Raw genomic sequence first — 60948 nt, 5'->3', positions numbered from 1 at the left:
CGTGTATGAGATAGTATAAGGGTTTACGAGATAGTACGTGTATGATATAGTATAAGGGTTTCCGAGATAGTACGTGTATGAGATAGTATAAGGGTTTCCAAGATAGTACATGTATGAGATATTATAAGGGTTTCCGAGATAGTGCGTGTATGAGATAGCATAAGGATTTTCAAGATAGTACGTGCATGAGATAGTATAAGGGTATCCGAGACATTACGTGTATGAGATAGTATAAGGGTATCCGAGATAGTACGTGTATGAGATAGTATAAGGGTATCCGAGATAGTACGTGTATGAGATAGTATAAGGGTTTACGAGATAGTACGCGTATGATATAGTATAAGGGTTTCCGAGATAGTACGTGTATGAGATAGTATAAGGGTTTCCAAGATAGTACATGTATGAGATATTATAAGGGTTTCCGAGATAGTGCGTGTATGAGATAGCATAAGGATTTTCAAGATAGTACGTGCATGAGATAGTATAAGGGTTTCCGAGACAGTACGTGTATGAAAAAACTGTATCACAACCTTGAACAGTTTTGTTTTTGGTTCTCTACCCGCTTTATAATGTAAAATGTAAACATAGAAGTGCATTATTTATAAACGTAATGTTTCAGATGAATAACACTTTTATGTATGAGTCACCGACAACGTTTGCAGCAGCTAGCGATATTTATGATCAAAGTATTTTACGAACCCCTAAAGATATTTGTTTTTATCGTAGATATTTGACTTTATGTTTTAATTAATGCCAAAACGGAATAATTATATAATTGTTTGCACTCATTACGAAGATTTTTTATTCAACCTGATAAAGTTGTTTCGTGCTTAAACATCGTCCAACGTAATTAAGTTGTTGTTTGGTGCTTGAATATTGTCCAACCTGATTAAGTTGCTGTTTCGTGCTCAAACATCGTCCAACCTGATTAAGTTGTTGTTTCGTGCTCAAACATCGTCCAACCTGTTCAAGTTGTTGTTTCGTGATCAAACATCGCCCAACATGTAAAGCAAGCGTTCAAGAAATGGTTTCGTCGTAAAGAGGAGATGCACATACATTTCAAATGGTAAATTATGTTGTTGAGATTCTGTAACACTGTACGTGAGACGTTGTCACATATTTTCTGTTATCGTTGCGAGATTCGATTTTTCAAATTGCTAATAAAAGCTAACATAGCTGTTTCATTACCTGTTTACTTATGAAAACGTAGAATTAATGCTTTATTACACATAATAATAGAATCAACACGGAGCGACACCATAAAAATTGTTGTTGAGATATTGTCACATGTTATCGTTGAGACACGACTTACGCTGGAACGTACCTCTCCCGGAATGCGTCAGATGAATCCCTCACAAGCCGGATACGATCAATCATCCCGCACTTGTTATCCAAAGAATGATTACAACCAAGGCTGAAAACATGCATGGACAATTGACCAATTACAACCTGTCCTCAAATTTTTAGATAGGATTTACTAAAGTCCATTTTAAGATTGTAAAGAAGTTCAAACGTATGCAGTCATTTTCTTTTCAAAGTCAGTCATGTGTTTTAAAAAAGGTTACGGTCAATAGTTAGAACACAGTAGAACCCGACAACGGCACAGAACGGGGAAGTGTGAATAGTCTGCCGATCTTTCTTTATTATGAATACCGTGAATATTAGAACAGTACATCTCTCCGCGGCGTCCAAGCGGACCTAGCCCAATTTGTAGATGATGATGTCACACGGGTACCTTGCCCATCCCATAAAAGACGAAAAGAAAGAACGTTCTTTCTGTTAAAGAACAATTGAGTAGCTACACGGGCTTCACGTGTGTGTTCGTGCAGTTATTTGCCTAATAAAAGTATACTGAAGAAATGTTTTGATAATAATTCCTGATTAGATATAATTCTTATTCTTACGCATTCGAGTGTAGTTCCGGGCCAGTGAAAGATATATTTGGAAGTGTTCACTGTAGAAATATTGTAATATATTTAGATAATCTAACTAAACTTTTTTAATGATCCACTGACAAACATGTATCTGATAAGAGGCAGTGAAAGTATTCTAATATCTATAAGTTCAAGCACTAAAATGTCGTTACAGTCCTAGCGACACGTGCTTATTTATTTTGAACTCAAACATACGTTCGGAGATCAACAAATTGAAACTATAGCTGATGCAGCTGTATTTCGGCACTTTCGTCTGTACCTGGAATAACATGTTTGACAGTATTGTGTGCTGTTTTTTGCCGATACGTCCTCTGCCTTCTTAATGACGTTATGATAGGGATCATCAGCAGACAGCTTCCTATAAAAACACTGCCGCCGACGTAGAAAGATGTTTCATAGGGCCTACTCCATTGAAACAATAATCCTGAAAGTAATAAAGCAACTGTTACAGCTCTTAAATACTCTCACTGAATCTAAAAGAGTACAATATCAATGGTTCAAATAAAACACGAATGTTATCACAAAATGTTTTCAAAACATTAACTTACCAGCTAGTGGTCCAGCAATAGTACTTCCTAAAGCTTTGGCAACTTGTCCAAAACCAAGACCATCCGAAATGTTTTCAAGTCCGACTAGCTTCAATATTACGTCCGGCGTGTAACCACCGGTTACACAATACGTGCTTCCTAATATAGCAGACATAAACAGTATCCAGACTTTATTTTGCAGTAATGGTAGAAGTATCATCACTGTGCCGCAAACAACCAATAAACACGTATATATTGTAATAGTCAGTCTAGCTGACACTGGTAAATAAGTATACAATCACAAAATAACTGGGTGAGGAACTATTTCAGACCAAACCAAACATGTACTATGCATAAATCATCTTAATAGACCAGTAACTAGTGTGAATTGGTACACAAATGGCAAAGACATGAATTACATCAAGATTTGTTATGATCGCGGAAATGCGTTACAATTGCAAATTATGTTTCAACAAACAAACGCACGGCAGCTATTCATAGTCATAGATATTTACCATCATCAATAGAGTTCATGCCAATAACAATCTCGTTCAATAATGTTGACAAACGTATAAACTCTGGATTGCTTACATTTACTCGTCAAACTTTTGACGGAAGCTAGTTCCTTCCATGCCAGACGCTGTGAGAAATTACCAACAAGCAGCATAACTACCGTTAGTAAATATTAAATCCCCTAAGACTGCCAATTACAAAGCTGTAACCCTTTTAGGGATCCGTTCTGTGGGGACCTTGTAATCGTGCTTTTAATGGATCTTTGACGGATCTATCTTGCATGAGGGCGATTGATACAGACGATGATCGTGATGCGAAAACATTTCATGGCTTACTGGAGCCGCTGTGCGCGCTGATTGGACAACGCTATGTTTGAAACTTTTCTGGCGGGACCATTTACCCTGGGGATATTAGTACGCAAAAGGTTTATAAATAAAGCGAAGGGCCCGTCAAGTTTCAGCTTTTCCAACGTCAAAACGGGTAAGTGGTTGAAACCCGTGGTCATCAGAGATAGGTCTAAGTCCGTCAAATTTCACTGGTTCCGTCAGCCGTCAAAGTATACCGTCAAAAGAGCATTAATAATATTGATTTCTACATGACAATACTAAACGCCGTCAATTTCGCGAATGCCGTAAAAAGGGTGGTTGCGTCAATACTGTAAAATCCGTCGAAACCTGTGGACGCCGTCAAAAATAGTGAATTCCCGTCAAAATAACACAAAAACAGCAAAACGTGTACATTCCCTGCCAAAGTGACATTTTCATAACAATTTAACAATTAAGAGCATTGAAATACAGAAGTTTACAGCTACAGGGGACACTACTAAGGGTTATAAAATATAAAACAAAACACAATAACGTATTAATTACATGATTTAATTCAACATCGTTATAATAATATAGCAAATATTTCAACATCATTAAAAGTAATTGAAACGAATAAATCTTCTATTGAATTACGTCTCTCCACCCAGAAAAACGAAAAAGGGTTACAAGGTAGTAAATGCCAACCAATGATATAATTAGAGATCAGGTTTTTAAGTAGTAAATTTCAAAGAGCCATCCAGTACTAACTGTTATAGCCCCATCCATGACAAAGACGGGTACGATTACAATTTGGGTGTCAGAAGTGTAGATATTAGTTCTATCTAGTATCAAGAATCTAGGGTCAGGAAGGAATTTTGAACTTTGATAGTTTCAAGTACTCTATGCTGTAAAATTATAAAAATCTTTGTTTCTTGAGTGGGCATCAATGGCGGACAGTGAATTTGTTGGATAAATAAAATTAAAAATAGTGCATATATTTAAGTCAAGACTAACCATAAAGGTTAAAGGTAACAGGTAAAGGGAAGCTCCCTGCGAGGCAGGATAGGTCGACTACAACAAATAATCTCTACATATTTTCCGTGTACTTTTGAGAGTTATACAATGGCTAACTCTGACTCTGAGTTGAGTTTAACGTTGGTCAAGGTGATGGTATGGACCAACAAAGGTCTCCTCAAAGGTCCCCACGAAGGCAAAAAAAATTGCCCTTTGAATGACAATGACGGACGTAGAAAATAATGGAAGTGGACAGTGTTTTTTTTATAATGACAGATCTATAGAAATTTAAACCTGACAAAACACAGGCGCCCGAAGACTGGGAACAGTATTTTTCGCATTTGGGAAGATTGCGCTGAGTTAGGTAGATGGGGAGATAGAGAAATGCTTTTTACCTTAGCTGCTAGTTTGAAAGGACAGGCACGTGTTTTCTAATAGTATCCTCTGCAGAAAAGAAAACCATACGAAAGTCCTCGTTGCCTTGGAACAAAGGTTTGGCAGTAGTGACAAAAGGCTCGCTGGATATCGAAGTTCCAGACCAGGTCCAAACTCGTTGGCGAATCAATAGCTGCATTGGTGACGATCTCGCTTGCTAGCAAGGGAAAGCATATAGCGATTTGAACCGGAAAGCCCAAGAAATGTTAGCACTCCAGCATTTTTCATAAGGCTCTATAAAAACAGTAGATATGAAATGCAGAGTTATGGATAGAGACTGTAAGAGCATAGCAGAAGCGTTGAAGTTGTAGAACGGTATGAAGACTGTTGGGTTGGGGGTCATATCATGATAGGCGTGGGAATGTTTGTAAGGCATGTCGGTAATGGTCTTGATACAAGTAACATGACAGACAAAGTCAAGGTTACAGAAGAAGTCGTCAAGAAGACACGACAGGAATAAATGAAGACCTACCACAGAACATGAGATCCATTCAGTATAGGTTAGACAAAATTTGAAAGAGGTTTCCCACGAGGAGAGACAGAAATGAAAGTGGCCACCAGAGAAGACAGCGGAGACGAACGAGAAGATGCTTCATTTGTCAGTCTCCAGACCATCTTTAAGGAGCGTCCGAAAGGCAAGATCAATCAAGTGCCAATGGTCAATCATCAAAGATAAGAGTGATTTGGGAAACGAGCTTCCGTCCCCCTCTGTAGGTCGAGAGAGGACAAGGAAAGAAAGTAAAAGACCTGAAATTGAGCAAAATTTAGTTGACAACTGTGAAAATTTCAAGTTCAAAAGAAGAATCTAAATCTTCACCTCATTCAAAAACAAGTTTCCCAGAAACAAAAGAAAATTTTAGTAATAAAACGCAGACAGAAGCTTCTAGGATAGGTCAACTTGGAAATCAGGGTTAAAAATTTTGATAAAGGACTTTTTGTTAAGGTTACATAGACAATACTCCTGTAGATTTTCTCTTTGACAGTGGGTCAACAGCTACTTTAAATTTCAAAATCAGTTTTTGACAAATTAGGCAAGCAAACTTTACAAGTAGGAACACTCGGATACAGGGTGTAGAGGTTCTCAGATTAAAGGTTTGGACGTGAAACTTGTCATATGATTAGGAGATGTGTCTATTGAACATAAAGTTTTTTGTGTGTGACATGGCTATGGACGGAATCATAGGCCAAGATTTACATACTTAAGCATGTTAAGTATTGGGATCTGGACAATCTCCAACTGAAACTAAGGTCAGGTCAAAGTATCCAATGTAAAAACGAAGGGCAAAGCAGAACGCGTTTGTAGAATCTTGTCAGTGAGAAGGTAGAATGCCACCTAATTCATACAGCTACATTAAGGTATCGATTCCGAACTCTGTAAATTGGCAAAAACTGGCTATGTCGAAAATTCTGAGTATGGCATTTCATCCCATTTGTAAGTCTCATCGAAGGCTTTGGGTAGACCCACATGCAAATGAAATCGGTGTCGGTGTGTTATCAACACAGGTAAAGAACCTACAGTATTAAACCCGGTTTTAGGTCTTGGTTTCTGCAAATCGTCCTATGAAGAAGTGAAGATGGAGTAATTAGCTGTGCTAACATCAACGAGGGTAGTCCAGTAGATAGTGAAAAATGCAGGTCGTTCCTGACCACTTAACAGAAATGATTGAGAAAAGTTCAATTCTTTTAAAAACACGACGAAAAATTCCCCCTTGCCTCACCCCTGAACAAATACGAAAATATTTTTGTTACATCAAGTGACGAACAGGTTGTACTGACAGAGTAAAAAAAAAGATAAACACAGGCGAGCTCACCCAGTGAAGCAAGTCCTAGACGTCAACCAATAGGTAAAAGGTCGAGTGAGAAAGAAGAGGTAGATCGATGTTGAAGAAAGGTAAATCGAGCCGTCGAATAGTGAATGGTCGTCGCCAGTGGTTTTAATCACCAAGAAAGATGGTTCTATCGTTTCTGTGTGACTACCGGAAGTTAAACGCTGTTACAAAGGTCGATGCTATCCAATTCCACGGTTGACGATTTTGCTTGACGCCCTTGCAGGAAATAAATGGTTCAGCAGTATGGTTTAGCTCCGGCTTTGGCAAGTGGAAATGGATGAGGTGACAAGCAAAGACAGCGTTCTCAACATCGTCAAAGGGGCGGTACCATTCAAAGTGATGCCATTTGGTCTCGTTAATAGTCCAGCTACCTTTCAACGATTGATGGAAAATGTCTTAAGAGGTATCCAATGGGCGAGTCTTTTTTGTATATGGACGACTTATCACTCCGGGTAAGTCAGTAGGGGAAAAACACTTACCGGGTTTTGGAGAATGTATTAAAAACCCCGGGCAAAGCCAATCTAAAATTGAAAGCTTTCAAAATGTCGTTCTTTAAAAAAATCGGTCACGTTTCGGGCCACGAGTTTCGAAGAGGGGAAAGTACCGACGAGAGTAAGATATCAGCAGTAAAAAATTGGCCGACGCCCATAAATGCCAAGCAAGTAAGAAGCTTTCTAGGACTGGCCTCATATTACAGAAAGTTCGTGAAGGGGTTTGCAGAATAGCTGGGCCCGCTGCACAAATTTGTGTAAAAAAGAAGTCGAAAGTTCAGTGGATGAGACATGTGAAGAGTCTTTTAACACATTGAAAGACGCTCTAACTACATCGCGATCCTTTCATTTCCGCGGCCCAAATGTCAGTTCATTTTGGACAACTGATGCAGTGCCCAAGCCACAGGTGCTATCTTGTCACAAGTGCATGACGACAAAGAACATGTTATTGCATACATGAGCAAAAGTATGAATAAGCTGAACAATTTTATTGCATAAACAAGAAAAAGACTTCTGCTGTCGTACAGGCGCTTAAACATTTTCACCATTACTATATGGTCAAGAGGTGTTACTTCGAACGGACAATTCAGCTGTAAGCTGGATGCGCAGTCTTAAAGACCCACCGGTCAACTGCTCGTTGGCTTCAAGAGCTTGGAATTATAATCTCCAAGTAGTCCATAAAACCAGGTAAGAGCCATGCAATGCCGACGCGCTTTCTAGAATCCCTTGTCCCTCATGCAAACGACAGCAAGAAATCAATGATAAAGTGAAAAAGAGGCAGGAGACGAATAAAACCCAGTCGCTAATAACAGTGAGGTAATGATGAAAGTAGAAAGGGAGTAACAAGAAGAAGAAAAGGGCCCGGGGACCAAGCAGCCAAGCAGATTTACGGCCACATCAGTTCATACTAGAAGGTTGGGATCAACGGGACATTCAAGGCTGAACAGCTTGCAGATAAAAAATTAGTTTAAAGTTCTCTCTGCAAAACTTGCCGGGTTTGATGCAAGACCAGAGTGGTCGGGTTATCTCTAGTGGCTCTTCAAAGTTAAAAAACCTTGTGGCGCCAAATGGGACAGGTTGGAAATAAAAGCTGGTATGTTTAATCGGAAATTTGTAGAAGCAAGTGGTTTATAACAACATGGCAGTTAGTTGTACCAAAAGTAAGGGCAACAAGAAGTCATTCGCCTTAATCATGACTTTACCATCTGCAGCTCATTTGGGCTTTGACAGGACGTTTAGACAAAGTAAGACAAGGTTTCTACTGGCCTGGTATATAGACAGTATAAAAGCAATATTGTAAACAGTGTGATACTTGTACGGTCGCAAGTTATCAAAAAAGAAAATAAAGCTCCATTAGGTCAGTACATTGTAGGGAACCTATGGAACGTGTTGCTATGACATTTTGGGTCCTCTTCCGGGAAAACGACAAAGGAAACAATTTACATATTGGTAATTTGATGGTTCACTAAAGGGGTCAGAGTGCGTGCAATTCCCAAAATCAAGTTTGCAGCAACAGTAGCTCAGCATTCGTTGACAATTTGTTACAAGATTGGGGGTCCCCCAAAACTTCAAGTTTATACCGATCAAGGTAGCAATTCGAGGTCTCAATTATTTGCTGAAGTCTGCAAATATCTAAATAGAAAAGACGCGTACTACCAGCTTAAGGACCAAAAGGGCCAATGGGATGATAAAACGCTTAAACAGAACGCTCATCTCAATGCTATCTGTTACTGTGCTAAAGATCAGAAAAACGGGACAAGTATCACAATAGCCATGATGGCATATCGCAGTTCAAGTCACAACACTACAAAGATTTCTCCAAATAAAATGGTTTTTGGACGTGAGGTTGTCTTCCTTTAAATGCTATAATTTGGTACTCCAGGGACACTAACAATCGATATCAGAATGATGACAAATACGTTGACGACTTAAAACAAAGATGACCCGAAGTACATGACTTAGCTAAAAGATAACATACATAAAAGGTCGCAACTATCAAAAGAGACATTATGACACAAAATACTAAGCAGAGAGGTATCATAAAGGTCAACTGTCTGGTTGCATGACCCCTCGAGAAAGAAAGGGGTTTGCACCAAATAGTTAATAAATGGGAAAAGGGCCATTCATCGTCACAAAACTCTAATGATCGATATGTTTGGTAAAAGATCAAATAAAAATAAACGAAGGTTACCAAATAGACAGACTAGGCCATATTCTGGTGTTAATATTCCCAAAATGGTTAAAGGGGGAGAATCACTCAAAATTAAAAGTGCTGAACAGTAAGGTCAAACGTACATGCCTTAAATTATCTAAAAGACGGGGGGGAAACTGAAAAATAAGAAAAAAAAAGTTAAAAAACAAAATTCTTTAAAATTTTACATTTATATGAAATGTAATAAGTTTTATCACAGTTTGAAGAAACTTACAGTACCAAATCAAAAATGGTAATAAGTCTAAAATTAGTAAACAAGTGATAAATAACAATGTAAGTGATTCAAATACATTAGACCAGCTAAATAGTGTAAAATCGTCAACAATAATAGTAAAGGAGATGTACAATTATGAACTCGCGGAACAATATACTGAGATGACGCGCTTGTGAATTGGGTGCAATATTTAAATGAATGTATTTTCGTATTGTCCGCTTACTTAATATTAGTAACAACTTTAATGTTTGATTTTATTCCAGACTATGGAGGCGTGTTGGCTTTGCACAAGGCTTTAAAGTGTAAAACCCGAACTCTATACGCATGTGATATCTAGTTTTCACAGACGCCAGTTTTGTTATTTGTCATGGTGTGACAAAGAAAAGGTATTTACAAGGGCAATGACATGGTGAAGCACTGTACTAGCAGACACTACATAGAGTACGGATGTCAGCCTCACGTTTCTTGGGGTGAGAAATTGCTTTTTACTTCTCGTATACCAGAAGATTACGCTAGGTTTAAATTTAAACCTGAACCTGGGGGCTCAGGTATTGGGTATGGAAGCAAGAAGGTTGATGATGTCGTGGGCAGAGAAGCAGGAAGACAGCCCTGACAAGGGGAGAAAGTTAAGAAAGGGATGGAAAGTCGGCATAAAGGCGAGGTCAGATAGGGAGCGGCTGAGAAAGAAAGGCTGAGAAGGGAAAGGCAAAGAAGCAGAAAATTAGAAACTCTCAAGGAATGCAAAAAATTTCCAATGAAATCTAAAGAAGTCAAGAGGTGAGGTAGATGAGAAAAGTTAGGTATAAGATATAAAAACGAGTTATCACGGCAAGTCCTTTAGACTCACCATGCAATAAAGATAGTAAAGATGTTTAGAGAAACAATCAAGTAGAAACGCCAGCTAGAAACACCAAGAAAGGGAAGGATAGTAAGAAACCAGTGAAAAAAAACCAGACATTGAAAGATATAAACTAGTAGGAAGAATATGTAACAGTGCCACAGTTAAGTGAGTCAGACACTGATTTTGGAAGATGAGGTAGAGGTTAAAAAGTTTAAAGAAAGCCCAAATCATTTTAAGCTTGTCAAGATGAAGATGGTATAAGGAGATTAGTGGGTCACAAAGAGCACCCGAAAGTGACGATAAACCCCTAGAAGATATAGAAAATCAGGACGAGAAAAAATCTAAAGAGTCCCTTAAATCTGGAAAAAAGACATTAGACCCCTAAACAAAGAACTAAATTTTGACTCCCAAAAGAAGACGATTGACAAACAGCCAAAGTTTGTGCCAATTGAAACAGAGGCAAAGTGCGAGAAAAACAGTAGTGGAGAAACTTTGAACATACTGAACCAGAATGCAATGTCAAAGTGACACAAGACAAGAAAATAACGTAGGAAGAAATGAGCAAACCAGATACCGACAAAGACAATGAGGGGAGCATCAGATGTAAATGTAGACACAGAAAACATAGAAAGAAATGTATCAGATAGACACAAATTTAACAAGAAACAATGCAGAAGGAAGAAACTAGTGAGATTGAGCTAGAAAAATTGAACAGACTGAAGCTAAATCCAAGCATTGAAACATACGTTACAAAGAAAGAATCAAAGCAGGATAACCCTGAAATGCAAGGAACAGTGTCCACACAAAATAAGGTAGACACAAATGTAAACTTAGTGAAAGGATCAGATGGCTTTTTCAGAAGAATAATAGAAATTTCCCCAAGTGAAGAAAGGGGGTGAAACTAAAATTACACAGATAATGGAAGAAAACGAAACCACTACATCAAATTTATAAATTTGTATCCCTTTGAGTTTGGCGAGACCAGCTCGCAGGAAAAAACCCCAAAAAGTGTAAATCAGACAACAGTAAATCATACAAACAGTTACCAGCTTAGGGCCGAGTACTACCTTAATCCCGGGGTAATGGCCAATGTGTCCACCTGGCCGACGAGAATGGAAAATGCATATGACGCAAAAAATAAAGGTCAGTGGTATGTTTTCAGATGGGCCAAACCCGTTGACTGGCAGTCTATGTCAGCAGACAGGAAACTTCTCTCATGGGAATTCATGGCCATGTCCCTTGAAGTCGGTTGAATGGGTTTGTTTCAACAAATATGTCCAGGGAAGTACCTTCTGGATAAATATAACTTTTTAGCTCTTCCTGGTTCTGCTAAAGCAAAACAAGAAGCGTCTGAAGCAGCTGGGAACCAGAAGTCGATTTTTACAAAGTACCCAAATTTTAAGAGAAATAGCAACTGGAAGAGTACCGTCTAAAGCAGAGGAAGACCAGATCAAAAATGCTGGGAAATTTATAAATAAAAAGCCAGCTCACACGAGAGATTGACCCGAAGGCTTTAACGTCCCACTGAGGCTTGTAAGTGAAAAATCATGACCAATTAAAACACATTTAAGGAAAAAAATGTATAGTAAATACAGAAGAATTAGAAGTCGTGTAAATAGTGAAATTGCCCACAAAGCGAGAGCAGTAGATAAAGTAATCTTCAAAAGTATTGTGATCCACAGTGTGTTTTTAAGTAGATAAATTTTGTGCTCAATAAATATACAAAAGGTATATAAATTAAAGTGTGATCTACACAGCAAGTATATTTTGTGATCTACACAAGTGTAATAAGATAAAGCAGTATCTACCTGTTATAAAATATATAATATGAGCTACACATTGTATATGAGAAGGAAGAATTCAGTGATATAAAGTTTTCTAAGTCTGAAACAGTGAATGCTAACTGTTTATTATCAGTGAATTATTGAAGTAGATTTCTTGATATGATCTAATTGAAAAGTCAGTGATTTAATGAAAAAAGTAATATGTTTTTAAAAGAATTCGTATGGAAAGAAGAGTTCTATTGCTATTGTGTTTCTGAAATTATCATTGGTTTAACTATTTGGATAAAAGTGTTATTTAAATTTAAGAGTGTATTTTATGAAGTAAGGTGGAAGTGAGTAATTAATATATTTCCTTATATTAAGGAATTATCTTGTTATGGAAATAATAAGCACACAGTGTTTTCATGAAGTTATATATTTCTATTAATCCCGTATGGCATAAATTTATGTGAAGATTCTAAGTAAATTTCATAGGAAAGTTGTGCTGCTAAACTGATAATTCTAGTCTCTGAAGGTTGTAATTAATTTTGCAATCTAGCCATGGGAGTATATTTATTCTAACGAGCGTTTGTAAGGAGAAATTATATGTGAATTTGATGTGAAGATTGCATTTAAAATTGCAAAAGATGGCTAGTGAACATGATAATTTGAGTAAATGAATGGTTGCATTGTTCATGTTGTTCCTATTGTTTGTTGTTTTTCAGTTTTAACTAGACTTCTGAGGTACCAAATTTATTTCAAGTATGTTTCAATAGAAGGGTGCCTAAACATTGCAGAACAGTAAACTAGAATGATAAATGAGCAGAAAAACAGTGTTGTTTAAGATTTATTGTTTGTGTTGATCAGTCTTATAGTTAATATATGATATGTTTATATCTCTCTCTAGAGTAAGTTTATGAGTTTTATAAAATTCTTTATGATTATCTCAAATAACAAAGCAATGCCCTTGGTAGAACAATAACAACTGAAGGTAACCCCTAACAGAACTGAAATAGATAACTTTTTGATTTTCAAGGGGGATAATTTTCGGCAAAGGAGGGGGAAGTGTAATAGTCAGTCCAGCTGACACTGGTAAATAAGTATACAATCACAAAATAACTGGGTGAGGATATTTCGACCAAACCAAACATGTACTATGCATAAATCATCTTTAAAGACCAGTAACTAGTGTGAATTGGTACACAAATGGCAAAGAACATGAATTCCTCAAGATTTGTTATTGATCGCGGAAATGCGTTACAATTGCAAAATTTTGTTTCAACAAACAAACGCACGGCAGCTATCATAGTCAAAGATATTTACCCATCACAATAGAGTTCATGCCAATAACAATCCGTTCAATAATGTTTACAAACGTATAAACTCTGGATTGCTTACATTACTCGTCAAACTTTTGACGGAAGCAGTTCCTTCCATGCCAGACCTGTGAGAAATTACCAAAAAAGCAGGGATTTAACTACCGTTAGTAAATATTAAATCCCCTAAGACTGCCAAATTTTCAAAGCTGTAACCCTTTTAGGGATCCGTTCGTGTGGACCTTGTAATCGTGCTTTTTTCTGGATCTTTTACGGATCTATCTCGCATGCGGGCGTTTGATACAGACGATGATCGTGATGCGTAACGATTCATTGGCTTAACTGGAGCCCCTTGTGCGGGGCTGATTGGACAACGCTATGTTTTTGAAACTTTTCTGGCGGGGTTTTTAAGTCAAGTTTTCAGCTTTTCCACCGTCAAAACGGGTAATGTGGTTGAAACCCGTAGGTCATCAGGATTTGGTTTATAGTCCGTCAAATTTCACTGGTTCGTCAGCCGTCAAAGTATACCGTCAAAAGAGCATTTAATAATATTGATTTCTAAAATGAAATACTAAACGCCGTCAATTTCGCGAATGCCGTCAAAAGGTGGTTGCCGTCAATACTGTAAAACCGTCGAAACCTGTGGACGCCGTCAAAAATAGTGGAAATTCCGTCAAAATAACACAAAAACAGCAAAACGTGTACATCTCCTCTGCCAAAGTGACATTTTCATAACAATTAACAAATTTAAGAGCATTGAAATACAGAAGTTTACAGCTAGTGACACTACAAGGGTATGAAATATAAAACAAAAAAACAATAACGTAAATTTAAATTTCATGATTTATTCAACAACGTTATAATAATATAGCAAAAAATTTCAACATCATTAAAAGTAATTTAAACGAATAAATCTTCTATTGAATTACGTCTCTAACATCAGATATACGTAAGGTTACAGGTAGTAAATGCCCTCCAATAAATATAATTCAGAGATCAGGTTTTTAAAGTAGTAAATTCTAAGAGCCATCCTAGACTAACTGTTATTTGCGCCATCCTGACAAAGACCGGGTACGATACAATATTAAACACAGGCATCCGGTTCCCGGGAAGTAACCCACAATGCTATGGCATATTTTGCCGAAACAGTTTGCCAGTCCACATACTGTTAAAGACAGAGAAGTTACAGTCATGCTGAGATCAAATGATAATAAAAGAGCAGGTAAATGGAGAAATATCACTGAACTTGATAAGTTGCAGAATACACAATGTGCAGCAAATAGCATGAATTTTTTATTATGTAATAGCCGCAGGTCTAGAGCGCGTTTGGCAGATTATGACAGCTCTGTTGGATAGAGAGAACAACCAAGAGCGCATAAATTAAATGAAATTCCCCCCATTATCAGTAAACATCCCTGCCATCCAAAGACTTCAGTCAAATGTGGAATGAGTGCGGCGTAAACGGCCATCCCTGTAGTCACACCTATTGATGAGATCAAATTAGCTATAAGTCGGTATTTCCTGAAGTACTTGTTCACGACAGTTACAAATCCAACATAATGCACTCCGTTGCCGACACCTGTAAAAAAAGAAACATGTCATGACAAAGAAATTATTGTTAACCTCTTAGGGTAATGCATTGCAAAACATTGTGTGATCTTTTCCCAAGACCTATATGCAAATGAATATTTGATATATTGTTGCGTTTTCATGTATTTGTAAGTTTTCTTTGTACCATTGTTTAAGTTGACCTCCGGCCGTTGACCGCCATGTTTGTTTACATTTTGCATGTACCTTACATTTAACATAATAAAATATAATAGATCTATAAAGCTATTGATGATGGACAATCGCCATTACATCTGAGAACTGTTATATCTATGACTTATACATTCATATATATCATTGATTATTAAAGTCTGTTTGTTTACAAATTACAGTGTTACATCATTACACCGACAAGCCCTTATAGAACCCATAATACCATAAACACTGAGCAAGCCAAACGGCGACAAAGACAAATCTTCAAACCTGCTAGAATGCCATAAAACACAAACACCATATAGAAGTTAATTGACAGAAAGCACAAAGCAAGCCCTACTGATGCACATAGTCCACCGATAACGGCACACACTCTACAGCCGAACTTGTTTGTTAAAACACTTCCTAACGGACCTGAAATAAAAAGTATTGATGTAATAATAGAAAGTGTTTTGCTTCGTTAAAATCCGTGCACTTTATGTTACTATTTATAGTCTTAGATTGATGAAGGGGTTATATTCTACACTAAAATGAATTTAAAATGTTTTTGTTTTCCAAATTCTGAGATCAGGTTCTTATAATGAGCTTATTTAGTCATAAAATATCATAGTGAAACATGTATCTACTCGTGTTTTGTACAGATTTACTGTTTTTGCACTTTCTGGAAACGGAGTCTTAGAATCCTTGCGTTGAGGGAGGGACGTCCAAACCAAAATATTTACATTTTCATTCCCAACAGACACTTACTTGTATACTCGTATCATTTACACTTGTACTTAACCGTTTGATCTAAATACCCTCTGATATTCTCAGATGGACTTCTCTTACCTTTATTTTCATTTTTGTTACAGTATGCATATATAAAAAAAACAATGCGTTAATATGTCAGTTATCGTTTTAAGAATACGAAGTGTATGTTAAATAGACCCGGTTCCAGAAATAGTTAAAGAATGAAGGCGGCATCGGTGAGCCAGTGGGGTTAGGTATATAATGTATATATATATAAAATGGTGGCCCCTGCTGCATTTTTGAGTCCAAATTTTGAGGTACGGGGGTTAACCCCCTCCTGACAGTGGAGTCACAGGGTCTCTCCCTTGTCATTTGAAACATACATCGACGAATGTAAGTCATTTTTTATTCTTAAACTTATATTTTCTTGTTGTTTTTTTGTATATTTTTGCATGCAGTGATGTTGTGTTCAGTTCAGTTATTGTTGTGCGGAAGACGCCAAAACGAAAACACAAAAACTCGACAAATAAGATATTTGTCGTGTTTTCGTGTCGGCGGGACGAAAACACGAAAACTCTACAGCACGACAAATAAATGACGCCAATACGACATATTCATACCCGCCAACACGAAAGCTCGACAAATAAATGTGTCGTATCGGAGCCCCCTAAACGTCGTGTTTTCCTGAAAAAATTGTCGTTTTTCCGTGTTGTCGTGTTTTCGCCCCGCCAACACGAAAACACGAAATGGCAAAAATCAGCCACCATATATAAGACCTTCCTGCTAACAGGTTATAATTTATGGAAACACGTAAGAATTAGTTGTTTTACTAACTTTTCTATTCAAAATTGAAAAGCTTTATACGGGGTACCTGAGATAAACTGTCTTAGTTTTAAAACTTTATACTTAACGACAGTTAAGTCTACGTATTCGCCCATGGTTATTGGTCATAACCGCAGGAAAATATCTTTATTGCCAAGGCGACCCGGTTCGATTCCCGACTCGGGCATTGTTTTTTTCTTGATTTGGCATTTTTAAGATAGTTTAGAAACACAACTCATGTTCTAATGTTGAAAATGTGACCAAACTTCTATTTTAAAGAAAAACATTTTCAACCAAAATCTGGAGGTCAGTGCCTTTAAAATTAATAAAATTATAAGATGGTTATTATCTATTTGTATACAGAATGAATAAATGGACATTCGGATATAATTGAAAGACAATTCAAGGGGCCGGGGACTGTGCCCGCTTTTGTCAGTTTTAGCATGGGGGACTATGAAGGTGTAGGTGGGGATGTACACCAGATGGAAATGAATTGTCTACTTCAACTTCTTTTGATTAAAGTTTTCATTTTTAACGACTTTAGCCTATTGCGACGCGTTGTAACTTGTCAGATTATGTTATGAACTGTCCACAAAAGCATAAGCTGTAAATTGATGGATAATATCATATTAACATTTCTCTTTAACGTAACTTTGTCAAAATGAAAGTCAATATGGCGGAAGACTAGTTCATTGCCTGTTCATTATGAATCTCTTATTATCAGTTTTTATATGCGCATAATTATGGTCAAAGTTTCTCATTTTTTTAGCAACGCAGTTGTGGATGTGCAAAGGATTACATTTCTGTGTAACGTAACACAACACGAGTCTGAACGTTTTTGATGTTTATTTACACAGTAGAATATTTCGTACATAACTTTCATAATTCATTTTGTAACTTCTTAAGTCTTAACAAGTGTCATATCTAAAACCTAACTTAATCTTAATATCTATGAGACCCATTTCCTAGGTCTCAGTCCAGTCGGACTGTCCTAAGCCCTTCTCTCCCGAGATATCTAAAACAGCAATATATAGCAATTCTCTAACATCAGTTATATGCACTGTCTGACAATTTGACGTATAAAACATGTGGGTTTGATATAATAAATAGTTACATAAATGTATCAACAATATATCAACTTGACAGATGTGTAGCTGGTGTACTGTCTAACCTTATATAACAATTTAAAACAAATAAAATAATCTTTGATTATTTTACATTTGCTACCATGTCTTTTGCCCTACGTAGAGTGCGCATGCGCAAAATTTTACGTGAACGGGCCAAGCGTAAATTCATCTATACGGAGACTTACCTGTGAGGAACCAAAGTGTCAAGGGCAAATTACACATCCACGATATTACAACTTCATTCACATGGGAAAACTGTTCCTTAAATAACGTATAGAAAATTCCAGCTGTGAACACATATCCTCCAAGTATTCCCTGCAGATAATGACATTACATGTGTAATATAGGTAACTGTAACAATGAACATGTACGAGTATAGCTATAGCTCGAGAATGATTAATTTGTTAAGAGGGTTTGAGTCAAGGAACCTGTATCAGCATCATCATTATCACGTAATATCGCACACTAGGTACATCTAACAATGCCGTGATGTAACATGTAATAATGAAATATATAATACGTCCCACCAATTCGACTGTTTACAAAATCACATATTGTGACATTATATAACTACGGTTGCAAACAGATTTATTTTTGTCCTAAGAAATGCAAAAAGCAGTAGGTTCGTACTGGTCGCAATAGCAACACTTTCAATTCATTTTAAATCCCGTACATAAGCACATTGTCGAAGATTACGTCTACTGAAAGAAAAGAAAGGTTTTATTATTTGGCTAAGAGTAAAACACATAGGAAGTCACTTTTCAAGCATGTTCTTTTCGCTTCTCTCGCATCATGTAAAATTATTGCATAATTTGTTCTAACGTTTCTATCACCGGAGAGGCCAAACATTCTTGCTCTGATATCCTTTCCAAGGCCGTAACGTAATAAAACATAATATGGCCCTTTCACGCTTTCGTAGAATTTCATTTTGAAAATATTTCTGAAATGTCTAGGTCTGCAGCTCCAGCTCTCAAATACGGAAATATCTGTCATCCGAGGCATACACTGACACTTTTAGACAACCTTAAAAAGGACCTATTGAACCATTTGACGAAGTTCCAAAATCTACATAATCCCTTGCTCCGTTACGGACCCCTGTGGGATTTATGTTTATTTCAAGCGCAAATATTGTTTTTTCATAGATGAAAAGCTGACATGTCATGCTAAAGCTCGGTTATTTTCAAATCGTTAGGAAGTGCTGAAAATTGACTCCTCATTAGCCAAAAAAAAAAAAAGAAAAGAAGTCCACGCACATACATCAAGACGAGGTGACACAAGCGCGTGAACCCTGGCTATTGACCAATGCAAATGCGACTTTCGTTTTCAAGTTTAGTCTGTGTATTTTTATTTTCTTTACTTCCGGGAAAAATTGAAGGTCATACATACGTATGTCTGGCGAGACTGTATAAAAATGGGCTGGCCGTCTTAAGGTTATTAGTTAGAGTGTATGAATTATGATGTTGAAAAGTTGAAACAACGAATTCACGATGGTGAAAAGTCGAAAGTGCAAAATAACTTCGACTTTAACTATCATAGTTTCGTTGTTTCGATTCTTCAACATCGTAGTTTTGTGCTTTCATCATGGTGGTTTCGAATTTCACCATTGTAGTTTCGTTATTTCATTTTTTTATCATCGTTGTTTCATACTTTTGCTGTTTCGAACACACAATATGTTGCGATTGACCTAACGTGAATACTTACAAAGAAGATGCGATTTATCAGTAAATATGTCAGCAGTTAAGCAAGTGGCATTTAGTTTGTAGATAAAGACATTTTACAAGCAATTATACCACGCAATGAGGATAATTAATAAAAGGTCTTTCATCTCCTAAATTAGGTGATAAATAGCGATTGATATGATAATCATAATCGATAGATATATATGCTACAAAAATAGATTAATACCTGAGCCACGAAATGAGATAAATATCTTTGCTAAAAAAAAACAACAGTTAATTACATGAGCAACAAAATATGAATACCTGAACTACAAAAAAGACATAAAGTTATGCCACAAAACAGATGAAAACTTAAGCTACCAAAAAGAAAAATACCTGAGATATAAAAAGTGATAAATATCTATGCTACAAAAAGATAAATACCTGTGCTACAAAAAGAGATAAATACCTGAACTACCTAAAAGATAAATACCTGATATATAAAAACAGATAAATATCTATGCTACAAAACAGATAAATACCTTTGCTATAAAAAGAGATAAATATCTATGTTACAAAAAAAAACAAAAAACAGATGAATTCCTGAGATACAAAAAGAGACAAATATCTGAGATACAAAAAGAGATAAATATTTATGCTTAAAGAAAGAGATAAATACCTGAGCTACCAAAAGAGATAAATATCTATGCTACAGAAACAGATAAATAACTAAGATACAAAAAGAGATCAATATCTATGCTATAAAAACAGATAAATACATGAGATACAAAAAAAGTGATAAATATCTCAGATACAAAATGAAACAAATATCTATGCTTCAAAAAAAGATAAATATCTATGCTACAAAAACAGATAAATACCTGAGCTACCTAAAAGATAAATACCTGAGATATAAAAAGAGATAAATATCTATGCTACAAAACTGATAAATACCTGTGCTACAAAAAGAGATAAATATCTATGATACAAAAACAGATAAATACCTGAGATACAAATACAGATAAATATCTATGCTACAAAAGCAGATAAATACCTGAGCTACAAAAAGAGACAAATATCTGAGGTAAAAAAGAGATAAATATATATGCTTAAAAAAGAGATAAATACCTGGGCTACAGAAAGAGATAAATATCTATAGTACAAAAAACAGAAATACTTGAGCTACAAAAAGAGAGATAGATACCTGAGCTACATAAAAGAGATTAATGTATGATCTCGTATAGAGATATAAGCCTGAGGTACAGAAAAAGATTGGCACACTCCTGTGTTCTATAAATAGAACATACAATGCGGACAAGGGAGCGGTTTCTATACATTACGAATCATTTACAATCTCGGTAAACTTCGAAGGGAACTAAGAAAAATTAACATGCCACCAAAATAAAATTGTCGCAACTGTTATCATAATAAATAAAAGAGATGAAACAATAATTAAGTAAAGAAATATGTACATGTATTGGAACGAATGTACGAAATATATAAAATACACAAACATATTATTCTAACAAGACATATCAAAACAGGGTAAGCAAATAAGGAGCATTGTTAAAAAGTATGTTGCGTGCACTTTTCCCCTATTAAAATCTTGCATTACACTATTTTAGAATTTGACACGCCTTTCAGCACTTGTGGTTTAAACATTTTGATTTGTGACGTTCAAAGAAATTTATCAGCACAATTAAAATCATAACTACATGTTTTTCATTTCACACAATTGATTGTGATCCCCAATGATGTTGTTGAGATGTCAACTGTGGTCGGTGTCCGTCAAACATTTCCTTATTGAAAATATATATTAATACATATATATTTTATTTATTCCAGTCTCATCCATATACATTATAAACAAATATACATGTATACAGCCATTCTATAAGAATTATTTGAGACTATACAGCACATAAAACAACAGCATTATTTGTATGTACAAATATTAAAACATACAGCAGCATTTGTACAAACATTAAAAAATAGCATTTCAGGAAACATTTCCAGTGAACAAAATATGTTAAAATTAGTTCTTGAAAGGAGAAGTTCTATTTATTTAATTTTACTTTATTTATTTATTCATATTAATATGAGTTATGTCTACTCTTGAGGTGTATCTAGTATACTTGACTAAAGATAAATAAAATTACTAATTACAATCAGTTAAACTTCAAAAAGAATACAGAAAGCAACAAATTTAAGTATTAGATGTACACTGGGAATGTTTCACTGTAACTTTAAAATATGTACCATTCATTTAAAAATTATTTCTATATTTAAAAATAATACCTGTTTACACTGTTTCCATTTAAAAATATATACCGTTTCAATTAAAAATCATTTCCATTTCTAAAAGCGATTAGAGTGGTCCATGAGACGGAAAGCCAGACTTTTCAGTGCTCGACTATGAACTGAAGCATTGCCAGCAAAAGGGACGTAAACCTGTCAAAATTCTAATCAGAGCTTTGTGGATTATTTCTTATACATGATTTAATAAAAAAGGGTATTGCTTTAGATTAGCAACATGTTTTATCAGATAACATCTAAATATTACTACCAAAAGTCAAATATCTATATGTCAAACTAAGAAATCATTTGTAATAAATCATAACATATGTATATCACAGAGTTGTTAATTGTTTCAACGGAGAACTGAATATGTGTCGAAAATAATAATGTATATGACTGTTTACTTTAACCAAAAAAGCATAGCTCTGTGCTTTAACATAATTATACATGTTGTTCATCACATTTCAAAATTTCAATAAATTTAGATTATGCGATCATAAGATTTTTTTTTACATTCACAAGTATTTAATTTATAAACACTTATGGAAGAAAAAGAATTACGATATTTTCCGAGTGATTATATCTTATCTTAATAAAATGAGCAGAATAATATAATAACATCATACATTGATGAAAAATCGGTATGTTATTTCTAACGTGGATATGAAATAAAGAGTTTCTTGGTCTAGTTTATAGAAATAAAAAGTGGAAAAAGCATTTAATTGCGATGCGCAGGCTAGAAACTTGAACAAAAATAACGAAATAAATGCAAAATCTATGGTTTATTTATGCTACTGTACAGTGAATGCACTGATTTCGAGTCCTGTGCTTTTTTTAGATAGCAGACATTATCGGTGACATGACAGATCCATACATACGGGAGAGTGCTATATATGATATACAAAAGAAATTAGTACCTGAGCTAAAAAATCAGGCCAATATCTGAACTACTAAAGAGTTACAAAACGAGATCAATACCTGAGCTATTAACTCATATCAATATCTGAACTACTGAACTGTTACAAATTGAGTTCAATATCTGAGCTATAAAATCAGATCAATATTTGAACTACTCAAAAGTTACAAAAACAGATCAATACCTGAGCTATAAAATCAGATCAATATTTGAACTACTTCAGAGTTACAAAAACAGATCAATACCTGAGCTATAAAATCAGATCAATATTTGAATTACTAAAGAGTTACAAAACGAGATCAGTACCTCAGCTATAAAATGAGATCAATATTTGAATTACTAAAGAGTTACAAAACGAGATCAATACCTCAGCTATAAAATGAGATCAATATTTGTACTACTTAAGTGTTACAAAAAGAGATAAATACCTCAGCTATTAAATCAGATCAATATCTGAACTACTAAAGAGTTAAAAATAGAGATAAATACCTGAGCAAAAAAAATCGATAAATCTGAACTAAACAGTTTACAAATTGAGATAAATACCTGGGCTAAAAAATCAGATCATTATTGAACTACAAAAGAGACAAAACGAGGTCAATACCTCGATTAATCGATCAAAAATTGAACTATAAAGGTTACAAAAGGATCAATATGAGTATAAATCAGATCAGTAGTTATATCATGGGGTTTCTAAGCCAATCTGGCCCCCCCTGCCCCCTTTGTCCTATTTATAAGGGATTTAACCTTCCCCTAAATTAAAATAAAACTTAGTACCTTAATCCCCTGAAAATTTTTAAATCTTTATTTAAAAACCGAATAAAAAATTTTTTGGTTTTAAACCCAAAAAAAAAAAAAAGTTTTTGTTTTGGTCCGGATGCCCAAATGCAAAAATTTTAAAAACCCCACCGGTTTTAAACCCAGTTAAAACCGACTAAATGTTTTTAAATCATGATTTGATGGTTTACAGAATAAAAATATTGTTTGAAAGAAAAAAAGATTTATGAAATTAAATCTCAATGTTACAACAAAAAAACGGGGGGAAAAAATGAAAGGGCTATTTGTTCATCTTGTGGAAAAATAAAATAAAAGTTTTTTAAAAAAGTCGGGGGGTTTTAATTTGATATCCAAAGCAGTTCCCCTTTATTCCAAAGAAAGGTTAACCTTCGGGAAATTTAAATTATTGTGGGCCGGAAACCCCCTAGTAATGGCCCCCCGTAAATGAACTGGATGAAAGTAGTATGGACATGATTTTTGTATGACAGTGGTGTAAAAAAGGGTACATGTGATAAGCAAATGTTTTCCCAATTTTAAAATAAACTAAATCAAAAACATTTGGAGAAAAGATTGCAAAACATTTAGGGGGTAAACAGTTTTTCAAAACGAAATACACACTTGGTCTCGGACAAAAATCAAAAAACGGGAAAAAAGGGGGAGAGTATCCCCCCGGGAAAATCACATGGAGCGTGAATTGCAGAAGAATTAAAAAACCCAAATTTTAAAAAAAAATTTTATAACGAAGTGATAGTTAATGTTTTGATGATACTTGGTCAGCTGATTTAGTTGAATGAAAGCTTTTTCAAAATATAAAAAAGGAGTAAAGTCTTTTTAACGTTATTGATATATTTAGAAAATAGCTTGGGTTATTCCATTGAGAAAAAAAAATGGAGAATCTGTTACAAAGCATTTAAAAAAATTAATTTTAGAAGGCGATTCCCAGTAAATTTATGGGTAGATGAAGGAAAAAAATTTTTTTAATTTTAAAATTTTGAAATTTTTGAAAAAAAAATAAAATTAATTGTACCATACATTTAATAAAGGGAAGGCTGTAGAATAGAAATATTTAATAGAAAGTTTAAAAAGAAAAATGGGGAAAATTTTTTTCAGCAAAATAATACTTTACTTATTTAATTAATTTTCGGTATGGTTGATAAAAAACAAAAAAACATTCTAGTATAAAAATGACACAACCGAAGTAGAAAAAATTTAAAAAAAAGGTATGTTTACTTTTAATTTATTTGGTGTTTTAAATACCAAAGAGTAAAAAAAAATTTTAAAAATTGGTGATCGGTTCGTTTAAAGCAAACTTAAAAGACTTTTTGAAAAAGGTTTACCCCAAAACTGGACGAGGAAATATTAAAATTTAGGGGAATTAATTTTTCAAATCCCAGAATTTTACATATTAAAGATTTAAATAATGAATAATTCAAGGTTCTTTTTTTGAACAAAAATTTTTTCCTAAAAAAAGAGGTTTTTGAATAAAAAAAAGTTTTTAAAGACGAGACTAAAAGAAAAAAACAGTTTTGTAAAATGGAAAGGTTTTGGGGAAAAAATTTTTAAATATTTGGGGTTTCCATTTAATAAATTTGAAAGAAATTTAATTTAAAAAAAATATTATATAAATGAGTCATAAAAATTTTTTTTTAAAAATGGAATAGAAACAATGATCTTTAAATAGTCATTAACCAAATAGCTGCTGCTTACAGAAAAAGTTATAAATTTTGGGGGAGAGTAAGTACCGGATTAATATTTCACGGGTTTTTTGGTTGCTCAGTGCTTAGCCTTGTTCAGCTTTTCCCTATTTTGTAGCAGTTGCTGGCGTTTCCCATCGAATTACATATTTACTAACAGACTAAAACTTGACGACAAGAAATTTTTTTTAAAAGACACTCAAAAAATTTAAAACAATAAAAAACAAAAGCCGGATTGGAAAAGTAAAAAAAGAAGAAGAGAAAAAAAGTTTTCGGGTATTTTTAAATACTATTGAAATGCAGAAAGAAAAATAATTCAATCCTTTTGAAAGTATATAAAGGGAAATTTTAAAACTTAACGGTAAAAAAGTAAAAAAGAAAAAAGAGTTTTTAATTTTAATTAAAGATTTTTTCTAAAAAGTTTTTATATAAATGAGAAAAATTATTCATTTAAAGGTAATATTGCATCAAAAAAAGTATTTTTTTAGTATTATTAAAGAATATAATCCTAATTTTTATATTTCCCAAAAACCAATTCACAAATGGCAAAAATTTTGGCCCCAAGTTTATTTCATATACCTTTTTGAACTTGCGCTAAACCTTCCAAATATTTTTTTCCTTTTCACTAACAACTTAAACAGTCATTAAAAAGGGTTATTTCTGCTAAATTTTGTGGGTTTTGTCCTTTGAACTTTGTTTTTAACAAAACAGTAACGTTTTTTACAAAACAAATCCGACGGGTGTTATAAATGCCCCCGAGTGGGCAGTTTACAATCTTTTCTTAACTGACATATTAAAAACCCAACGGAAAAAACCCAATTGATGGATTTTTTTGTTAAAACCCCCCCAAAAGTTTGTTTAAAAGACTTAAAAAAAGAAACAGAACAAAAAGAAAAAGAGTTGGTTTGTTTATTAGAAAAATACACAAATTTACACGAAGAATGGTTAAACGATGTTTCGGGGAAATTTTAAAATTTTTTAACAGTTATAACAATTTTAAAAAAAATGATTTTAAAAAATCTTTTAAAAGATATGATAATTTTCTATTTTTTAAAGTTCTTTGATGCGTTTTTAGAGTTTTTTTTCTATAAGTATATTATAATAGATGGTTAATAAAAGGGGAGATGAATGATTTGTCAAAATTATCTAGACTTTAGGAGAAAAATTGAACCCAGACAAAAATTCATATAAGAAAGTTTTTAAAAAGAAGAATGTTTTTAAAATCAAAACTTGATCAAATGTTAGCGATAAATAAAAAAATTATGTTATTGATAAATTAAAAAATGTTATAGCCCTTATCTTTTGAAAAAAAAATTTATTTGAATGGAACTGTTTTTGTCTATTAATGAAGAAAAAAAAATGCTGAAAGTTATGGATTGCCCCAGCCCAAATAATTTCGAAACAATCCTAAAATTTTTATTGAAACCCGACTGTGTTTCTAATGAAAAAAAAATAAAAGCAATTAGCAGGTCAAAAAACCCTTGGTTTTAATTCTGGGTTAAATAACAAGTGTGCAAAGGAAAAACCCGAGTAAAATGGGGAAAATATAAAAAAAACTAATCGAAAAAGATTTAAATTTAAAATTTTTTTTTCTTTTAAAGAAATTTAAAACTTTATTTATTTTTTTATTTTTTAATTTTTTTTTAACCCTTTTTTTGTTTAAAAGAATTTTATTTTCTAATTAATAATAGAGGGGAATCGAGAGATTAAAAAAAATTTTTATAAAAAATTTGAATTAAAATACTTTAGAAAGATCCAAGAATAAATTTAAATTTTTAACTTAAAAAACTCTTATAAAAATATTTAAAAATCTGAACTTAAAAACTTTAAAAGGTATAAAAAAATTTGGTTTTAAATAACTTTTGCAAAAATGGATTAAAAAATTTACAATATATAAATTGCTTATTTTAATCAAGGCTTGAAAAATTTTTAAAAACAAACGAAATAAAAAAACTTTACATCAAACTTTTGATGAAATAATAAATAGAATTTTGGGAATTGGATTTTGAAGGAAGTGGCTGGAGATAGAGTCAGTTTTATGCCCTTTTTTAAACGATTATTTTCCATTGGCGCTTCAAGTTATTTAGAATTACCCAAAAACCCTTCAAATTCAATGAAAAGGGTTTAATAAATATAAAGAATGATGAAAAAAATGTTTTAGATAGTGTATTTAGCTTATAAATTTCCTGTAACCCAAAAATTTTGAAAAAGTTTCAAAAATTTAAAAAAATATAAACGATTTGATTTTACTGGAATTAAAATTTTCCCGTTTCATTAAAAAAATACCCAAAAATTGAAATTTTTAAAAAATATTTATTTTTTATATTTGGTTATGAAGAAAATAGTATTTATCCATTGTACATATCAAAAAATTTAATACGAAGAACACTGTGACATTTGCTAATTTCTAATGATAAATAAATATAAAATAACTGATGTGATGTAAGCCTCAAGAACTGTAGTCCCCAAATTATGTTTGGTAAAAAACTTTAAAAGATTAAGTTTAACAAAACAACATAAAGGGAAAAAAAATTTTTTTTAAAAAGTTGTTTTTCAAATTTTTTCAAGAAAGAATATTAATGAACATTTCCAAATTGTTTAGTTTAATGGTACCCAAAAGGGGTAAAATGAAAAAATAAAGTACAATTTAAAAAATTTTCATAAAGGTTTGCAGTACTTTTGTAATTTTTGCTGATTTTGAATCAATAACTAAAAAAGTTTTAAAATGCTTTACATCAATGATTTATTTAGAACCATATCAAAATCTTAGATGTGGTTGGTTAAGTTGTTTGTTGTTTGACGATAATATACAAACAACCCGATTTTAGAGGCCCCAATTTTCAGTTTTTAAGTTTATGAAAAAAAGCTTGAGGAAGGGAAATTGTAAAAAATATTTAAAAGCCTTTAACAAAAAATAAAAATGCTAAAAAAGAAAAGAAAGTGAATTTAAAAAACAAAAGTTTTGTCATATTGTGAAAAAGAATATATAGAAAATTCAAACAAAGTAAGAGATCACTGTCATATAAAGGAAATTCAGAGAAGTGCTCATGAGAAAGTAATATTTAAATTTTTTAAAAAAACAATAAAATTCCCGTTATTTTTCATATTTAGGGTTATGACGGTCATTTTTTTATTTTATAGGGAAAATTTAAAAAAGAAATTAATTTATTCCCAACAAATGGAAAGATTTTGGCATTTTTGATTTCCCATTGGTTTTTTTTGATTCATTCCAATTTATGTCTCAATCATTGGATAACTTAGTAAAAAAAAATTTTCCCGAAATTTAAATACTTATCTCAAGAATTTGATTGTGAAAGCATTAATTTTTTTAAAAAAAAAAGGTGTTTATCCTATGATTACTGGGTTCATTTAAAAAATTTTAAAGAAACGAATTACCTTTAAAGAAGAGTTCTTTCAATTTTAAATGAAAACAACATATTGTAATGAATACGAACATGTAAAAATGTTTTGGGAAAAAATTTAAAATTAAAACAATGGGAGAAAATCATGATCATTTTAAAAACTGAGTATTATTTTAGTGATTTTTCGAAAATTTTAGAAAACTATGTTTAGGTACTACAAATTTGTCCTTGTCTTTTTTTAGTGCCTGGGGTTAGCTTGGGATGCTTTTTTAAAAATGACTGGAATTATGTTAGTTTAATAACTGATATTGATATGTTTTTTTATTGAAAAGGGGGGCTGAAGGGGGGAATTTGTTATATTTCAAACGATCTGTAAAACAAACAATAATATTGAAAGATTTAATTCAAAGGAAGGGAAAACAAATACATTTTTACCCCGACGCAATAAACTTTAGGGTTGGGTATTGTCAACCTTTTCCTCGGAAACTTTAAATTTTTATCCCAAAAACAATTTTTAAAAAATTTTTGCAAAAAAGGTAAAAGTAAATTTATAGTTGAATGTGATTTGAATATCCAAAAGAATTACATAAAAACCCACAACGATTATCTTTGCTCCCGAAAAATTAAATAAGATCAATGGCTTTTGATTATGTAAAAAAATTTTTTAAAAAAGAATTTGAAATAGGAAAAAGATGTAAAAAAATTGTTCCAAATTTATGAAAAAAAAAAAAATTTTGTGTTTTTTTAAAAATCTTGAACTATTAACAATTAGGGTTAAAAGTAAAAAAACTACACAAAATATTAACTTTTGATGAAAGTCCTTGGTTAAAAAAAATATTGTTTTAATACTCAAAAAAAGGTCTAAAGCAAAAAATTTTATTTAAAAGGCTTTTTTAAGTTAAGAAAAATTTGTATTCGGTTGACGTTTGGGGAAATTTTCGAAAAAGGGTTTAAAATTAAATTAACCAAAGTGAAAATATTTTATTTAAAAAACATAGCCCAAAACCCTTTTTTTTTAGTTCAACGAAGTTTAATCTAAACCTTTTTTGGTATTTATAGAAAAAAAGAAAGTTTTTTATTAAAAAAGACCTTGTTATGTTGGAATGTGCATTCTAGATTTATAAAATTTAATGTTTTTATTTTCATTATAAATTTCATTAAGGAAAAGTACGAGGGTAATTGTAAAATTTCTTTTATGATATGATTCATTATGTTATGAAATAAAACCAAAAATGCATATGGGATTTTTATGGTAAGTTTTTTTGATAAAAAGTGTTATGATAGTAATTCAAAATTTTATTTTTAAATAATAAAAAAGTAATTGGAAAATTTAAAAATGAAGTGTGGCTTCCATTGTTGAATTTGTTGGGTTAAGAAGTAAATGTATAATATTTATTAGAAAATGAAATTAATGTTAAAAATGTAAAAGGGAATTAAAAAATTTTGTTAAGAAAAAATAGTTCATAAAAATTATAAAAAATACTTTGTTTAATTCAACCCAAAAATAAAACACCCCCTTTAAAATTTTGTTCTAAAAAACACAATTTTCCCGTTTGTTATAAATAAAAATCTTTATAGTTATGAGATAAAGATATATTTTGTAAAGGTATTTATCTTTTGTTTTTCTAAATTAATTTTAAATTAATCTTAAAAATTTAAAAATTTAAATTATAGAACCATAAAATTTTTATGAAAAATTATAACGTTTTTTAAAAAATTTTATAAATAACTCATTTATTTTAAATTTTATTTGCATAATTAATAGAAAAAGATTCATTTTTTTGTTATTTTTTTTCATGATAACTTTGAAGAATTTCATTTTCTTTATTTTTTTTTTGTAATTTAGTTCTCCTTTTTTTAATTTAATGATCAAAAGAATAATTAAAATGCATTAAAAATTTAATTTTTACATTATTACCATTTTGAACTAAAAGGACTAGCATTTTCAGTTTTTCCCTTGAAATAAACCCCTCGGTATCTTGGGTATAACATGTTAAAAAAAATGGAGGGTTTTTTTATTAAATTTCTTTTATTTTATTACTTTTTCATTTTTATTATTAAATTTCCCATTATTTTTAATTTTTCCAGTTAAATTTTAAAGTCTTTATTGGTTTAAATAATTTTTAATAGTTTGTTCATTTTGTTTTTACATTATTAATATTTAGTATTTTATACAATAAATCATACAAGGGTACTTATTTTGTAACATTTTAATGAAAAATAAACAATAATATCCGCAAAGCATACTTGTTTTGTCTTGATATTGAACATTGTTGTATTTTACATTTGGTATGTACTTAATTACTTCTTTTGGCGGAGGAAGCCCAAATGGATCGAAATACAAAGTATTAAAGTAACAAACCCAATGTGTTCCAGGACCAATAGAGTCATCTAAATTGATTATTCCACACTCGTCCTTTTCTTTTGATTTTAATAAATTATTTCTACTAAATACACCCCTAAAGTTTTTAATTTTTAATTGTTTTACCCATTGTTCAATTTCAAAGTTAGAAATAGGTTTGTTTATAAATTTTATTTTTTTTTTACTATAGGAATTCGTCTGTAAGGTCTCCGTTGTGGATCAATCTGTATACCCTGACCACGTCCTTTTCCACTCAACAAAGATGTAATCAAAGGTATCCCTTGACTAGCAGCCAACATACCTAAAAACCCACCGTCTTGTTTTTGTTTTTGTGTTAATTTAATCACTCCAGATCCTACTAGTTGCTTTCTTTGATTAGGTGTAAGATATAATGATATCATATTTCTCTTATCATTAGCTACTGAAATCATACCATTTCCAAGTATTTTACTAACACCAGTACTAGCCAGTCCAGAAAGGGCTCCAATGCCTAGAGGGGCTAATATTTTAGGAGCTATTTTTGCTGCCATTGGAAGAATTGTTTTTCCTAACAAACCAGCTAAAGCTCCTAAAAATCCACCATTTTGACTGGACATTTGGCTTTTTGAAATTGTAATTTCTAATCCCTTATTATTTGCAACAGCTTTTTTAATTTGATTAATTTGTGTTTTTGTTAAAAGTAAAGGGAAGTTTCCATGTAATTGTTCATGTTTTAATCTAAAAGTATGTGGAATTTTATTATTATAAGCTTGTGCTAAATTTTTCTTTTGTCCATCTGTAAGGTTAACTTTATATTCAATATAATTTGATGTCATTATATATAATTTATATTTATTTTATTTAAACAATAACAAGTTCATTTCCAATAGTATTTATTTCAACTGTTTCCTCATACAGTACAATTGCGTAAATACGATATCTTGCAGTGGGAAGTGCAGTTAACTTAATTGTTAATGTAATCTGCTTAGGATCTTCTGTAGTTACTTCCTTTTTATATTCCAAGTTAAAATGAACAAATCCAAATAAACTATTAAAGTTTGATCTATTTAGCAGACTTCCAGTAGTCTTATTATTTTGTTTATAATAATAATTAATTACATCATCATATATTCTTGATATACTTGTATATTCTGTTTCTGGATAAAAAACACCATTACCAACTTCAAGACGACAAGAACTCAAAATACAATTATAATCATCATCTGCTGCATTAACTTTAAATGTATCTAATAAATGTGGGTTATGTTCTTGATTATTACTTTTGTCAGGTCGTTGTAAATAAACAAATACATGTTGTGGTTTTGTTACACCAGCCGTTATTCTAAAAGTTGTATTAATCTGTTGTGTATCAGTTGATTGCGTCATCATTTCCCTAAGGTATGAGAATCTTGCTTTTGTAAATCTTTCAGAAATTAAATTAAGTCCAAATTCATTGAAAATCAAACGTGGAACCCATAGAATTAATTTTGTTACAATTACTCTACCAGCAGCAGCAGCATTAGCTCTAAAAATTAATTCATCATCATCTGTCAGCTGCAGTGTTATTTGAATTTGACTTGGAGGTATAATATTAGTATCTAAACCTTGAAAAAATGAATAATTATTTAATGGAATTTTAGCATTTACCTCCTTATTATCCTGGATTAATAAATTCCTAGAAGCAAAACCACTATTATATTTAGCTTGGGCAGGTCTGATTTCAGTGCTAGCGTTAGTATCTAAATAGATAAATTCATTTGTTCCAGTTGATTTTGCATAATCCTCAGACAATTCAACCAAACTCTTTACATTTACTACCTTATATAAATTATTACAATCATATACAATTTTTCCATTTTGTTTAACCACTAACTGATCAATTAATGAAGCTGCATTATTAATTAGAGCAATTTGATCTCCATCATACCTAGTACCATCAGCAAGCTTATTCACTTTAAAACTTACTTCAAAATAACCATTAAACCAATCAAAATATGAGCTTCTATCATTAATTGTAAAGTGATATCCGTTTTTTTGTTGCTTAACATTATTTCCAAGAACAGATATTAAAGCTGTATCTAATTGAATAGGAGTTAATTCATATTTTTCACAATATTGTTTTGTTCTAAACATGTATATATTATATATTATTTTATTTTTTATTCTATTTTTTTATTAAAGTTAAAACTTTAGTTTTTATAAATTAATCTGTTAATACGTTTTTGTCGAGCTAAAGTTCCAGATCCTGACAATATTCTATTTATTCTCATATGAATATCCTCCTCTTTATCATTATTATTTTTATTATTATTTTTACTGTTATTCTTTTCTTGTAATTCCTTGGCAATTAAATTACCAACTGCCGGAGCAGGTTTCTTTTTAAGTTTTTCAACAATTTTATTAGTATCTCCAGTGAAGCTTCCAATAAGCTTTGCTGCAGCTAAATTTCCAACTTCTGTTCCAACCTTTTTTGTTCCACTTTCAAGTGCTGCTTTTCCTGCTGTTTCCAAAGCTTTTTTTCCAGCTGTGCTAATTGAAGATGCAACTCCGCTTGAAAACAATTTCGTTAAAGTGTCAAAGATACCTGTTCCATGTATGATTTCTTTTCCCGTGTGAGCATCAACATAAATAAATATTCCTTTATTTTTGTCATAAACTTTTTTGTACATTATATAAAACTAAAATTTATAATTTCATATTTCTTTTAAAATTAGTGTAAAACTTGTTTCACCTCATTAAAATTAATTATTCTACCAAAAACATCTGTAATATTTTATTCTAATTGAATTTAAAATTTATATTTATTAATTTCAGAATATCCAACTCTTTGTGGTTCTTTTGTAAATGGATAAGCTTTTGTTAAATCTGCAGTACTTAAAGCATAGATAATATCACTGAAATTACCATCAACAAGTGAATTATCAATAAGATCACAATGAATGTAAATTGTATCCACAGAGTTAGTTATATTTGGTGTTGTAGTTCCCCATTCAGTATTTCTCAATGCTTTTTTCTCAAACCCAAGCAATGTATGAAAATTTGACATTCTTAAATCCAACATAAAATTATCTATAATTGAAATCAAAATCTTAAAACTACTTAAATCAAATTCCAAACTTATTGGAGCAATTTCTGATTTATTAAATTCAAAATCATCATTACTTATTAATGTTTCCCTGATATAATTATTAATATCTGTGTAACTGTAAGAACCGTTTGTAAATATGATATCTTTCCATTCTTTACCATTATTGTAACGAATTCTTTTATTGTCATATTCATCACTAATATTATGCCAAGAGTAGGTCATAGTGTTAATACTATCCAAACCAACAACATAAGTTTTATTTTTATCTAAAATTAAAGAACGACTAAATCTGATTGTAAAATCACTCGGTTTATTTTTATCATCTTTAACTGTTTCAGAACTTAATACTATTTTTTGTTCCATTTATATATTCAAGAAAAATAATTTTTATATAACTTTTCATGTTGTTCTGGTAAGAGTGAATTCATTTTTAATAGTTCATCAATTATTCTAATACCTTCATTTTTTAGTTCTTCATTATTATTTCCAGCATCAATTGAACCACAAATTAACTCCAAGTCATTAACCAATTCTTTTGGATTACATGGACAAACGTCATAACCTTCACCTTTTAATTATTTTTTTTAAATTTCATAGATCTTTTTATTGATAGGCAACCCTGATTTTTTCTGTTAATTCTTTGAATATTTTTATTGAATGAATTGAATACTTTTTATTATTGTTATATCTTTTATTAATCAAATCAATTAAATCATCATCTACTTTAGTGTTAATTACTTCCTTTCCAGTTATTCTATCCTTAGCAACCAATTTGTTTTGACCATAAAGTTTATTTAAGTTAATAATTAAATTACCATATTGTCCATTTGGTGAAACTTTATATGGGTTATGATATCTTATTCCTTTTCCAAATACCTCTGAGTCATTAATCATTTTTGATAAACGTTCACCATATCTTTTAAGATTTTTTCTGTCTAATTTTAACTCCGAAACATACTCACCTGCAGCCATAGGTTCTGCATTTGTAAATTCAACTATTTCATCTGGATTCTTTTTACTGTGTTAATTTATTTTACATCTCTTTAATTTTTCGGTAACCTCTTTTCTTGTTTTTATCCAATCATCTTTATCTTTGTTTATTACTAACTCTGATAATACAGGTAACTTCCAATCTGATAATACATCTTTATCAATATTTACATCTAAATTTGCCACAAATTCTTCTGCTAATTCTTCAGGAAATTCTCTAGTGTCTTCAAACTCATCATCTTCATCATCTTCATCATCTTCATCATCCAAACCCATATGATCTTTCGGTGGTAATAATCGTATTGGTTCTTGGAATAGCTGTGGTAAACCCTGGTATGTTTGTATGTCTTTCATTTCACCAGCTAGTAATGCTAATTGTTGTTTTATTCCAGGTAATGCTTTTAACTGACTTGATAATTGTTCTTTTTGACTTTCTATTCCTTCAGTAATTGGCTTATAAATTTCAGTGTACATATCCCGATTTGTAGCTTTTTAAATTTTTTCTTTCATTATTTCTTCTCTAAGAGCTCTCATCTTTTGCCCGACTAATTTTTTTCTTATTCTTATTTCATTAAGTTTTGATTGCATTTATATAATAATGTAAGATAATGTAAGATATTGTAAAATAATGCAAAATAATGTAATATTATATAAATGGAAATTCCAAATTATGATACAAAAAGTGATAAATCCAATAACTTTAAACAACATTATCCTTTTATGCCAGATTCATGTTTTAGAATGTTAATATGTGGATCTTCTGGATCTGGAAAAACAAATACATTAATGCATATACTTCGAAAACCTCTTATATATTATGATAAATTATACTTGTATGCTAAAAACCTAGAACAATCTAAATATCAAGATTTAATTAACCACTTAAGCCAAATTGCAAAAAAAATTAAAGTAGATCCAAATGAAATACTTGAATGTTCTAATAATGAAATAATTTGATGTTAATGATCTTGAATCAGAAAAACAAAAGTAGTAATATTTGATGATTTTGTATGTGAAGATAAAAAAAGTTCAAAATGAAATAACAAAATACTTTATTCAAGGACGTCACAAAAACTGTTGTGTTATTTATTTAAGTCAGTCTTACTATAAAACACCAAAGATATTCGAATTAACTGTTCACATTATATTTTATTTGAAAGTCCAGGTAAAACGAGAAAATGATATGATTTGTAATGAACAAAATATAGATCGTGATTCATTTGCTAATGCAACAAATCAAAAATATGATTTCTTATATATTGACAAACCAAGGAAGTTTTTAAGAAAAAACTTTACTGGTAATATATTATGGGAGTTTTTAATAATATAGAACAAATAAGTGAACCTGACAGTATAAGTAAAGTTAAATTTGATATTGATTTAAGTGATTATGCTACTAAAAAACAATACAAAAAGCTTAGAAAGGACATGGAATCGTATCTTCATAAAAATAAGGAACTTGATAACACAATGAACAGAGCATTAGATATGGGAGGTAATGAAATAATCAACCTAGGAAATCCGGATAAACCCGCTGATGCAGTTCCAAGACGGTTTGTGTATAAAAAAATTCAAAGTGTAATAGATGACTATAAACTTGAAGATGTCAAAAGTATAAAACAAACACTAGAAGCAGAAGTAAAGAATATTGAAGAATTAACAAAAGATTTTAAAAAGAATTCATTATTAATAGTTGAATTACAAGGTAAAATTGGAGAAGAAATGAAAGCTATGGTTGATTCTATTAAAGAACTTGAAGAGAAATCTGATTTAACAGATGACAATATAAAAAAGGTATTTAGAACCAATTTTGAAAAGTTATACAATCAAGTTCAAGAATTTAAAGATAGTATGATTAAACATGAAGAACTAAAAGACAAGATTATTGAAGCTGAGAAAAAAGTTACAAAATATGTATCAGTTAGAAAATCAGAACAGAAATAAATAAACTAAATACTGAAAAATGAAAAAAAACGCATAAAGATTTATTAGAATTAATTTCAAATAAACTTGCAGAATATAAATCTGAATTGGAAAAGGCAGCTTCACAAAGAGGTGATGACCATGACACAGCATTAGAGGACTTTAAAAAAGAGCTCAGTTCTAAAATAGATGACTTTAAAAAACAAATTCGAAATTGGATTAGTATTGTTGACAACCGTCACAATTTAAAGTATGCAGACTTAAGTAATATTACAAAAAAATTACAAGAAGATATGACGCAGCTTAATGTTAAAGTTGAAGAACATAAAAATGAACTGGACTTTGTAGTTGAAAAATCAGTTAAACAAGGAGAGTTAATTACTGCTAATACTGAAGCAATTAACATAATTAATAATCAGCTAGAAAATTTGAAAAAAAACAACTTGTAGACCTGATTAATAATGTTGATGCACGTCACAATATAAAGTACGAAGAGTTAAGTAAACTTAAAGGTTTATTACAAGAAGATATTAATGAATTTAATGATAAAATTAAAAAAATAATAAATGATCTTAACTCTGCAGTTAAAATATCAGCTAAACAAGGAGAATCAATCACTGCTAATACCCAAGTAATTACTGCTAATACTAAAGCAATAACCGCTAATGTCGAAGAAATTACCACTAATACTCAAGAAATTACAAAAGTAAAAAATGTTTTCTTAAAACAAGAAACACAATTAGCTAGAACAAAAGGCGTTGTTGACAATTTATCTGCTTCTGAAGTTGCTACAACAAAACGACTTGATGATTTAGCTGAAATAATTCTTAAACTTAAAAAGAAAGACAGGAAAATAGAGAAAAGGCTGGAGGAAGTGGGACATGAAGTGTTTCTCTTTGAATACTATTATAATCATACTTTTGATTACATACAAATGAAAAAGTATTTTGACCGTCGTGGTACCTGGATATATTCAAACTATAAAATATGGCCGATCTGAACTATTTAAATATATTTGAAATAAGACCTGGAATTATCGTAGATTATAAAGATTTTATACTCATAGACCAAAAATATAAAATAGATGTACTAGATATTTCTTTAGAGTGGTGTTTTTTATAGTCAGGAAAACCGGAACTTATATAATAGATATTAAGATTTTATTAAAGGGTGCGAGCCCTATAGGTGAAACCGGATAAACCGACTAAAAGCCCAATATCACATTTTATATTTAGGTGGCGGAATTATAGGCCTCAGGTGATGTTTTATTTTTTGATATATTTGATAATGTAAATATAACAGCTGAGGCAGCTGAGGACTTTGACACTGATAAGTTAATATCTATGTATAAGAAAAAAATTAAAATTTATCTAAAACAAGGGACAATGTTTGACATTCTTCCTTATGACGATTCAGCATCTACAGAAGTAACATTTATGCTTTTGATGGGTAGTTACATCAGATTCTACATATCGGATGAACCTGTATCTTATGATGGAAACAGACTTTTGGATTAAAAAATTTAATTAAAGTTTTAATTACTTGTGTACCCTAATAATATACTTACTAATTGAAAATAAGATCAAATACTTTACATTTATTAATAAATATAATCTGCCAAAGTTTTGCCAAAGTTTTGCCAAGTGGCAGCGATGTGGCAGTGTCTGCCAACTTGGCAGAAAAATGGCAGGCTTTTGATTGGTTGAATTTGTGGTTTCCCACATAACCATTTTTAAAAAATGCACTTGATTTACCTTTGATATTTATAGTAAATCAGCTGTAAAACGTAAATCGATCACAAGGAAGTTTAAACGAATTGTACTACAAATGTAAACATATCGGTTAACTTTATGAATGAAAGTAAATACCAATAAAGCGACACCGGTGCCGCTTTACAAACGATATTGATTGATAAACTTGTTAAAGAAAACGACACCGGTGTCGTTAGATTTTGAGGGTACAAGTGTACCGAGTGCAACCGAAGACTGTAGGTCTGACTGGGTCAAAGACCCCGAAGGTTTCAGCTTCGCGAGTTAGTATTATAAGTTTAGGGTTGGGTTAATTACTGGGTTTAAAACCTGTGGATTTTAAATTGTCCGTCATTGGTCAGTCCGGACCAAAGACTAAATCTTTTTTTGGTTAAACCAAAGGTTTTCATTCGGTTTAACTAAAGATTTAAAAGATTTTCAGGGTATCAAGGGTACTAAGTTAGTATTTTAAGTTTAGGGCAAGGTTAAAGTCCACTTATAGAATAGGGACAATGGGTCAGGGGGGGTCAGATTGGCTTAGAAACCCCATGTATATAACTACTCAGGTCAATATCTGAACTACTACAGTGTTACAAATTGAGATCAATACCTGAGCTATAACATCAGATCAATATCTGAACTACTAAAGAGTTACAAAACGAGATCAATACCTCAGCTATAAAATCAGATCAATATCTGAACTACTACAGTGTTACAAATTGAGATCAATACCTGAGCTATAACATCAGATCAATATCTGAACTACTAAAGAGTTACAAAACGAGGTCAATACCTCAGCTATAAAATCAGATCAATATCTTAATTACTAAAGGGTTACAAATTGAGATCAATACCTGAGCTATAACATCAGATCAATATCTGAACTGCTACTGTGTTACAAATTGAGATCAATACCTGAGCTATAACATCAGATCAATATTTGAACGACTAAAGTGTTACAAATTGAGATCAATACCTGAGTTATAAAATCAGATCAATATCTTAATTACTAAAGTGTTACAAATTGAGATCAATACCTGAGCTACAAAAGATGATATTCCCACAGTTATACTCCATGTTCCATCCACGTAATTTGGTATTGCAACCATTGTATTTTGTTTTCATATGATTTAAGTAATATACACAACTCCCATTATATCATATTGAATAAAATAAAATTCTGTGAACTAATGGCGGAGCATTTAAAAGTTCATTCTAAATGATTTATTGTTAGACGTCTTTTAAAAAAATCACGTGTTATCAAGAAAATTTGCACTGTCTTGTGTTGTTGCACATTTGTATATAAACACCATTAAACCAGGTCACAAGAAATGTGTAACATAGACGAATCTTATCAAGTTGCAATAAATAGACACGTTTAACTCATATTAAGACTGACTTTACACTAGTCATATTGTAATGAAATTTGTTTATATAAAATATATATTTATACTGAAATAAATTTAGATTTACATCATATAAACCTGATTTTTAGATATGGAGGATTTTTCTTTTTCATGCAGGCCAGTTTAATAGAACTACATGCATACACAAAAGTTAAATCAATTTCTTGTATGGTACAAGTTAATATTGTACCCAGACTGATCGATGTTTGATCATACAACGCATCAAGTTCATGCTGCATGTAGTCTATCGATCCGTTGCCTGTATAAACTTTTATTAATCAGGCCCGAATTCAGGGTGGGCAGGGCGAGGGGTCACCAGTTTAGAATGAAGGCATCAGCAGCAAGCCGCTGAACGCCAAGGCAGTATTCTTCTGTTTCTGTTTGAGGGTCATGGCGGTCTCCCCCTGAATATTTTTTAAATATATGAAATGGTGATCTCTGTTGCATTTTTGGATCTAAATTTTGAGTACAACTTTGATGAGTATAGAGTGGGATCCTCTGGATTCGGCCAGTTGATAAAATTAGATAATACCGTTCCGTCACATATTGTCAAAGATCATCTACAGACATCTTCCAGACACCGAACGTTAACTGGAATAAACCACTTCAGTAAATGATAAGTGTGACGGCTCTGGAAACTTTTGTGAGTTCGAATTCCAACGGAGATCAATATGTTTTGTTTTTTTTTCATTTTATATCTTGCTAACATACATTTTAAAATGATGATAATGTTAAATATGTATTTGAATTGCATTACTTGTATCATGTTGCTATTTTGCTATTTTCTCATATAACATGTTTTTTCAAATATCTTTTTGGTTGTGAATTATTCAACATGGTGTGTACTTGCACGAGAGTGTACGAACTTTTCAAAATAAAACCGAGTAGTCAAGATAATGATCAGAAATAAACATTCATTTCTTGGAGATATCTACTCTTATGTCGCGAACACTATTATGAAAGTTTCAATTACTGGATTACTTTTTGAACTTATTATATTAGACTTACGTCGCCATAATATGAAATAAAGATGATAAAACACATATGTTGATTACTTGTTTGATTGCAAATCACGTTGAAAATTTGGTCAGATTTTGGTTGAAAAGTAGTTAGATTTAGGTTGGAAAATGGTCGGATTGCGACGTCTAGCCAACGTCGGGATCCGACGTCTAAATGGTTTGCAAATCCATCCAAAATCCAACGTTAATCCGACGTCGGGGTACGACGTCTAACCGACGTCAAATGTCTACTGGGATGGTTTTAATCCATCCAATTTACAAATATATTCTAGTTGCCATGGTTATGTTATGTAATCTCATCTAAGGAAGAATACAGAGGGACATAAATTAGTGCATTTTGTAGGTAATACGAATAGCGGATGGACAGGATGGATTATCATTTTCTATGATTAACAAATAAAGGTACTTTCTTAATACATACAATTCAGTATGAATGCATATTTAAATTGTGATTTAAAAAAAAAAGAAAAAAGATTTCAATGATTTGTGTAAAACTAAGTTGCAATGATCATGAAAATGTTGAATTATTGCTAAATTTGTATCATGTCATACTTAATATATATATATACTTAACATTATTGTTACAATGCCTTAATACATTTGACAGAAAGGCCTTTTCAACACCCGAGTCACATAAACAATTTGCCAAAACTGAATGATTTCAATTGAACACAACCTGTTGTTGGGAACGTATCTGTTTGATCAAATGCAATTAACCCCCATTAAGCGATCGATCCATTTAGCGATCTATTATGCGACCCATTAAGCGATCTATTATGCGATCCATTTAGCGATCTACTATGCGACCCATTAAGCGATCTATTATGCGATCCATTTAGCGATCTGTTATGCGATCCATTTAGCGATCTATTATGCGATCCATTTAGCGATCTATTATGCAACCCATTAATTAAGCGATCTATTATGTGTTCCATTATGCGATCTTTAATGCGCTTCATTAGCGTGTTGTTAAACGACACATTTATGTTAATTAGCGATCCATTAGCTCATTTGCATGTGAAAAAAGGAACATGGTTTTCATGGTATTTATTTGACTAACAACTCGCTTGCGGATCACGGTTTTGGTGGCGTTTATTGGCAGTGTTTATTGGGTCTTTTTGTTTGTTTGGGAGCTAACCTTGAAACGTAGAACGGCCTCAATAACAAATCTGATGGTGGAAAAAATATGTAAGCATTTACTCACCGGCTAATGGTCATGTAATAATATTTCCTAAAGCCATAGCGACTTGTCTCCAAAACCAGCACTTCTTTCGTCATTTTGCCTTAAATATTCGTGTCCTTGTGTCTTCGTCCCGACATGCAAGGACTCGTGTCTTCGTCCCGACATGCAAGGACCCGTGTCTTCGTCCCGACATGCAAGGACTCGTGTCTTCGTCCCGACATGCAATCAGTAGTTTTTTGTCCTTTCGTGTCGTCGTCTCGAAGAAGTGGGTGGGGGCATCAAATGGCAGACGTTAGCCACCATACTTTCAAGAATTATGAATAAACTGATCTGATATACATAGGCTTTTTAATTTTAAACTTGGATGACAGTACGCATATTTTATTGTGTTTATTTTTAAGTTATCATGGTTACATAGACAACGTTATTATAACTCAATCTAATCATTCGCATAATGTTACTGATTACATTTGGGAAAAAATGTAATTAATTAAATCGATTACAAGGTAATCACCGCAGATTATCTTTCTCAATGATACTACAGATCTATGAACGCAGTCCTCAAAAACGTAAACATTCCGAAAGGTGAAATCGATACAAGGTTAAGTATGCATATTAACAAAATACTTAATTAATATACCGTCTTTACTTAGCATAGTAGTCAATTTAATAAACCATGATTGTTATGTACGTATGGTTTGCTTTTAAACATTGCATTCGGCTTAATATATGTATGTGTTTTCTATGCAGCAGTATTCTGTACAGGGGTAGTAAACTAGACAAAATCACTTGACCTCAAAACTTCTTTTCCAAAACGCACGATAATTATTAAGATCATAATCATTAAACCTTAAGGATCCATACATTCCAGATGCTTATTTTTTTTTAAATGTAGAAAGGCATTATTTATTATGCCAATTTATCAAACAATACTGAAAGTACCCTAAAGTTTTCGCATACAGAAACAAAAATTGAAACAACATATAATCAAGCAACGATGACATGACATTAATTTGTTCATTTGTTTATGAATTCAAGCCACAAAAATACAGTCACTAAAATAGCCAGGGATAAAGTGTATGAGGAAAGAAAATGGCAACAACGCTGGCGTGCACAATTGTAAAAGCTCATTTATTTGTATGATGGTTAATCTTCGTAATCTGCACATTTGTATTCTTATATATAAGGCATTCACTCGTTTCCTAAAATGAACAACTTTATGTGTATTTTTGTGACTTTTAAAAAATGGGATACAATAGTACAAGTAACCATCATAACATCCAAATATCTATAGCATTTCTCTACCAACAGAAACATGTATGAGGTTTTGAAATGCAAGTATATTTAAGCCGTATGTGTTCACTGATTAATGCCTGATTATAAAAATATTATGTTTACTTATGCTATCGAAACAAACTGCGGCAAAATTTTCTATAAGGTAAGTGGTTTATATGCAATGGATTTTTACTAAAACATTTTAATTTCGGAAAGATTTATTCAACAATACACGGCCACCAGAGGGTGTGGAAACTTATCTCTGTATGTTTGATGTACAAATGCATAAGTGTTCATGTAAAATTATATAAAGAATAAAGCCTAAAGAACGACTAAATACATATACTCAAAGTCTATTTAGAAAACAGTGCATCAAGGGAAACACCATTAAGTGTCCCACGATCAAAAGAAGCTTAGTGTTCACTACAAAATAAACCATGTCAGTGCAAGTATTTGTTATACAGGGCAAATTATACAATTTCAAACACAATTATCTCCGTAGAAAGCACTTTTTATCGTATATTACATTATGATTCACAATGGTTTATTGCAGTCTTAGAAGTCAAAGTTAGGGTTGTAAGTACTACTTAACATGAATATGAAATAATTAACAAAAAAACTTTCGAACGATTGAGCTTCAAAACATACAACTGGTTATCATTGGTAAAGGAATGTGCTACTTGTTAAGTTAATTTGTTTTTTGATGTTCACAAAAGTTATGTAAGCAAGGTTAATTTTTCCCACTCTTTTCGAAAGGAAAGGGGGGAAATAGAAAAGTAGCACTCTGTCACTTGCAAAATGGTATGTGTTTGTATTTTATACTCGGAAAATTCCTAGATCGAGGTACTAGTCTAGTAAATGTTTTAACTGAAAAAGGGGCAAACAAATATGTGTGGAATTATAATATAACAAGGAAAGACATTGTACATTAATAAGATTTCGTAATCAATACTTTTAATACAACGGGGCTAAGAATTTACAAACATGCTATAGTTAATATATCTAAATCGCCATTATCCAAGAATGCATTTAAATTTGCTAAGTTAGTATCAGTAATCTGTTCGGAGAGATATACTGTATCGGTGGACGGGCCGTTTAAGGTAGTGGACCTGTAGTGACAATCGGCAGTTTCCGTTCATTTACGTGTTCCCCGTATACGATTTCGGCATTCTCCGATTGGATGAGATATAATTTTTTTCGATGTTTCTCATTAGGTTATAACACACTAAATAGTTTTTGTTCTTTATTCTACATAAAATTGACCAATTTCCAATGGCCGCAGCACACATCAGGACCCATTTTAAATGTCTGTTACCTACATTTCTTGAAAAATATTGTCAGTGCTAAATAAAAATCAAAAGAATAGTGGGTGTCATGTTTGATGCAAGAAAAATAATTTCAGTCAAACACACAAACTGCAAATTCAGCTATAAAATGAGACCCCAAATTATACTGGTGGTGTATGATCTAAGTTTCCATGAAAAAGTTTGTCATGTTGTTATTTCATTATGAAAATGCTACCTCCGTGTCAAGCAAAGATTTGTCATGTGATTTTAGCAAAACAAAATTGTAAAGAAAATGAGGAAAATAGCTCTATAGAGCAAACAAAGAAAACCCCAAAAAACCTGAGGACTATTTGTATCCGCCATTATGCGACTACCATTTTTTCGCGCCATTTTTCTATTTAGTGTCTGTATGCCTCATTACAGATCTGGTGCTGCCGTTCTGCGCATGCAGAGGTGATTATCCATTGGAGCGCACGGCAAAAATACGCAAATTTTTGCATGTCCGCACGCAATTAGTGTATAATATGTATGATATACTGACTAAAGATTAGGGTTAGTATCAGGGTTAGTATCGCCATGGTTACAAAATATATACATTTAAGGTACTTTTCGTTCAAATTGATTGAATCCTGTATATACCGGAGTCTGTAATACATAACAGTCACAGCTTATTTTTTATGACCGAAGGGCGATACGTTTTCGCACAGAAATTTTCGATTGTCATAACGAGTCCATTACATTAATACAGAAGATTCATTTCTTACGAATGAGAAATGAATTGACTTTTTTGGCATGCATACGTTATATCATCTAACGTATTATCGTAGTGCAACCATTCAAAGTGTTTAAGGAGTGTTGTATGAACAAAATCAGTCGCGCATTTTTTTTTTTTTTTTTTAAATTTACAGCTCACAGCTTCTTAGCTGAATACACAAGTATGTTTACATAGAGGATATTTGTTTGTTTTGAGTGAATATGGAATACATCTCACTGAGAAGTGAGAAAATTTCAGATATTTTCACGAGCGCGTAGCGCGAGTGAAAATGTGAAAATTTTCTCACTTCGAGGTGAGATATATTCTATATTCACGAAAAACAAACAAATTTTCTTTTTATTTTATGCTCAGTTACGTTGAGATGTGCATTTTGCAACTATTTTAACTATCTCAGCGCGGGAAACAGACGCGCGTAAACAGACATGACGTCTGACGTGCTGTGACGTTATAAAGACGCATGCAACATAAAGTTCCATTTTGTTTTATTTTTTGCTGCATAACGGTATGAAATTTTCTTTAAGTAAAATAATTTGAATCGAGAACTATACTATAAAGAACAAAGTGCGGCTACAATTTTCATCCTGTTTTAAGCAAATAATTTAAAATTCATACACAATGTAATGAGGGGGCGGAGCTATATCTCTCACAGTGTGAAAATATAGATTTCATATTTTCACAGTGTGAGTGATGAAATATGAATATATTTAACTGATAAAATACAGTATTTCATTAGTTAGCATAAAATAAATGATAATATTTAATCTAATGTTCATATTTTGAAACGACTTAATTCTAAGCATCAATCAATAGGTTGATCATCTTCTTAGATCTATATGCACAGCAATAAAAACCTATTTATCCTGTCACTTGCAGTATTTTCGACCCGATATCAGGTGCCGTATATCTTTCTTGATATACCGTCATTGATCATGTGACCAGTGATATACGTCAGTTGATCATGTGACCTATGATCGATATTGTTGTCTAAGAAATTTTGCAACGAAACCATCATCCGTTGTGTTGAAATTCCGAACTAAGAAAATGAGTGGTCAAATAATGAGTTTTATTCAAAAACGAAAGTTTTATTGCGATTTTGCCGGTGTTCACGTCATTAATAAGTGACGTCATTACGAAATGACGTCATTAAAGCGGTGTCGCCACTATTTTTGTAAATTAATTGCCAAATCATCGGAAATTGAAGTAATGACAAGATAAAGATAAAGGTTAGTGCCTAAGATGGAGAAAGTTTATCTGGCTCGGCTCCGGACGTTATCAGGTTCGCCTTCGGCTCACCCGATAACCTCCTCCACCTCGCCAGATAAACTTTCTCGTCTACGACACTAACCTATTATTCTCTATTTCACTGTCACTCCTCAAAATACATTTCCCAAGTTGGTCCGTGCAGGGACCTCGCTTACAGTGACAGCGTAACATTTCGGCAAAAGTAAACAGATACATCTAGTATCAGTGAAATTGTACCTGCACGTATAAATTTTCAAATGTAATCAAAATGTGTCTGAAGGTAAATAATTGCACCTGCAGATACCATTTATACCAGCAGGTACAAAAATATAATCACCCCTGCAGGGACAAATGATACATACACGTACAATTCTGATTCATACCGCAGGTACAATTTTGCACTGCTGATTTATACCTGCAAGTATAAAGTACAACTGTATCACTACTAGTTGTATCTGTGTACTATGGTGACTGATTTGTGCCATTTCGTTATTTCGTTATGTCGCAGCGGCCAACGTCAAATGTCGTTATTGCGCACTGCCGAACCCCGCCCCGCCAAACGTCATTTTGAACGTGGTCTTGCCCAACGTCATTTTGGCGTCCTGTTGAATATCGCCACGATAATCATCGCCCAGCAGAATGTCGTCCCGCCAAAAGTCTTTTACCATCTATGGACATAAAGCCAAAATTCGTCAGACCAGTGTAGTGCCCTTAGTGTGCCCCATGTATCAGGAAGATCATAATATCCCAGGACCTCGGATAGCTATATCGGAAACAATAAATCATTTAATGTTTTAGCTATTCTAGCATAAAACTGCTGTTCTTGTCACTTTTCGAGGATGTCTTAACATGAGTGAAAGAGAGATTCCCGCGCTCACATGTTGTTAAAACACCTTTCCATATATGCGCGTTCCGTGTAGCTGGTTCCGTGGCAAAGCGTAAACGGACTATGACACCAGTCGGATAATTCAAAAGAAAATGACGTCAATATGAAAAAAAAAACGCAGAAATTCCCGCGCATTTCATGGAAGTCTTATGACGTTGAGGGACAATATGTTCATTTATTAGTTTTACGCGTTGTATGCTATAACAGCGTTAGCGCATGTTCATTTCGTGTTATAACATCTTGAGAATTCCCAAGGAAATGTTGGTATCCTCCCCGTACCGGGCTCGGGCACAAACCAATCCCTCGGGATTTGCAGACGTTACAACACGAAAAATCATGCGTTATCCCTACATTAATATGTCAAAATCCGAATTTCGCTTTAATGTGTATATAGGATTTCATCATTTGTTGTGATCCGGCAACGGTTTTAAAGTGGGTGCTTTGCACGAATGGATTTGGCTCCTAGCGGTTTAAATTAGTATAAGATAATGTCATTATATATAGAACTAGTCAGTTAAGTCCTCTACAGACGGTAGGTTTTTTAGTTGTACAACACTAGTTAAATTCAAGATGTTCAGCCAAATATTATCGTGTGTATGATGCTATTCCTTGATTTCGTAAATCTTAAGTCTTGACTTACAGATTAGGACATGTTCTATTTCGTAAGTTTTGCCTTACGTACCATCCACGTTGACAAGCAACAAATTGGTAAATAATTAGTTGATAAGAGGCATGTGAATGAAATTCCAGAAACAACTGCCCAAAAAATAAACACAAATCTGAATATAAAATGGCTTCTAATGCATAATAGAAAAAGGATAACACTGAAAAGTAATAAATGTTTGAGCCGCGACATGCGAAAACCAACATAGTGCGTTTCCGACCAGCATCCGCGCAGTCTGGTCCATGCTGTCCGCTAACGGTTTCTCTAATTGCAATAGACTTTGAAAGCAATCATCATTGATCCTGACCAGACTGCGCGGATGCACAGGCTGGTCTGCATCCATGCTGGTCGCAAAGCCACTATCTTGGTTTTCTCATGGCGTGGCTCATTTGTGTCATGCGTAATCAAATTCATGGGACATAAAAAGGTGAATATTATTTTTTACTATTAATAGTTACATCCTTTTCAGTACCTGATGCATTATGTTAACTAGGTAAGTCTCTGTGATTTATATGGGAATGGAATACTGTCTGTATGTGAAAAATGTACAATTTCAAAATTGTACATCTTTGAGATAATTAGTGTTGTACAACAAAAACCTACCGTCTGTAGAGGGCTTTATATGGATAAAACATAATATCTGGTTTGTCGGTTGTGAGAGGAAGGGTAGGGATGTTAGATTTATCGGAGTTTACGCTCTGTTCCGGCAACGGTAATTGTGCGTGGGACAACATGGACAAATTGATTTGCCAACAGCAGATCGCCGGTTCTATTAATCAAATTATTACATACTCAGTTATACATTCCGTTAAGTTACAATGGAACCTGAAAAGACGATATTATAATGTTACTAATCAAGTGATTTTATATTTGCCTTGTTATTTGTCCGAGGGTTGGGCGGTGCCCTACAGTGTTGTTATATCTTACTTATCTGTTTATCTATGTTAGTTAGTTGTGTGTGGGTGGATGTGTTTGTCTTTGGTACATAAATGTCTGCGCTACTGTGGTTTACGTTGTAGTGTAACTGTGATTAAGGAACGTAGCATTCCCTTTGTATATTCATCTTTGCTCTAATTTCCCCTTCAACCTCCTACCCTAACCCCTTTCTGCCCATTACCACTTCCGCCCCCTCTATCTATATTTTGCATAAAATTAAAATGTACTTGTTGGATGTTAGAAGCAACCCGTCTGTAATACTTTTTCCGTTACAGCTTCTTTTTGTAGTGGGGCTACTTTGCAAATGCGTGGCTCTGAGGCTGTGTTTGTGGTGCAATGTGCTTCCGAGAAATCTACCCTTACCTATTATCTTTTGTCGTATTGGCCCAAGGCCGAACCGAGGACAAGTAACTAGGCCAATGAGAAATCACTTGATTGATGGCGATATTATTATTCAACTATTAGAATTTCATTGGAGGTATTTTTAAGATTTGATTTTCCTATCCTGAAAGCGTTATTTTACCAAAAGTACAACTTTAAAGTTGTTTATAATTTGTTAAAAGTTTGCATTTAAAAGTATAAGATTTTTTGCTAAAATTCCTTTAGAAGTATGAGACATTTGCCAAAATTCATTAGAAATGCAAATTTATAAAATCATTATGACTTCTTTTTCGATATCTTGGATGCGATCTTGGATGCGCAACAAGGTAGATTGAAAATAGATAAATTCCAAAGGTACACCCTGTTTTGAAATTTAGCTTTTGTTTCATTTAGTTGAAATATTCTTATATCTATAAAATGCATAGTATAACTCGAAATTAGATTGAAATCAAAAGAAATAGTCCTCTTTTTAAATACTTTTATATGAAAGGGAATTGAAGAGCTAGGTTACCTTAATAATTTTACATGCGCATGCCCAACCGGAAGATTATGTGAGGATTTACGACAACGTTTACGACAAACTAAATGTGTTTGTATATTTATTTTTCTTAAAAAATCATTAACCTGTGCCTGATCTGATGTTTAATGGTTTAGTTATGCGGAAATAATAATAAAAAAAAAATACAGCAGAAAAGCTACTAAACATTGTTGGCTTAAAATGACGTAATCGACGTTATGACGTTACGTGTTGGTTACCGCGCAAAATTAATAGCTTTTATCTTGAAAGTACGGTGGTATGTTTAGGACATGCACTTATTTTTTTAGGATAAAATTATCTTGAGCGATCAACATCTTATCTCATGCGCACGACATCTTATCTTGAGCGATCAACATCTTATCTCGAGCGATCAACATCTTATCTTGAGCGATCAACATCTTATTTCGTGCGCACGACATCTTATCTTGAGCAATCAACATCTTATCTCGTGCGCACGACATCTTATCTTGAGCGATCAACATCTTATCTCGAGCGATTTACATATTATCTTGAGCGATCAACATATTATCTTGAGCGGTCAGCATCTTATCTCGAGCGATCAACATATTATCTTGAACGATCAACATCTTATTTCGTGCGCACGACATCTTATCTTGAGCGATCAACATCTTATCTCGAGCGATCAACATATTATCTCGAGCGATCAACATTTTATCTTGAGCGATCAACATATTATCTTGAGCGATCAACATCTTATCTCGTGCGCACGACATCTTATCTTGAACGATCAACATATTATCTTTAGCGATCAACATCTTATTTCGTGCGCACGACATCTTATCTTGAGCGATCAACATCGTATCTCTAGCGATCGGCATATTATCTCGAGCGATCAACATATTATTTCGAGCGATCAACATCTTATCTCGAGCAATCAACATATTATCTTGAGTGATCATCATATTATCTTGAGCGATCAACATCTTATCTCGTGCGCACGACATCTTATTTTGAGCGATCAACATATTATTTTGAGCGATCAACATCTTATTTCGTGCGCACGACATCTTATCTTGAGCGATCAACATCTTTTCTCGAGCGAGCGATCAACATAATATCTTGAGCGATCAACATATTATCTTGAGCGATCAACATCTTATCTCGAGCGATCAACATATTATCTTGAGCGATCAACATATTATCTTGAGCGATCAACATCTTATCACTTGCACACGACATCTTATATTGAGCGATCAACATCTTATCTTGAGCGATCAACATATTATCTTGAGCGATCAACATATTATCTCGAGCGATCAACATCTTTTCTCGGTCATCTTATCAATATCTATTAAGGACCTTTGTGTGAATTCAGATCATTAGTAAAAACATACGGCTGCCACCGTTTTTGTTTTTATTTAGATTATACTTATAACCGTTTCACATGTTTGCAGGGTTAGACATTTAAATACGGAAACTGATAAAAAGGCAGCAAAAAATCAGTGATGATGCAAAGAAATAAATTTAAGTCCTTGACAAAAAAAATAGTATGTAGGCTTCGCTATGGAAGGGACAATTGATTTCCGTACTTCCCACTTCTGACTTCTAACATTTGCACTTCTCACTTCCAACTTCTTGACTTCCTACTTCCTACTTCTTACTTCCACACTTCTGACTTCTAACTTCCGCACTTCTGACTTCCAACTTCCCGACTTTCGACTTCTGATTTCCAACTTGCACACTTCTTACTTCCGACTTTTGACTTCTTACTTCCTTCTTCTAACTTTCGTACTTTTGACTTCTAACTTCCGCACTTCTGACTTCCAGCTTCCTGACTTCATACTTCCGACTTCCAACTTCCAGTGGCAGTCAGAAGTGCGGAAGTTGGAAGTCGGAAGTCAGGAAGTTAGAAGTCAAAAGTGTGGAAGTTAGAAGTCAGAAGTGCGATAGTTAGAAGAGGGAAGTAAGAAGTCAAGAAGTCGGAAGTAAGAAGTGTGGAAGTTGAAAATCAGAAGTCGAAAGGCAGGAAGTTAGAAGTCAGAAGTGCGGAAGTTAGAAGTCAGAAGTGCGGAAGTTAGAAGAGGGAAGTAAGAAGTCAAGAAGTCGGAAGTAAGAAGTGTGGAAGTTGGAAATCAGAAGTCGAAAGGCAGGAAGTTAGAAGTCAGAAGTGCGAAGTTAGAAGTCAGAAAAATGCGGAAGTTATAAGAGGGAAGTAAGAAGTCAAAAAGTCGGAAGTAAGAAGTGTGGAAGCTGGAAATCAGAAGTCGAAAGTCTGGAAGTTGGAAGTGCGGAAGTTAGAAGTCAGAAGTGCGGAAGTTAGAAGAAGGAAATAAGAAGTCAAGAAGTCGGAAGTAAGAAGTGTGGAAGTTTGAAATCAGAAGTCGAAAGTCAGGAAGTTGGAAGTCAGAAGTGTGGAAGTTAGAAGTCAGAAGTGCGGAAGTTAGAAGTAGGAAGAAGGAAGTCAAGAAGTTGGAATGGAGAAGAGTAAAAGTTAGAAGTCAGAAGTGGGAAGTACGGAAATCAATTGTCCCTCCAGAGCTTCCATACTTCGCCCATATATTAAACGATTTTCATTGTTTCCCTTAATTCATACATGCAGCTTTTCTGCGCGAATTTATCAGTCGAACTGAATTTTTTTGCTGTTCTAACATGCAGTATGCATCATTGGTTATGTTCATTTGATTTTGAAGATAGGATGACCAATTATATGCATTGCTTTCCCAATTGATGTGATAAACTTGTACATGTACTTGGGGGAAGTTTAAATAACAGCGGAATAGGTGGGACCCTAATTAACAACTTGTCCGTATGTTTTACTGATGACCTAAATGCACACACAAAGGGCCTTAATATATATAAATAAGATGTCGTGCGCTCGAGATAAGATGTTGATCGCACAAGATAAGATGTTGATCGCTCAAGATAATATGTTGATCGCTCAAGATAATTTGTTGATCGCTCGAGATAAGATGTTGATCGCTCAAGATAAGATGTCGTGCGCACGAAATAAGATGTTGATCGCTCAAGATAAGATGTTGATCGCTCGATATAATATGTTGATCGCTCAAGATAATATGTTGATCGCTCGATATAAGATGTTGATCGCTCGAGATAATATGTTGATCGCTCAAGATAAGATGTTGGTCGCTCAAACTAATATGTTGATCGCTCAAGATAAAATGTTGATCGCTTGAGATAATATGTTGATGGCTCAAGATAATATTTTGATCGCTCAAGATAAGATGTTGATCGCTCAAGATAAGATGTCGTGCGCACGAAATAAGATGTTGATCGCTCGAGATAAGATGTTGATCGCTCAAGATAATATGTTGATCGCTCGAGATAATATGTTGACCGCTCAAGATAAGATGTTGTGCGCACGAGATAATATGTTGATCCCTCGAGATAAGATGTCGTGCGCACGAGATAAGATGTTGATCGCTCAAGATAAGATGTCGTGCGCACGAGATAATTTAATCTTAAAAAAAAATAACATATGTCCTAAACATACCACCGTATGAAAGTACGTAGTTATGAGCATTTTTTTTCTATTTCAACTATTTTTAAACAGAACCTTAGTATGTTGATCAAACATCCGCTAGAGTTTTGCACACGGATTTTAGCCAACTTCATACGACAAGAAAAGACATATAAAAAGTATAGAGCACATGTGTCTCCAAAGTGTTTCATTTGAAATATATCCATACACGGAATAATAATAATGATAATATAGCAGCGGCTTATGATAACTTAACTTTGTGTATAATTTCGACGATTTTAAACAATAAATTTGACATTTACACTGAAATCTCTTGTTTATAGATATTTCATGACGGTCATTTTGAACTTTAATAAATAGACCTTCTGGTCCAATGGACTTTTTGGAACCCATTTAAAATTTAGCTTTTTTAAAAAGTATGAGTGCAGAAAGTGTGGTGCTTTTGCACTAATAGATTCCTTAATTCGAAAAAATTAATGTATTTGTGTGTGTGCGTGTGTGTGTGCGTGCGTGTGTATGTGTTGCCCTCATGGATTTGCGTGACTATATGTAATGTTTTCTTTAAATTCTTGTATTTATCTCATGTTTTTGTATGTATACAAACTGAGAATTTGTTGAATAAACTTGAAACTTTTGCCCAGCTTGTATAGATTAGACATTTAATCCAGGAATTATCAGCTAAGACATATAGCATAAATGACCTCTTATTGATAATACAAGTCTATTTGCAATTAGCTTTTTTTATTATTTATTATTTGGATGTTTCTTTGATTCTTTTATGTGAAGTACTGGGGCGTTCTTTTATGTTTCTCACAAACCTTGATGTTAATATGTAACAGTGATTCTTAATTAAGCTGCTCTGTATTACGCTTTACAACCATAGTATTCGCATTGTGTTTTTCTTTAATCTCTTTTGTTGAATTTATTTTGCTTACTTTACCTCCCCAGATGTTTACAACCGTTTTAATATATATTCGTCTTCTTCCTTCCACTTACCAATTACAACAATTTGATAAATGTATATTATAAAGCTTCGTTAATATACCCTTGTTATATTTCAAAATATATTGTACACCACTCCTATTTTCTTTGAGCAATAACTTCACAACGAGAAAAAATAAATGCTAAAATTTCGTTATTTTTTACGAAAATGATACAATATCATAGTATTTGTTACCATTTTATAATAAAATATGTTGACATGGTATTAATGTTTGATTTTTATTACCTTCAATGAATCAATTATTTCACTTGACACCTTGATATGTTGTGCCAAGTTGTGAATGTCTGTATGCTAAAATGTCAACACTATTGAAAAATCAACGGTGTTAGATGTATTGTCAATGATCTTAGAAGAATTGTGCTTTGTTTCATGATTTTAATTGAAACTTTAGTCTTCCATACGCTCGGATATATATATAGATTAGATTTATGTGTTAGATATTAACTCCTTGGACACAGCTACACTTTATGGGGTATTGAGACTTCCTAAAACTTTAAGAAGGTAGGTTACCTTAATATTTGTATGTGCGCATGCCCAGCCGGAAGCTAACGTGGATTAACGACAACATTTACGGCAAATTAAATGTGTTTGTATATTCATTCTTCTGAAACACAATCATTAACTGTCGTCTGATCTGCTACTTAATGGTAAATAATTCTAAAATAAAGAATTAATTTCCGCAGAAACGCTACAAAACATTGTTGCGCTAAAAAGACGACGTCGACGTCATGCCGTTACGTGTTAGTTACTGCGCAAGATTAATAGTTTTTATCTTGAAAATACTTAATTCTGAGCATTTTATGGTATTTAGGATTTTTTTTAAACAGCCATTATTTGCCGAAATATTTTTATGAACAATGATCAATATTTGCGGCTTTTATGTACTTATATTGAAATGTCATGTAGAATGTAAGAAAATGGTTGACGGTTACTGATGTTATTTGGAACTTTGCCGAGTGCAAGGTTACTTATTTCGGTCATTTTTGAATACAAAATTGGTAGGTTAAATTGATTTGTTATGCCTATTTTTCCGTTTCCATTGACTATTTGGTTATTATATACTAAAACTGTGCTCTAAAATAGTTCATATATCAGTAGACAATAGTGATATCTTGAACTAAAATAATGTTTCAATGGAAACGAACCCCGCCACCTATATATATAAATGTAAAATTTAGAGGCGTTGACACTATCTATGAAAGGAACACAGTTTCAGATTTTTATCTGTATTTTAACACTATTTTGAGCTTTGTTATTTGTTTAAATAAATGCAAATGAAAAGAACATATTACATACTTTAAACATAAAATTTTTGAAGCTACAATAAAAGAAAATGATAACTTGTTTTATATTTTTACTAAGAAATTGCCATCAAAAGCAAAATATAACATATATTAAACATCAGATCGTCACCTCAGTGTAAAAAGTGAATAAGTGCTTCTTTAAGTCAGTGCAGTTATCCACTTCTTGCACTGAGGTGACGATCTCTGTTTCCATGGTTACTTTAAAAGTTAAGATAAATAGAATACCATGTAAAGTGTTAGCTATCCTGCTAATAAAATTCCCCTTATATTCCATTCTAATCATAAAGAGAATGGACACTGAAGCCGTTGAAAGACCGGTTATCATACAAAGTTCTTTAAAAATGAGAGAAAATGCGTTACCATGGAAACACGAGCCCCGCAACATATACATTTTAATGTTGTATTAGAAAGCCAACGCGCATTCTTACAAAATTATCAACTAGACATACTTCTACAGATAACAGTTAAAACGAAATACACAAAATATTGTTAATTAACTGTGTTTTCCTTCTTCTTTCTAATATAAAATAACTTTGAAGGGTCATATACTTCAAACCTGGATAAGAACTGTACTTGAAGCGTAAATGGTCAACGGCAGCTAAAATATTGAATTACAAGAAATACAATAACATACGACTGTTCAATTAATTTGAATTTACCTTTGTGACAAGTATACTACCTCCTTAATTGATTGAAATTTTAAAATCCTCTACTAATTTTCTGGAAAAAAAAATTTGTCCACGTCTCATCTAATAATAGACAAAACAAACATATTCTTTTTAATAAAATTAAACTCTTTCAAGGATTCGTAAAATTTCATTGTTCCGAAATCTTGCGCCTAACAAATACTATAAACAATAATGATGAAACTTATTTTATTGACCGTACAAATGTATGTATTTGAGAACCCTTGCCGAACCTCCCGAACGTACTATATAAGTAACGCCGTAGATAAGAAACAGGAACGCATTCAAAGGAATAGGATAGGAGTTACCATAGAGAAGTAAGTACAATTTTATTTGTATACTCTCGAGTTTGAACAAAATATCTCCGAGATTATTGAATTTACCTTATAGTTGTGTTTCATTTCGTCCCTGTAATATTTTTGTTTGTTGTTGTTATGGTTTTGTTTATTTGTTTGTTTTTTTTGTCATTTTTTTTTTGCGTGGGGGGGGGGGGGGGGGGGGTAATGCTGATTTGTTTTAAAAGGTAAATTTACAATGTATGTTTATATATTTTGTATTGACTGAACTGATTTATTTTATTCCGCGAAAGAACGAGTGAAAATTTCCCGATGCAAAACTAATAACTGTTTAATTACATACGCATCTTCTCTTATTCGTATTATTTAAAATATATAAATTTATTCTTTAATCTGATTAAAATTGAAAACATCGCCCTTAATAAACTTTCAAACAAGACCATATTTTTTTAAAAATATTATTAGAAAAGAGTTTACCAGATCTGCAGTGGAATTATTACTCCGCGAAAGAACTAGTGCATAGCTGATAGCACTCTATTTATTACATACGCACTGCCTGACTACGAAAGTAAGGGTACTGAATTCGATCCCCCGGCTCTGCGACCAAAATAACTGATATTTAGATTATAGTCTCATGCATTGGTGTTTATACACCCGTCTCTTTAAAGAACCAGAGAAACTTCTAGAAACGGAGCGCCTTCTGTATCTTGCACTCCAGCAAAATATTAGTAACAGTCATTTGGAGGAGTAGTCCGTATGTTCTACTGGCGGCGACAGTGAATAAGCTTACATACAGACAAACACTTATTATAATTATTTTGGCTGAGTAAATTTGAAATTATCATCGTTTATGTAGTTTTTATGCGACGACTTCCATAAAATGACGTCACAAATGCCACTACACAACCGATATGAAAGGAAATCTTGTTTTTACTGTGAAATGCTAGTGGTTGTTTAAAAGTAAAAGAAGGGAAATGTCAGTAAATATCTAAGCAAAAGGGCTATAATTATATCGCATTTGTTCAATATTTATTTGCGATGAGCATTTTTTGTGTTTAATTAATTCAATGCCAAAGAATATTCATTCATTTTTTTACTGTTTACTATAGAATGATTTTCTTATTGGACCAACGTACTGAAACCACGCTCTTTTTATTTTTTTCCTATAACTAAAATAGCTAAATAGTAACATTTTCCTTTTTTAATGCCTGTTTAAAACACGTTATCTACCGACCTCTTTTTCCTTATTTGTTAGGAACGCATTCTCTTACGCTATCAAAAGAGCCTGAATAATTCTTCTTAATTGAATTTCGCAGGGCATGTAACCATTCGTCGTATTTTAATATTAATAAAAGGTGGTGACGTTAATGTTACGTCGATATACAATTTGGTATAATACATGCTCTAAGAAATAGTGTTTTTCTATTTCAACTATCTTTTACATAAAAGACAGAGGCCTAAGAATCGAATATCGTCCACGTGAAACTATTCAGCAAGTGTATAACCTCTTCGTTATGTTTAAATATTGTGAAACATGGTTCTGCTATATATTACATGTATTCCTAAATTAAAATGACGCAACAAATGACGGTCACATATGCGATATGCAATTAATAGGTAATTAGATTTGTATCGAGAAATATGCATGAGTTCTGCAGCGGAAATATTGTGCGAATTTTGGAGCGCAGTATTATTCCGCGAAAGAAAGAGTGCATGTTTCTTGATGCAGAAGTAATAATCTTTTAATTACATACGCATCTACACTTAAAATTATTATATAAATTATACAGGTTTGTTATTAAGCCTGGGTAAAATTGAAAATATTGTCGTTAAAGAACTTTTAAACGCGACGACATACATGAAACTGACGTCACAAATTACGTCACACACCCGATATGAAATTTGAGCGTCAATATGGAAAAAATATTGACGTTTCAGGTTCCATTGAAACTTAACGGAGTTAAAAAATGAGTATGTAATATTGAGTAAAAGAGATTATTGCCCTTCAAAATATTTTTTTTTAAATGTTCAGAGTAAGCAGGAGAAGTCACTGTGTTTAAAATAACGTTTGCCACCTAATCAATATATGTTTCAATTTCTCTTGTTCATTTTCAAGAATGTGTTTGCTTTTTGTTCGCAGAAGATGGCAAACGACTTTCTCCTGAAAAAATGGAGGGCTTTGTATCACGGATGCGACATCAACGGCGATAATCAGATTACGATGGAAGACGCGGAAGTTTTCACGTAAGTAAGAATCTATTTATTGTCAAGATATTCTTGTTTTTCATACACTTAGCGCATTTTTGAGGTTTTACAGTCTTTTCATTACGGAGAAGAGCCTCTAAAATGGCCATAGTATATATATTATATAATTATGATTCTTTGCTTATGGAATTACGAACCGAGTGTAAAAATATTAGTTCATGATTTTCTTCTGGTTTTTACTCTACTGACAACTTTTTGCGTCTAGTAGATGTAATGACGATCGGAATTTTCCATGCAATTCATTTACGTATTCTCGTATGCAATTTCGACATTCTTCGAACATAACAAAAAGTTTTCCGGAAAATGCCGAAATCGCATACGGAAATTGAACGGAAAATACCGATTGTCATTACGGGCCTACTACTTTTATTTCGCTTTTGATTTGAAACATACACGTATGCACTTTAATTAGAGTGACCATTAAGATTTCATTAACGACTTTTTATCACTTTAAGTATACTGTGAGATTTATCATAAGAACAAAAATGTTATATTCATACAGTACGCTTAAGTGACATTCGTAAAAAGTTTAGGTACCCCTCTATGTGAGTATCAAAACTAATTATTTCTTTTTAGCTCATTATCATTTCCAGTTCTACATTTTCATTAATATCTTGAAATTTTAACAGTATAAACCAAAAGGCAAGTTTTAAAAGAGCGTATAGCTTCGGAATTCATTTCTTTTCTAATGTACAACTGTGACAGACAAAAAGAAGGTAATGACAACATTGTTTTAAATGCACTTCTAATGAATTTCAGCTGTCAGCTTTTAAGGTTATAATGTAGTAATTCGGTCCAAAATGTGCTTCCGTGGTGTAGTCGAAAGAAGTCCCTAATAAATAGATCCTAATTTTTCCATTTTTCGCGCATTTGCGCGTAAATCGGGGGCCAAATGGGCATTATTTCACTCGTGGAATTAATTTTACATAAAATAGGACACGTTTCATGCTAATACTCGCATGTTTTTGAGTTGTTTACTTGAAAACGAAAGTAGGGTGTTTATTCTGCTTTCTGAAATGCGGCAATATGAGGGTACCTGACTTCAGTTGACTTGCATTTCACTGCATACTATTCAACACCCCTTTTTCTTTTCGTTTTCTTGAAGCAAATGTATGGATATCTTGTGGAAAATAGGTCTACGGCGGAGTGAAAATCTAGAAACTGTAACACAATTGGTCTGAAGTAGCTGATTTTTATATGAAACAAAGAACAAATTCTTTTATTGGTATATAGCCTATTAGAGCTTAAATAAGACTTTTCTCGAAACACATCACAATTAGTCTTCATAGTCATAAATCGATTGTATATGTTATGAAATGATGTTTTCAATGCAAAATAATCATTACATTTGAAAAACATTGAATTTTGACCATAGTTTGAGTAGATGTGCCTGTTTCGGCAGCAATTTCTGCAATAGAAAGGGTAATATTTTGTCTCCAGAATGTGTGAAAATACACAAAATGCGTCCATGTGAGTCATATTCATGACGGAATGAATGATATTTCAGAATCAAAGTGAAAAATAATGCATGCAGGTGAAACTTTTACCAAAATTTACAATGAAGCGACCACAGAGCCTAAATTTAGCCCAGAAAATGGGTAGGGGGTGGCCTCACTTAAATGTCTATATTTCTCTAAAATCTCGAATTTTCACAATGAAACTTGTTAACATGTTCGGTATTACATCTTTCTTGAAAATGGAGATGAAAATGTAAT

The 60948-nt window shown here is 32.7% G+C and overlaps 3 protein-coding genes across 3 annotated transcripts in view; 1 reads left to right on the top strand and 2 right to left on the bottom strand.

Moving 5' to 3' along the window:
* Window positions 1-2019: 2019 nt before the first annotated feature.
* Window positions 2020-2712, bottom strand: LOC123533537 (monocarboxylate transporter 10-like). Its single transcript, XM_045315193.2, has 2 exons — window positions 2483-2712; window positions 2020-2358 (listed from the first exon to the last, which is right to left on the bottom strand). The coding sequence occupies exons 1-2, from the start codon at window positions 2679-2681 to the stop codon at window positions 2153-2155; spliced, it is 405 nt and encodes a 134-aa protein (XP_045171128.2). The 5' UTR covers window positions 2682-2712; the 3' UTR covers window positions 2020-2152.
* A 12016-nt stretch (window positions 2713-14728) lies between these two features.
* Window positions 14729-39896, bottom strand: LOC123533480 (monocarboxylate transporter 6-like). The gene is made up of 4 exons (XM_053520646.1): window positions 39666-39896; window positions 18019-18148; window positions 15426-15569; window positions 14729-14973 (listed from the first exon to the last, which is right to left on the bottom strand). Exons 1-4 carry the CDS (start codon window positions 39735-39737, stop codon window positions 14729-14731), a joined length of 591 nt encoding a protein of 196 aa, XP_053376621.1. The 5' UTR covers window positions 39738-39896.
* A 16985-nt stretch (window positions 39897-56881) lies between these two features.
* The window catches only part of LOC123533542 (uncharacterized), a 5936-nt gene continuing 1869 nt past the window's right edge, over window positions 56882-60948 (top strand). Inside the window, exons 1-2 of the mRNA XM_053520326.1 lie at window positions 56882-56989; window positions 59109-59212. Of these exons, the coding sequence (XP_053376301.1) occupies window positions 59112-59212 (101 nt within the window). The 5' untranslated portion in view covers window positions 56882-56989; window positions 59109-59111. The remainder of the gene's footprint in view (window positions 56990-59108; window positions 59213-60948) is intronic.

The sequence above is a fragment of the Mercenaria mercenaria genome, chromosome 12 (genome assembly GCF_021730395.1).
Source record: "Mercenaria mercenaria strain notata chromosome 12, MADL_Memer_1, whole genome shotgun sequence".
In the NCBI taxonomy this organism is placed as follows: Eukaryota; Metazoa; Mollusca; class Bivalvia; order Venerida; family Veneridae; genus Mercenaria; species Mercenaria mercenaria.
This window is presented reverse-complemented; position numbering and strand designations above follow the sequence as displayed.

What these genes read in the sequence shown, in the direction of transcription:
- LOC123533480 (XM_053520646.1), bottom strand. Translation starts at nt 39,737, where the DNA reads ATGGTTGCAATACCAAATTACGTGGATGGAACATGGAGTATAACTGTG. An exon ending in TATCATCTTTTGTAGCTCAG is followed by an intron (nt 18,149 to 39,665) that starts GTATTGATCTCA and finishes CATTATCTGCAG; the next exon opens with GGAATACTTGGAGGATATGT. An exon ending in GTTTTATGGCATTCTAGCAG is followed by an intron (nt 14,974 to 15,425) that starts GTTTGAAGATTT and finishes CTTTTTTTACAG; the next exon opens with GTGTCGGCAACGGAGTGCAT.
- LOC123533537 (XM_045315193.2), bottom strand. Translation starts at nt 2,681, where the DNA reads ATGATACTTCTACCATTACTGCAAAATAAAGTCTGGATACTGTTTATG. An exon ending in TATTGCTGGACCACTAGCTG is followed by an intron (nt 2,359 to 2,482) that starts GTAAGTTAATGT and finishes TATTACTTTCAG; the next exon opens with GATTATTGTTTCAATGGAGT.